A 72,089-nucleotide genomic window follows, 5' to 3' on the forward strand; every position below is an offset into this window, starting at 1 on the left:
AATTTAAGCGATTATTTTAAGTCTTGAATGTTGTATCAAAGTTGTATACAATGTTGTTGTTGTTGTTGTATTAATTTTAGAGAAATCTAACATGAACTTTATACACGAAAATGTGAGCGAAATTTAAGCCTCGGAGCGAGTATACAAATTTCATATCGTTTTCATACATACAATTTTGAGGTGAGTTTTTAAGCCTTGAACGAGATATACACATTTCATACAATTTTCACGCCGTTTTCATACACTAAATTTTATGTGAACTTTTTAAGCCTTGAGCGAGATATACACATTTCATACAACTTTCATACATAAATTTTTGAGCGAAAAAATAAAAAATATAAAAATATTTTTTTTTTTGAAAAAAAAAAGTATGTTTGTTATAGGGTTTGTAATGTTATGTTTTGTAAATATAAAACTATCGTCACATTTCGTTAATATTTCTCCTTAATATGTATATATATATGTAATTCACCCTTAGTTTAATTGCTACATTTTGAGTTTGGGAAAAATTGGGCTAGAGGGTGGGATTATTTATGGCCGACCGGCTATATATATCCTTTTCCCTACTTAATTAGGGGAAATGGGCATTTAAGCCTTTATTTATTTAATGAATATATTATAGGCTTCTTCTCTACTAATTAAGGAAGGCAAATGGTTTTTTATGCTTTATTAGGTTCAGCAAACTATAATTATCAGCTTAATTAGGGGAAATAGGCATTTAATCCGTTAGAATTAAGAGACCTAGAGGATTAAAGTCTTGTCAGCTGTCATTTTAAAAACATCCTCCTCATTAATTAACTAATTATTTTGCCATTTTTATATTTTTCAGAATAAGTTCAACAGAAAAATTACGAGAAAAAAAAAACAAAAAAGATAAATGTCATTCCTGATCAATGAGAGGTGCCATGTCACCGTGTCCATTCCCAGCTTTATTATATATATATTGATATTGATTTACCTTGACAACAATGAATTTTCTTTTCTTTTTTCTTTTTTATCTTCCTTCGACAACAATGTGCACATGACTTCGACAACAATGTGCACATGACTGATTCTCAGACTAGTCTGTCATTGTATGCAGTTATTAGATTAAGACAACTTATACTTGTCAACAATTACCTCCATTTTTCTGGTCCCCAAAAGAAATGTAGTAGGAGTTTTTAGCAAAAAGTTGAATATTTGAAGCCGTGGAATTATTCTTTGCATTATATTACTATTACGACCCCATTTTTGTGTGAGACATGATCCACCCAGACACTTCAGAGTTTCCTTTATTCAGAAAAAAAGCAATCAAATCGTCCACAATGCAATCCAAATTGAGTTTTTCCTATGGCACGACAATCCCTCTCAAAGTGTCAAAGAGAATTAAATTCGATCTCTACTTATAACCAACCTATACACAACGGCCTATCTCGTTTAATTAGTCTATTTGATATAAAGAAAGATAGAAAAGTAGTATTGGCATATGTAATCTTACTGTACGTGGGGTATGTATATATAAATAAAATCACATGTACTTAAGCCCGTTAACCGGTTTAACCGGAACCGGACTAAGAACGGTTAGGGAACAGCCGGTTTCGGTTAAAAACCGGAACCGTTTAACCGTTTCCGGTTTGCATCGGGTTTGAAACCTCAAACCGGAACCGGTCCGGTTAAAATGCTCCAAAACCTTTTTTTTTTTTTTGTTTTTGTATTATATATATATATATATATATATATATATATATATATATATATATATATATATATATATATATATATATTATAGTATTTATTAGTATATTGTAGGTATATTTACATATGTTATACAAGTTTATAAGTAAAGTTTAAATATTTACGACTAATTTAACAAGATCATAATGAATACGTAATATACGTGTATACATATATATATTAAGTTATATGCTTAAGTTAACACTATATACCATATATACCTAAAATATAGTAAGAATATACGTATATATATCAATATACCTAGGTTATATAACTTATATATATATATATATGTTTAAGTTATATACTATATATACTTATAACTTATATATATACTTATAACTTATATATATATATATATATATACATACTTTAAGTATACTATATATACTTATAACTTATATATTATAACTTATGTTATTTATAGCTTAATTTTTTTCTAAGTTTATAAATTCGTATATACGTATACATATATATATATATATATACCTAAAATATAGTAAGAATATACTTATATATATATCAGTATACTTAGGTTATATAACTTAATATATATAAATATGTTTAAGTTATATACTATATATACTTATAACTTATATATATATATATATATATACATATATATATATATATATATAACTAAAATAACTAAAATATGCTAAGAATATACTTATATATATACTATATATTATAAGTATATTCTTAGTATATTTTAGTTATTTTTCAAGTATATAACTTTCTAGTTTTTAATTTAAGTATATTCTTAGTATGTTTTAGGTATATTCCTAACTTTATAAAAGTAAAAATATGAACACAAGTAAATAGAAGAAAGCTCAATGGACCATATATTTTATTCATTCTTGGATAACATTTATTTGCAAGTTGTAATTTTTTTTAACTTGCAAATAATACATGAGCTTGATATAGAAATAGTAGAATAATAAAATCACCAATTTTGAACCATTTCGTTAATTTCCCCACATCATATTCGGTCATGGAAATATCTTCAAAGTCTTCCATTTGGTCCGGTCCACTAGCTATCAAATCTTCAATTTCTTCCTCTTCGCCTTCCTTCGCTTCTAAGTTTTGGTTGCGTCGCTCCGATCTAATCCAATCGCGAATGCTCACTAGTACTTGCAAGCTAAAGCTGGATAATGAATGTCTATGCACACCACGTCTTAATCTCTTTGACATTATTAAATAGAATTAATTTAAATCACAATCAAATAAATCACAACAAATTAAATTACGTAAATTAAATTGCGAAAAATAAATTGCTAGAATTAAATTGCGAAAAATAAAGATAGAGTTGGAACGAAGGTACCAAATTGCCGGATTAATTTCCAACAAAGTGAAGGCGGCTAGAATTGCAAATCCACCAAAGCTACTTCGGATTGTTGCAAAATCACCAACTCCACCAACAATATTATAATTGCAAAATTAATAATTGAAACTATAATAAGACTTTGTAATATTTATTTGAGAGAAATATAAAGTGACTAATTATTGCAAAGTAACTATAATTGAGAGATTGAGATTTGAGAGAAAAAGAGAAGAGTGAATTGTGTGAATTAAAATGAAAATGAAGAAGGGTTTATATAGGGGTGAGGATGGGTTAAAGTGTTACAAAAAAAAAAAGTTTGGGGGGATGGGGGCAAAAATTAAGTAAATGACCGTTTGGCAACGACCATTTTTGCAAATGGACGGTTGCCAACGGTCCAATTACTCAATGAGCCCCCCAACGCTCTTTAATTTTTTTTTTTTTTTAATTTAACCGGTCCGGTTCCGGTTTCAAAAAAATGGGAACCGGACCGGTAAAGAATTAACGCTTAACCGGAACCGGTTAACCGGTTCCGGTTTTTACCGGTCCGGTTCCGGTTTTAACCGGTTCAACCGAACCGGTTGACGGGTTTAATGTACTACAAGGATATTTGCCTTTATCTGTTGGACCAGATTGACCAACTTGTACTACGCAAATTAATTACTATTCCAGAGGGGATGTAGTTTTGTGGTATCAGATTAGTCTAAAGTCAGTACTTTTGGACGTGGAGCATAAATTTGTACGAAAGGATTTATTAAAATTACAACATATAATTTTAAAAATAGAATGAATTTAATGCTAAGTACCTTTAAGATTGAATATATAGAGTTTAAATTTGGATTCAATGCTGACTACTTGTACAACCACCACCCTGTAATCTCACTTTCGACTATAATTGTACATATGGATACATTTAATTTTGAAACTTTAAAATGTTGTATTTTTCTTTCGATGTAGACATAGACGCAAGTGTATAACATAATTGGTTGGCTTCTTTTGCCTTTTCCCCTTATAAGTCAGCTGCTATTCCAATTTGACCTTACCTCTACTGAGGTTGTTTTCGATAAACCAGACCCAAATTAAAAGGATCATTTTAATATGGACAGGATGGAGTAAAAAGAGTAATTTGACTAATCTACTATATTCCTTTTCTTTATTCTGTATCTATGTGCCTCTTAATTCTGGAACAATAAATGCTAAGAGTTTTAGGGATAAAGTTGAAAAAAAATTACCCCCTCCGTTCACTTTTATTTGTGTACTTTTGATTTTGTACACCACTTAAGAATTAATAAATGAAGTATATATTTTATCATAATATCCATATTAATTGGTGTACATATAGTTTTAATAGACTTGAAAAATGATTTGAAAATGACTAATTAATGTTAAGGGCAAAACAAGAAAAAAAAAAGTTTGTCGTTCTCTTGATATGTTAAAATGGATAAGTAAAAGCAAAAATTTATTTTTAATGTAGTGAACAAATAAAAATGAATGGAGGGAATAACTTTTAAGTTTGTAAAATGACAAGTATTTGAGAATAACTATATTTTTATACATGACAACTAAATTGGAGCGGAGAAAGTATCAACACGTGGAGAAGTAGCATTTAAGAAAAAAATCGTTTTTCTTGGATCTTGTTCTTAATTTTTTTTTTAATAATGTGTAGGTTTAAGTCCTATAATTAGGGGTGTACATGGATAGGATTGGTTCGAATTTTTTAAATACCAAACCAAACCAATTGTGTCAGGTTTTTAAATTTATAAATCAAACCAAACCAATAAAATTCGGATTTTTCAACTTCGGGTTTTTTCAGGTTATTCGATTTTTTCGGGTTGTTCGAGTTTTTTTCTGGAAAAAACTTCATATAAAACATATGACTTTTACTTCAAATATTTTTTTAGTCCTAGTAAGATACAACTATATAACTAAGGTGTTTCTTAAGAAAATAACACAACATGTGAGATGGGTGATGACATCGTATTAAAATATTCAACAAAAAAGATAATAAAATCAGTTAAAATAAGTATTGCTAACTAATAAGCCATAAAGAAAATGACTTTAATCTAAATACTAAGTTATGCTAAAATAAGTACATCTAATAAATATTAATTACATGACAAATAAAAAATGAAGCTATGTATTTTTACGCTCTAAACCAATTATGCAAAACTAAAGAATAGATATCCAACATTACTGTCATTCCTAATGTTATAATTAAATTTCTTTTGTTAGCATTAGTATTGAGTTAGTTTTGATTTGGACTTTATTTGAGTTACTAACATCCATGGGATATAAATTTATTGACATTTAAAATTCTAAGTTCAAGCTTAAAATAATATGATAAAAGAACAAAAACTACGAAAAAAATTTAAGAAATATTTTCAAATTATATTACAAATGAATATTTTTATGTATAAAATATTTTAAAGATCGAATACACGTAATGTCGGGTCGGTTTAGTTCGGTTTGACTTTTTTTTATCTAAAACCAAACCAAACCAATTATGGTCGTTTTTTTTTTTTTCAACATTCAAACCAAATCAAACCAAACCACTAGTCAGGTTTTTTTCTCGGTTTGACTCGATTTATCGTTTTGGTGCGGTTTGTCGGTTTGCTTTGTACACTCCTACCTATAATATTAGCTAAGAACAGACTGTCTAAATTATCAATTATTGTTAAAAGGAAAAAGTTCGTATTATGGGGAATTTAACTTATATACGATAATGGTATTATTATTATTTTTTTCATGTTATTAGTGTATCTTACTTGGTTATGGCAATTTATTTACTTTGATTTTCGTTCTTACTAAATGTTTACTACAACCGTCCACATAAAAAAACTCTTTCATTTTTCTTTCCTTTTCTGCCGGCAAGTTCTTCCTTCAAATGTGGGTATACGTAGGATGTATCCTAAAATATCAAAGACAGAAAAATATTGGACCAGAAAAATAATACGCGCCACAACTCACCCTGTTGACAGTACAAGCATATAAGAAACCTTAGGTCATTTGGTACGTAAACAAAATTATCTCTAAATTATAATTTTGGAACTAATTTTGTCTCATATAGGAGATAAGATAAAATAATCCCAGGATTAATGGGATAAGATGGGATATCTCATCTTTAAGTTTGGGATGCACTTTATACTTTGTTTGATACAAGGTATAAATTTATCCGATAATAAATTTATACCTTCTACCAAACATGATACAAAATTAATCCCACAATTAGTTCTGGAATATCCCAACTAATACCGTGTACCAAACGATTGCATTTACGTAATAAATATAAGTCAGACGTGATTTTGTTATTTCAGTATCTTCACGGAAACTCCACTTGTGTAAATCAAACTGAAGACTACAAAATAAAAATAAATTCTTAAAAAGAATTCAATTAATAACAAAAAGTATTGCGATCCATTTGACAATTACACATTTTACACCTTTCACAGGGTAGGCTAGGTGGGCAATAATTGTGGGACCATGCATGTGTCTCAGTGTGTGTGTATACAAAGAAACTTATAATGTACTATTGTCATTCGAGCAAATTAAACTTGAAAGAAAAGATAAGAATTTTTATCAGAAGTTATTTGGAGTTTTTAAAATGTATAATATCTTCTTCTTTTTTTTTTTCTTTTTTTTTTCTTTTTCCGGGGGAGAAAGTTGTAACGTTGGTAGCTACAATACCATCTAATGTCATAATACCCTCTATGACTTAAGACTTAACGTATATTTTTCCTATCCAAAGAGTTAATAAAACTTGGCTTCATTTGGCAATTGCTTTCTGATTATGTAGAGTTTCCCACGTGGTATGAGATTAAATATATTAGGCTCTATATAAGGATTTGAAAAAGCCTTTGCTCATTATTTGAGCTAATTTTAGAGGTTGAGTTAGACTCAAGTTTTTTTAATTTTTTTTTCATGGTAACAGAACTAGATTTATCTCAGTTCTAATTAATTTACTCGATATTGAGCTTTCGTATCATGTTTTCCATGCACCAGATATCCAGAATATGTTAGGCTCCTTCCATGATCTTTGATAATCCTCACAAACTAGTTTTTGGAGTTGAGTACACCCAAGTCCATTTTCTTATCAATTCTATACATTTAACATATAAAATTATATAATTTCATGTATTTCAAATATATAAACTTTAATTTTGGAATTTTCAATTTCCTTGTAAGCAAAATTAATTAGTCAAATCGACCATTGAAAATTACATGAAGTGGATCCTATTCGGCAAATGTAATTTTACTATCAAATGACGACATTATTTCTAGTAAACAGTAATAGCAATATATCACAACGCATTATTCAAACCTAAGACAACCAGATTCATTGTACAGTGGTAGTGCCATAAAAAAAAAAAAAAAAAAAGTAGGCCGGAGGTGGATGAAGCTTAGTTTATTTAATGGTAGTCTGTTGGTCAATATTTTAAAATCTGCTTATTACGAATTACTTCCTCCGTTTATTTTTACTTGTCACATTTTGACTTTTTACGCTATTTAAGAAATAATAATTAAGATAGGCATTTTACCACAATACTCCTATTAAATGGTGTATAATTGTATTGGAGTTGGGAAAATGATTTGAAATGAGTAATAAATGTTAAAGGTAAAACAGATTTTTTTTTTTTTTTATCTTACCTTGATATGTGAAAATTGACAAGTAAAAATGAAAATCTATAAAGAGAATAGTGGACAAGTAAAAGTGAACGGAAGGAGTATATTTTTTGTGATAAGTATTTTTGAACATGTACTTTTAGAATGTATTGATTTGTGTTTGACTAATCAATTTTAAAAAATAATTTTGTTAATATTAGTGCAGCAATTTGTGTATGACCAAGCTTTCAAAAAGTATTTCCGGGCAGAAGCTATTTTTCAGATGTTATTACTTAAAAATACTAAGTTTGATCAAACTCGTTAGCTTTCTAAAATAAACATTTTAAAAAACACTTTTGACTTTTCAAAAGCATGAGATTGACAAGTATCATTAAAATTTCTGGAAGCATTAATTAAACTTTGAACTCATAATTTCAATAGTTCAATAAATTTCAAGTAAAAAATTTAAGGTTACTCCACCCTCAAGGTGGGATAAAAAAATACTCTAATCCCGAGATAACTAATTCTGAGATTAGTTATCCCGAGTTTTTTTCAACCAAACGTGAAATAAGGCAGTACTAATTTTTATCCCAGGACTATTTTTTCCTATCCATCATACCAAACGAGCCCTAAATTCATAGGACTAGTTAATAGTACGAGTTATTCCAACACATAAGGATACTACTAAAATGTTCCTTTTTTCCCTTTAAAATATATTTTAAAAAGTACTGGAGCATTCTATTTCAGTAAAATATACGGTTGGTTAGACCAAGTAATAAACCAAATATAGGTAACCCTTCCCCGACCAAAATATAGGCCGGTGACCTCCCGCAAACAGCAAAAATAGGAAGAACCAAGGGGAAATAAGGATATAAATAGACAACCATAAAAGTTGAATTTCCATTTGGCCATGTCTTGATATAAATAGAGTCACAAAGAAAACAATAAAATAATTTTCGTAGCATTACTTTGTCAATCTACCAAAGAAATTATCAACAACTTTAATTTCGTGCACCCAATCCCCTTGTATCATTTATTTATGAGTATTCAATGACCCCTAGCCACTATAAAATAAATGCACCCTATTTCTAAATTTGTTCTGTTTTGGTTTCTCCTGACTACTTCTATTTCCGTTACTATTCATCAAAAGTTATTTCTTGTCTTTCTCTTGGATATTTCGGGAGTTTGATCTATAATGGAGTTAACAAGTGTTCTCAAGTTTCTTGAGAACAGAACCATTCTTGTTGTTGGTGCCACTGGTTTTCTTGCAAAGAGTACTTTTCAACCTCTCCTCTGTTTCTTTTCACTACTAGGAAACATAGTATTTTTTTTTCCACTGACGTTCAGTGAAAAATTTGTATTAAAAAAATGATTTTTTCACCTTATTTCTACCAAACCAGCTCACTGTAAAAACACATGATGGGAAACAAGTTCCCATTAAAACGCCAGAAAACTTCCTGATTTTTCCGTGTGAAAACACTACTATTTAGTTTTTTCTCACCGAAAATCAGTAAGAATAGCCACTAAATATTTTTCAATGGGAAAATAGTGATTTTTTAGTAGTGTTGTATCTCATGACTCTTAATTAATGGGGTGTAATTATTATTTTTTTGGTTCTGTTTTGGTTGTAGTTTTTGTGGAGAAGATACTTAGAGTACAACCAAATGCGAAGAAGCTATATCTGCTTTTAAGAGCTCAAGATAACAATGCAGCCTTGCAGCGTTTCAACAATGAGGTACACGGATCAGTAGCTAGTGAAAAAAGTTCTTTTTTATATAAATGAAATTCACCTGGTATTTTTTTTGGGCTCAACTAATTCGAATTTGCACCGAAGAATTCCAGTAAGGTACTCCATGTCAAATGCGAAAAACTTAACTATTCTCTGTCTTTGAAATGAAGTCTTTTTATCTCTTTTATTCTTCAACGTTTCATGGAAAAAAAAAAAAAGAATGCTCGTCATCCACAATTTTGTTTAGTTCCGATCCGGATGGTTATGAAAATGGACATTGCACTTAACTCAACTCAAAAATATTGTTCATGTGATGAAGATTATCCAATATTGTATAAAGGAGAATGAGATAATTAGAGACAGATTCAAAGATGGGTGCACTATCAAGAGAGGTGGATCCAGGATCTAAATTTGACAAATCCAACCTTTAAGTTTTCATCATTGATCTACTTACACTTTTGAAATTATAGTTTCTAAATTAATTTTCTTAAATTATCATTGATCTATTAGTTTTACTATAGACATTTTATTTAATTATATAAAATTTACGGTTCAAAAAAAAAAAAATATATGAATTTCAATATGTCAGACTTGAGGATTGTGAAAGAATAATACAAATAAAGAAAAATAAATACTTAATTAAAATGGAAGAAGGACACTAGACATGACTATCCCCAATTAATAAAGAAAAGAAAAATAATAAAATAAATATGTATGACATTTGAACTCCTCACCTCCTTATGGAGGTGAACCTAATTATAATAATTGAATCATCTTTTAAGCATGTAGATGAGTGTTTGTTGTCACTCCTAATTCTTTGATTTCCAGATTAAAATGAGTTTCATGTTTGAGCTTGATCACAAACATATATATTTAGGTACTTTTGGTGATTACTATATATAAAATTCAAATTAATCGAGAAAAGAATCATGCTAGTTGAAATTTGAGAAAAAAAAAGAGTATAGATGCGCGTGAACTCGTGTCCTTCCACATGAATTGCCCATGGACATTATAAGAGCCCAACATCAAGTGAATAAAAAATAAGAATGAAATTCTATACCACGAGTTCAGATTGTTGAAAGTTTTCACAAGAGTTTTATCACACAATTATGAAATCATGACCGTAGCTAGATGAAAACCTCAAACATAGGAAAATCTGTTAGTATTATTTTTATTGAGGGAGGGAGACAAAAGTAATCAAATGAGACACGAATTATAGTTACTCTTGCGTAACGCCAAGTGCAGGTATAGAATCTTGAGTTGCAAACGATTGTTGAAAAGTGAACACAGTAACAAGAACAAATTTAACATACAATTACGACTGTATAACATTTTATTACATTATTAGTTTAATTAATGATTTTATTATAATAGGTTAGTAATTACTTTTATAATTTACTTATTAGGTTATCAACCACTATTTATCCTAAAGATTCACCTATAATTATTTTGTACTTGATCAAATTATGTGAATATTCTTTGCACGGTCAATACGTAAACTCTAAATTTTAAAAAATCTTTTTATAATAAGAAAGAATGCCCTGATTTATTCCTTAAATTTCAGGGTTGCCATACCATATTTGCTTTCTTCAATTTCCTTTTTAAAATCTTTTTCATCTTCAACTAATCTGGTGGTGGTAACAACTAACAAGCTAACAGGATAGACATTCATTTAATATGTTTCCGTAGTACACCTGACGCCACTCATCATTCACTCAATTTCTTCTCTTGAGGGCCCATTTCACGAATTAATTCCTTTTAAAAAACAAACCCCTTATTAGTTTATTACTTCATTTGCCTTTGGAAAATTCGGAAATGATGGAAATATGCGACGTCTGGTACAAGGTCATGGTACAACTACTAAACGGGAAGTTAAAACAGTTGGCGGCCTAGCGAAAAATATTTACAACCTCTATCTAATATACTATTTATTATACATTTACCAGCTATTTATTTTTTTTGGATGGTTATTTATGTCGATTTCCCATTACTAAAAGCAAACGGTGCAGTACTATCTCTAGTACTTATAATCTGGAAAATGTATTCATTTCAACTACATACATGTACATTAATTTCTCTTTTAATTAACAGGCTGTGGCAAAGGACTTGTTCAAGCTTCTAAGGGAAAAACATGGGGCAAATCTGAATAATTTTATCTCACAAAGGACCACAATTTTACCTGGTGATATCACATGTGATGAGAACTTGGGGGTGAAAGACTCTAATTTGCTGGAAGAAATGTGGAAGGAAATAGAAGTTGTTGTTAACCTAGCTGCAACTACTAATTTTGATGAAAGGTATGTACTACAAAGTTCTTTTAATTATACTTAGTCAAACCGAGCGAGTATAAGAATAATTACAAGTAAATTTCCGTAAGAAATAAAATTAGTTAAATAAAGTGAATAACATTTTACAACAGATTAAATTACAATGGCAGCGTAAAAAAATTTACAAGTTACATTCAATGTAAATTACATGTGAAGTGATCAGGCTATATTTGTTCTTCAAATGTTCAACTTTTAGATATGATACAGCCTTGTGGCTCAATACTCTTGGAGCCATACACGTACTCAACTTTGCCAAAAAGTGTAGTAAATTAAAGGTTCTTCTTCACGTGTCAACTGGTTAGTACCTTCATCCTCATTTTATTTAGTCCGTCTATCTTCTAGTTATGACTCTTTTCTTTTACCAAGTAATAAAATGTGTGATTCTGAAACCTAGAACTTAATAATTACTCTAGCTGGTTTCACTACTAAAAAATTTCCATTTTCCCACCGAAAAATGTTCAGTGGCTATTGTTCACTGAATGTCGGTGGGAAAAACATAAATAGTAGTGTTTCCACAAGAAAAAAGTATGAAGTTTCATAAGCGTTTCGTAGAGCTGTTCTACTGTGTTTTTCAGGTGGTAGTTCGGTGGAAATGAGGTGAAAAAACAAGTTTTATAGCACAAATTTCCCACCAAATGTCGGTGGGAAAACCATCTTTTCCTAATAGTGTTTGATGATTGATTTCATGATGAAAAAAAGCAAGAAGGTGACTAATTATATGACTTTTATTTATTTATTTCTTTAGCATATGTATCTGGGGAAAAGCCAGGGTTGATATTGGAAACACCCTATAACTTGGGTGAGACCCTGAATGGTACATCAGGACTAAATATTGATACAGAGAAGAAAGTAATGGAGGAAACATTGAAACAGCTTATATTTGAGGATTCTTCCGAAGAATCTATTACAGCAGCCATGAAGGAGCTTGGCCTTGAAAGGTATTCCTTCGGTACATGTTTACTGGCACCCAGTGTGTAAATCAATTGATCAATAAATACATGACACAGGTTTTATATTATCACTCTTATCACTAAATCATAGTAGGGATTAACACACATTCTCACTTTAATTTATAATTTAATCATTTAAATTAAATTAGTATGATTTGGTGTAAACACCAGATCTAGTTATGAAAAAATAAGAATTGGTAATCCTTTGTAGAAGTCAAATGCTTTCGGTCTTATACACACGCAATGAACATAATTTTAAAAAATAGATTTTTCTTTATTTTATTACTTAGGAGTTGTGTGAGATGAACTCATGCAAGACTTTGAATAAGAGAAAGAAGTAAGGAATTCTCTTTTCGACTTCAATTCTCCCACTCTAGCCGTTGTTATATAATTTTTTTATGTCACGTCAACTTTAGCCTCAGGTGAAGCAGAAATTATTTAGCTTGAATTTTTTCTGATAAAAAATAAGATAGGATTCATGATAATAACAAGTAGAGCATTTGGCTAATATATTGTGATGACCTTTGATTTATGAAGAGCAAGGAAGTATGGGTGGCCCAACCCCTATGTATTCACAAAGGCATTGGCAGAGATGCTATTGGGAGACTTGAAAGAAGATGTGCCTCTTGTCATCCTTCGTCCTACTATCGTTACTAGTACTTTCCAAGACCCTTTCCCTGGTTGGGTCGAAGGTATAAGGTATGTATATATTGATTCATGAGCTTTTTATTTAAATATTTAGTGTTTACTCATTTTGAAATATACATAAGTGAGTCTACTTCATTTGGGGCATGCAGAACCATTGACAGTTTAGCAGTTGGATATGGTAAAGGAAAACTAACAAGCTTCGTAGGCGACCCTCAAGCAACTATTGACGTGGTAAGTAATTAATAATACATATGCTGATGCATATTAATCTCAGCGAAGATAACGATTTCTCAATATCATATTACGTATAATGCTCGACTTTAATTTATAATATATGTTTAACATGAATAATATAAATTATGTGCAGATTCCAGCAGATATGGTGGTGAACGCTATGATAGTAAGCATGGTGGCCCATGCGGACCAAAGGGGAAGTCAAATAATATACCATGTTGGAACGTCAGTGTCAAATCCTATAGAATTCACAATTATGCAGGACTGTGCATTCCATTACTTCAAAGAGCATCCATGGATCGACAAACAAGGAAAACCAGTCATTGTTAGCAAAGTTAATGTGTTGAGTAGCATGGATAGCTTTCACAGATACATGGCCCTCCATTACTTGCTTCCTTTGAAGGTTTGTTCATTTTGACAAATTCCTACAACAGATATAATCTTTCTCACTTATAGCTAAGAAAACCGAGAAATATCCGAGGACCAGTCACGTACTATTTGTAGCACGGCAGATATCTGGCTTACCCCTTACCTGTCTCCAATTAAAATACGAGGCTTTTGTTTGAAGCAGAGTTCGAACCAACCATGACATGCGGCTAATACACATTACATGTTGCGCTCTTATCAATACACCAAAACCCTGCTGAACAGTATATTTCAAAGAGCTAGACTAAATGAATGACAAAACAAAAATAAATAAATTATGTTTCTTGTTCTAAATGATATTAAGTGGGTATAATTCATTTACTATGTGATTAATATGAAGTGGTGTTCTTCTACAGGGATTAGAAATAGTTAACACGGTACTCTGCCAATTCTTTCAAGCCAAATATCTGGAACTTCACCGGAAAATCAAGTTTGTGATGCGGTTGATAGATCTTTACGGGCCCTATTTATTCTTCAAAGGAATGTAAGTAAAATACATCTCCATAAGATTTAATTCAATTACATTGTTAGTGTATAGAAGTTAAACTCATCTCTCTTTTTGTTTAAGTAACAAATTTCATTAAAATAAGGGCAAAAACACGAAGTATACCAAAAAACAAACTCATCTTTATATCTGTAATCAATCTCTCCCTGTGTGCATGAGGGGAGGGGTTATAAAATCTAGAGCTTATAATAATCTTGTTAATTTGGTGACAGATATGATGACATGAACACAGAAAAATTACGCAGAGCAGCGAAGGAGGCTGGTATTGAAATGGATGTGTTCAATTTTAATCCCAAGAGCATCAACTGGGAAGACTATTTTTCGAATACTCACATTCCTGGCGTGGTAAAATATGTCTTTAAGTGAATAAAGTGGAAAAGAGGTTTGTATTTCCTACTAAAATAATTTATATTTCTACGTGGATGGTTTAATTGTCAAAGCACTTTAAAATGTACCAAATATCTTTGTTGCTTATCATTTTCAATGTATCCATTTTAAATGTCGTATCCTCTAGGGACACATTAACGAATTGTTCCAATAGGAGAATGTGTATCAAGATTTAAAGCACAACAACATACCCAATGTAATGGGGTGTATCAAGATTGAAAGCACATATATATGAAATTCTTCTCCAAGTTATGTTCCCCTTTATATAAGTTATGCTAACACAAATTTACAGAAACTGAAGAATCCATTTGTAATAAGGGAAACGAAGAGTCCTGATGAATATATGTATTCTTCAGCCAATGAATTATATAGCTAATGTTTCACCTTTGACATCTCAAATAAGTTTAATTAGAACAACAGTATGACCAGCAACTGGATCCAATAAAGGGATTATGCAATACTGCAAATCTTAATGTTTGAGGAATATTCGCACCAGTAAAACTCCCCCAATTCATTAGATTTAAAAATAAGAATAAACAAGTTAGCTCTGAAAGGGTATCACCTTCAAATTTTCAAGATTGTAGACTGGAGTGAGATGGAGACGGGGACCTCTCTTTCCTCTTACCAGCCAAACCAGAACATCTATTTAAGCCATTCAGACTTGTAAAACTATCTGAACGGCAAGAGTCTGCAATTTGATCACTGTGTGGAAGTTCACTAACTTGAGAAGCTTCTACACTTGCATGTTGTTTATTGTTGGATTCACATGAAGCTTGTCTGGTGATGCAGAGCCATGTTCTTGATGACTCCTCAACGGCCTCACCTGCCAGAGGCACATGCCACGACCCATTCTCGGATTCCTGAGACAGGTGTATAATAATATGAGATGTAAACATAAAAAACTAACAATACTAGCCATTATTACATTAACTGAAAACTCAAAATATACAACAACAAGCCCATTATAATCCCACCATGTGGGGTCTGGGGAGGGTAGAGTGTACGCAGACCTAACCCCCACCTTGAAAGGTAGGGCGGCTGTTTCCGAAAGACCCTCGGCTCAAGAGAGGAAAAGAGAGGAAAACAAGACAAAAGGTCAGATAGGGCCAAGCATATCGAAAACAATATGAAAACAAGGAATAACAAAAGCGAGAAAGTCATGGTAGAACAGTCCGAAAAGAAAGGAGCATTAACTACTATACATAAATAAAATAATCAAAGTACAACGGCCCAACAAATATAAGCGACAATCAAATGCGAAATCAAATGGCAATAAACAAATGAGCAAAGCCGCAACTACTATGGTGAAAGGATAAGCCATCTAGCCTTCTATCCTAATCCGAGTCCTCCACAACCTTCTATCTAAGGTCATGTCCTCGGGTGGCCGAAACTCGTGCCATATCGTCTAATCACCTCTCCCCAATACTTCTTTGGCCTCCTTTTTACCCTTCGAAACCGTCTATAGCCCAACCTCTCACACCTCTCGCCGGAGCATCCGTGTCTCTCTCTTCACATGCCCAAACCATCTCGGCCTCGCTTCCCCGCATCTTGTCCTCCACCGATGCCACTCCCACCTTGTCTCGGATATCTTCATTCCTAATTCTATCCCTCCTAGCGTGCCCACACATCCACCGCGGCATTCGCATTTCCGTGACTTTCATCTTCCGAACGTGACATCTCGACCGACCAACACTCCGCTCCGTACAATAAAGTCGGTCTAACCACCTGTTTTTTTTTTTTTTGTAGAACTTGCCTTTAAGTTTTGGTGGCACTTTCTTATAACACAAGCCTCGGAGCGCGAGCCTCCATTTCATCCACCTCGCACCAATACGACGTGGAAACATCGTCGTCGATATCCCCATCTCCCCGTATAATCTACTTCGAAACTTCCTTTCTTTTGAATGGTCTGGGTACCCAGCCTCACTTCCTCGTCAGCCTCACACGGTATATCCCCATCTCCCTGTATAATAGACCCAAGATACTTGAAACTTCCTTTCTTTTGAATGGCCTGGGTACCTAGCCTCACTTCCTCGTCAACCTCACACGGTACGCCACTGAACCTGCACTCCAAGTATTCTGTCTTGGTCCTACTCAATTTAAATCCTTTAGACTCCAACGTCGTCTCTCCGACCCCTCCGCCTATCGCTAACTCCGTTGCGAGTCTCATCAATCAGGACTATGTCATCCGCGAACAACATACACCAAGGCACCTCACCTTGTATTTGTCGCGTCAATACATCCATCACCAAGGCGAATAGAAACGAGCTAAGAGCTGATCCCTGATGCAACCCCATCAGAACAAGAAAGTGCTCCGAGTCTCCTCCTACCGTTCTTACCCTAGTCTTAGCTCCCTCATACATGTCCTTTATCGCTCTAATGTACACCATGTGCACACCTTTAGCCTCCAAGCATCTCCACAGACCTCTCTTCGGGGCACTTTGTCGCAGGCCTTTTCTGTGTCAATGAATACCACGCGCAAGTCCCTCTTTCGCTCCCTATATCGCTCCACCAATCTCCTTACAATACGAACCCGCTTCGTAGTCGAGCGCCCCGCACGAATCCAAACTAGTTCTCTCGAAATACACACCTCTCCTCACCCTCATTTCCACTACCCTTTCCCACACTTTCATAGTGTGACTTAGCACTGGACACCTCTATAGGCTTGCCGTTGCAGCTTTGAATGTCTCCCTTGTTCTTGTACACGGAATCATTGTCCACCTCCATTCTTCCCAAGATTCGCCGCCTTGAAAATGACATTAAACAAACCAACAACACTCCAAGCCTACCCCGCTCGCTTTCTTCCAAAATTCCCGTAAATCTCGTCCAGTCCGGCCGCTTTTCCCCGCGCATCCTACGAATGCCTCCCTTCACCTCCTCAACCTTTATACTCCTACAATAACCAAAGTCGCGACGCCTATCAGAGTGCTTCAAGTCTCCCAACACAATGTCTCTGTCCCCTCCTTCGTTCAAGAGTTCATGAAAGTATGACTGTCATCTCTATCTAACGCGGGTTTCCCCCCCCGTACCAACACTTGGCCATCCTCGTCCCGATGCACTTCACTTGATCCAAGTCGCGTGCCTTCCTCTCTCTCGCCTTGGCGAGCTTAAATAGCTTCTTATCCCACCTCTGTCCTCTAGTTCTGCATAAAGGCATTCAAAGGCTGCCGTTTTAGCCGCCGAAACTGCCAACTTCGCCTTCTTTCTCGCCATCTTATACTTTTCCCTGTTCGTCCGCTTCTCTTCATCATCCTTGCTATCTACCAACTTCACATATGCCTCGCTTCTTCGCTTCTACCTTCCCTGGACTCTCTCCATTCCACCACCAATCCCCTGCCCACCACGCCCGCCCCGCGAGACCCCCCAATACCTCCCGGCTTCCCCTAATGCAATCGGCCGTCCTATCCCACATACTCGCTCGCATCCCCCTACTATCTCACGCTCCCATAGCCATCAACTTCTCCCCCATCTCTAGGGCACTGTAGACAGTCAAACTCCACCACCTAATCCTCACTTGGTCATCCACGACCCTCTTCTTCTTCTTCCTTCTTATCTCCAAATCCATCACCAATAAAGCCTTATGTCGGGTCGTAAGATTCTCACTTCGTATGACCTTAGCAACTTCAGCGCAGGCCTTTATCATCTTTTCTAAGAAGCAAAAGTCTATTTGCGTCGCGAGCCCACCAAGCTACGAAAGGTTACCAAGTGCTCCTCCTTCGGAAAACTCGAGTTGGCTACACGCAATCAAAAGCTTTTGCGAAATCCGGTGAGACTTCTCCACCATTCTGCTCCCCGAAGCCAAATCCTCCACGCACCTCGTCATAACCCTCGAAATAGACCCAATGTGCCCATTGAAATCTCCTCTTATAAATAACTTCTCAGTAGGCGGTATACTTACCACCACTTCGTTCAAGTCCTCTCAAAAGCACCTTTTTACCTCCTCGTCCAAACTCACTTATGGCGCGTAGGCACTAATAATGTTCAAGGTGAACCCTCCAACGACTAACTTAATCGCCATCATCCTGTCATTGATCCTCCTGATCTCTAAGCTCACTATCTACAGATGAAAACTCAAAATATAGATAGAAAAAATATATTAAATACCTTATCTAACTGATATTAAGGTAACCAGACGTCTAGAATTAATCAATAGGTCATAATAGATCATTTTTCATTTACTAATCCATACAATTGAAAGTTATGCCATCCAGAAATTTTTGTATATCCAATATGGTACAGGCAAAATACATCAAATCACACCTAAATTATACCCGAAAAGTCGACTTCACACTCAAACTAATTAGGCGACCTAATACCCCCCTGCACAATTAAAAAGTGAATTTATTTACCCCTGTACATTTATAACCAATTGCACATGGGGACGTGTTACACACTCGCCCGCCACGTCGGCGCCACCTCAGAAATCTTCTAATTTTTATATTCTTTTCATTTTCCTTTCTTTATTCATTGATTTTTCTTTTATTAATTATATTTTACACTAATTAATTCTTAATTGACCACTAAAATCCTCCAACAATTATATCTTCTTCATCATTAAAGAACCCCACCCACCCCATCTCTTATCCCACCGGAAACACCATATCTGCCACCACCGAAGCCACCTTTACCCACCTTCTTCTTCCCCAAAAACCACCACCACAAATACCCAACAATCTGTGCCGATTCCATTTCAACGAGAAAATCACATAGCAACTCGATTTCTTGTTTTTGCAACAATTTTTTTTGCATATTTTTGTTTGATGGGTGTTGAAATAGGTGGTGGTGGTGTTGTGATTTTCGGTGCAGCAGCAGATTCCAGTGGAAACAAATGTTTCCATTTGGTTCACCACACTTGCGACATTAATCATTTTACAATGAATTGACTTAATTTTGCTCTGTACTTACTTTTCTGGGTTCTTTTGTTTAATTTGGTAAGATTTGAAAGAAATTCCAAGTGCGATTTGGTCGGAAAAGTCTAATTCCAAGAAGGTTGATCTTTCTGAGTTCTTTTGTTTTTACTCATTTTGTTCTTCTAAGGAATGAGTCTCTTTTGTTTCTGCTGGATTATGTTCATTTAACCTCCATTGAAGTCCTTTTGAAAGGATGGGAGTTTTCCGGCGAGGCGGTGGCTAATCAGTGTAATAATGGGAGTCTTCTCCGATGAGTTTCGATGGGTTTTGAAAAATAAATCATGAGTTATATGCAGAGATTTCACGGGGTTTCCAATAGGACTTGTCATCTTCCCAATGGTTTTCTCCGGTAATGAAATTTATGGTGGGTTTGATGAGAAAAAAATGGATTGATGAAGAAATTAAGTTGTAGAGAAGTGTTATGAGAAAAAAATGAAGTAGAAGACGATGGAAGATGGGGCTTGTGTCCGGGGGGCGTGATGAAGAAAAAGCAGCGTGGGGTGGGGGGAAACTGAAGAAAGAAAGGGACAGGTGGGGTGGGGTTAAAAAAAAATCTAAATTTGCAATAAAAAAAAAAGAATAATTTTACTCAAAACGCGTTTTTTTTTTTTTTTTTTTTTTTTTTTTAATATTTTGTGCCACATCAGCTTTCAAGGTAAATAAATTCACTTTTTAATTATGCAGGGGGTAATAGGTCGCCTGTATAGTTTGAGTGTGAACTCGACTTTTTGAGTATAGTTTAAGTGTGATTTGATGTATTTTGCCTATGGTATAAGATGCAAAAGTTAAGGAAAAAGATCAAACTCCCAAAGAATTGATAGAACTATTAATGCCTTAGCTGAGATATCAATAGCTAAAGACACTTTAATCATTTCAACTCACTAATCAGAAACAAGGAAACAGTGAAACACGCCAATTTTTTTTCTCTTTTGATAAAAAGACAAGGAAGCTGTATAGCTTCATCTACGTAACCCTTTAAAACCACTGAATCAAGCATCAATCACATTAATAGAGTTGGCTGGATCATGGGCAGTGAAAGCCTATATCTATAGCATATAGATATTTCTCTCAGTTTATCATCTGACCTCAAGAAACGTCTGTCAAGGAAAGAGCGCAGTTTAAAAGGGAATGAGAGCAAGATAGAGTATACCTGAATGACAACAGAATATGTGGGTGGCATCAGAAGCTTAATCTCCCCTTTAACCAAAGTGTACTTGATCTACAAAATTACCAAAACATATCAACTTGTCAAGATTTTTTTTTTTCCACGTTTATCGTTAAGAAACATTATCTAATAAAATACCAAGACTGAAGCAACATGTAACAATTTACCACTAACTATAAGCATTATAATTGAAGAGGAGACAAATAATGAAAGAAAGAGAGCCTAGAGACAGACTCACCTAAAAGGTAATGAATGAGTGCCTGAAACAATTTTTAAACTCTTTATGACACACATAAGACCTTATCCAACATTCATTCATATGGTCAATGGCCCATTATAAAACTTACGAGGACCGCGTATTCACATACTTTATATCAGGACAATTTGGTTCAATCCATCCAACAGGTGATAGTGAAGATAGATAGGAACTGATCCAGTTTAGGTTGGTTGAGTAATGGGATAAAATGGTTCTGAAACTGCTCCTATTTTAGCCACTAAAAGTGAAACTTTCGAGTTCTACAGTAACTAAAAAATGTGCGTAGCTGAGTTGGCTAGCATCTAAGCACCTCTCAGCTAAAATAGTAACCTAGTATTTGGAGACATTTTCACCTAAACTTAAAGTCTGGTTACCCCAACTGAAAAAGAGGTACAACCCAGTGAAAAAGAATGATCAAACCCAGTGGCGGATCCAGAAATTTTATATCATGGATGCTCAACCATATTTAGTTTGGAAATTGCTACATATAGGAGGTGCCCAGTTAATATATTTGAATGAATTACAAGATTTTGTATATAAATAATAGTCTTTGTCACAAATAGCAATGGGTGCTTAAGCACCCATAGTACAATAGGTCCACCGTTGATCAAACCAGATGTCATCAGTCATAAATCATAATCTACTCAAGTAGATATAGAAACAGTACTCTTTTAGAATGGTAAGAATGCTATATGCATAGGAGCACAAAGAATGTACCAAGAAAAATAGTTTTTTAAGCAATTGAACCTGATGTCTTTCTTTCCATCTGGCAAAAAAGCTACTACCCAGGAGCTCAAAGATGTGATCTCTCATTTCATCATTTGTCACGAGCAAACACTTACGTTTCACTGCAGCATAAAGCCAGTACCTATATCATATTGCACGATGTCACGTAGTATAGATTTACTGAGAATGCTATAGGAAAATAATATTCAAATCATATGACCAGTCAAATGGACAAGAAATGAGGCACTTTCTCACTTCTCAGGTAAAAAAATTGAGTGTTGCAAATTCTTACAAGAGGTCTCAACAATGTAAAAGGTGAAGGAAATCAATGTGATATAACATTGCTATATTCAATTTTTCGTTGATCATTAGAATATTCTAAAAACAACCCTAGTGAAGATGGGAGAAAGATAGAAGTTCAAACAGTTCAGTTTTTACCAGTCATCATTGGATCCAAAGGGTGTTCCGTATAGTATTTTTTCATTTATCCACTCTTCAAGAGACTCTCTATAGCCAGCATCCTCAAAAAGTGCACGAACACGCTTATTATGTAATATAACCAGTGGCCACTTGTTGCTCCTGCTATGCAATTCTTTCACAACAGCAACAAGCTGCTCTATTGCAATACAGGATGGAACATGAATCAAAAAGCTGTTTTAACAACATTAAATGGGAAAAACAAATGGAAGGCAAACTTGATAATATCAACCTGTGGAATACTAAATCCACCCTCAGCAAAGTTCTGCTGGAAGAGCCCAACATTTGCTGCATCCACTACAGCCTCATAATCTGAATGCTTTTCCAACCAGTCCTAAACAATTCTTGAGAAGTTAGGTGAAAAACTCAGAATATGCTTGAGAGACACAGCATATATGTCACGTTTGAATAGAAAAATTGTGGTAAATCACATTCAAAGAAAAAACTAAAGATAACCTGCTCACCTGAAATTCCTTAAAATTGGAATGGACTTCCCTTTCCATAGCCAAAGAAGCAACTGACTCTGCAAATCTTTCTGTCTCTGCTCTGTCAATATCAACACAAACCAACTGTTGCCCACAAGTTAGACATCTCCCATCTGGAGCTATTTGGGACCTCTGTACAAGCCATTTACCCTTTCCAAGCCATCCAAGACCATGCCAACCTCCTCCATTTTGTAAAATTGCTTCTTTCACGTGAACCATGTCCCAGTTGGATAACCCCACCTTAGTTGCCACTTCCCCTCCAAACCAACCCTGTATGATTTCTGCTGCCGACTCACTTACGCTCCTGATTGACATTCTCAGTTTATGTAAATACTGATAGACCTTCTCTTCCCTTTCTTTCTCCACACTCACCTAGAAGGTAAAAGTACATTCAACAATTATGCCTCAATAACAAATAGTTGGGGGGTCATCATTATGAACTTTATGTAACTATTCCGCTCTATTTAGCCCAATTCATTCCTATACTGAATAATTTGAAGGTTAAAAGTTCAAGCATTAAACAAAAAACTGCACATCAAAACTTGTTGAACTACGGATCAGTGTATGGGTTCCTCTTTCCCACAAAACAAACACATGGTGCATTCTTCAAGTAGAATAGAACCTAGCAACACCTCCACCCCAACCCAACCAGTCAACCACATACAGAAGTGCAACCAAACCCAGAGATATTTAAATAGTAAACCAACAGAACAAAAGTTTTGACAAATGCAATAGTCAGGATTAGCTATATTAATCACGTTTAACCAATGCACTCTAGTGTATTCGGGCCCATTTGTTCCAATCTTGAATAACTGGGAAGATAAAAGCGCAAACATAAAACAAAAGTACTCTCAAAAACTCATAAAAAATCTGCATATTACAATTCATTGGACTATTGATCAATGTACCAATTGTTCTTTCCAAAAGCAAAATACACGGTGCATTTTTTTTTATCAATATACCAATTCACTGGACTATTGATTTTTTCATCCATGTAACAAAAATCTGCATATTACATTTCATTGGACTATTGATCAATGTACCAATTGGTCTTTCCCAAAAACATAATACATGGTGCATTTTTCTTATCAGCAAAAATATGGATAATGGTGCTTTTTTATCTGAGTAAGTACAACTCTGCCCCCTAACCCAACACACAGAACAGCAACCCAGAAATATTTACAGATAGCAAAACCAAACAGAATCAGAAGTGCTAGTAACTGCAAAGCTCTGAAAAAAGACTGCATCTTTAATCACAATCTAAACAAACTAGAATTGCAATTACCTAACCGCTCATCAATAAGTTTATTAGCACTAACTGGAATAATACAAAGGAAAAAAAAGAACTCACCTTTAACAACCCAGCATTCTTTTTATCAGTAAGCATATATATAAAACATAGTGCATATAGTTGAAAAGTAAACTTTGCCCCCTCCCCCCAACACACATATGCAACCTAATCCAGAAATATTTACAGATAGCATCATAGCAAAACCAACAAAAACAGCAAAAGTGCTGGCAAATATAAAGAAGTGCAAAAAGACTAATTCTTGAATCACAATCTAAAGTTTACTACACATTAACTAGGACAATACAAAGGCACAAAAAAGAACTGACCTTTAACAACCCAACAAGCTCAGGTTCCTCAAGTTGCAACCCAATAGACCTCATATGTTCTTCAACTTGATAAGCCTTATCAGCTTCACCCATCTTAACAAAACAAAACAAAGCAGGCCCATAAGTCCTTAACTTCCCACAATTACCAACCCCTTTAGCTAACTCAAATGCTTTATCACCATCATCAATTGCAGCAGCCAATCTAGCAACAGCTGTTACAGTTGCTTCATTAGGACTTATATTACACGTACCCATATGTTCAAATATTCTAAACCCAAATTCAATAGCGGCGTTTTTGGTTTGTTGGTTTGAAACAGCATTGGAACAGATGTAAAGAAAAGAGTTGAAATGGTTATTGGAAAATTTGATTGTTGAAAGAGAAGATTCGTATAAGGAGATTGCAGTTGAAAGATCTTTGGTTTTTGAACAATTGTCTAGGTTTAAACGAAATTGTACTTCTGGTGTTGGGTTTTTCTTCTTCTTTTTGGTTTTCTCCATTTTTTCCCCGTTGTAATTGCAGTTCGTAGTTGCGACGGCGGAGTTAATATACCTGGGTTTTGGAAAAATATGAGGGTTTAGTATAGCGTATATTAATTTTATTAAGAGCCTGTTTGGATGGCTTAAAATAAGCATTTATAAGTTGAAAATAACTTTTATAAGTAAAAAAAAAAAAAAGTTGGAGTAAATTTAACTTTTTTTTTTAGCTTATAAGCTATTTTTACTTATAAATCGCTTTTAGATAATTTAAACCAAACAGCCTTTAATTATTTTTTTGGCTTATTTTATGCACAAAATAACTTTAAACTGGTCAGCCAAATACTCAAAAAAACTGAAAATAGCTTATAAGCAACTTATAAGCCAATCCAAACGGGCTCTAAAGCAGTGGCCATTTGGGACTCAAATAGACTTTGTAAGACATTATTATTACTCACTCCATTCACTTTTACTTATCCAATATCTAACAATAGTTTTCCACTTTAACTTGTCACTTTTAGCATATCAAGATAAGATAATTTATTTTTTCTGTTTTACCCATAGTATTAATTACTCACTTCAAATCATTTTTGAAATCCAGTAAAAATATGCACCAATTAATATGGGCACATTGGTAAATTATGCACTTCATTTATTATTTCTTAAACGTGCCGTAAAAAGTCCAATGTAGACGAGTAAAAGTGAACTCCCTCACGTCAAGATTTTTCACTTGAATACCTCAATTAAACCTTATTTTATTTAGAGACCTGAGATAGAGCCCGACTATATCATTTAGACACTTTTCGCTGACTCACTCAACTATGTAAAGAGTGTGTAACACACTCGCCGATGACGTGGCAAAGTAGTTAATTCACTGATTACTTGTGGCATTTGGGTCCGAAATAATAGTTAACAATGAATTATGAGGAAAAAAAATCAGCAAAAATTAAAAAAAATTCTAAACAAACTCCATACTTTTCGACGGAAAATGATTAGCTTTTGCCCAAAAAAATTCCAGCGAACTATTAAAACTTTCAGATTTGTTTTCTTTTTTAGGCTAAAATTTTCAAAAAGGAGGAAGGGGTCGGTAGGGAAGAAGATGAGGTTGGGGGGTCGTTGGAGAAGAATACGAAGAGTGTGTGTGCGTGTGTGGGTAGGGGTGAGGGGTGGTCGCTGGAGAAGAAGACAAACAAGGATGGGTGATTTTTTTTCTTTTTTTGCTGATTTTTTTAAACTTAAAATTCATTTTTTATTTTAATTTTATACAATATTTTCAGAGAATGGTAGTGGTCTACATTTTTTCTGGTGGAGCAAGATAACAACGGTGGAAGGTTTGTTAAGGATAGAATATTAAGCGGAGAAGAAAGAGCAAAAGGATAAAGATGAAAAGAAAGAAGGAGGAGTAAATAAAAAGAATTAAGAAAAAATAAAATCTATTTTTTTAGCCTTTCCATGTGCCTATTTTGTGTGAAAATCATGCAACTTATCAAGCGAAAAGTGTTTAAATGAAACAGGCGGGTCCTACCTCAAATGTCTAAATGGAACATGATTTTGTTGAGATGTCTAGTGAAAAATTTTGACGGCCACAACGGGTTGTCGTGAGTTTGGCCAAAACAAAATCTCAAAGGGTCAAATATAAAATTTAAAAGGCCGAATACATAAATGGGCCCTTAAACTTGTCATGATTTTTCATTTTAGCACCTTAACTACGACTTGTTCCTGTTAGACCTTCAACTTAATTCAAATTGTGTCAATTAAACACAAAATGATGACTTAGCAAAAAATGTGTTCTAAACATGTCTTAAGCACGTGAATAGATTCAAATTTGTTTTTTCCTTTAAAAATCACATTTTTCTATCCCCACCATCTTCTCCTTCATCGAGCCACAAACGCCAATTCACTGCACAAATTCTTTCTTTCCACCATATAATCTTTACTTACTCATCTTTTATAAGCTCCCATACATATACTCCTTTTTGCTATAATAACTAATCTTCACACCACTTTCCTCGAGACTCACCAATCCACTCTCAAACACCCACTGTTTGGAATAAAAAATTGACTAAAAATGAAAATTTCTCACATGTTTCAATCATCATTTGGTTCATGAAAGTCCCATAACATCTTGATTGATATAATCCAGAGTTCTACTTTAAGAATCGTCGACATAATCAATTAATTGAGCTTTTCTCACCTAAAACTTCATCCCTTTCCTTCCATATGGAGGCCTAAATATCTTGACAATTTTCGGAGTACAGAGAAAAGTTGTATCGTTTCCATATTGTGTTCCCGAAAAGCAAAATTTCCTTGTATATGGAAAGGGGACGGACATGGCGAAGGAAACCGGGGGAGAGGTGTTTGAGGAAAATGGAATCGACCGGATGTAGGGGTGGGTAGGACTGGGAATATATGTAAAAATCGAATTTCTATTTTGTTTTCAGTCAAAACGTTTTTAATTATATTATTTGGGCATAAATTCCATGTGGGCTACATTTAATTTGTGGATATCCACATAATCTGCATGTGTAGTACACGTACACTCCTTTTTTTTTTTTTCTTTTTTTTTTTTGACTTATTGCAAGAGTGGTGTTTAATTGACACACGTTGAATTAAGTAGGAGGGTCTAATAGGAACAAGTCGTAGTTAAGGTGCTAAAATGAAAAATCATGATAAGTTTAAGGGTCACTTGTGTATTTGGCCAATTTAAAAACTCATAACAACTCAGTAAGTTCCTCCACCGTACCCTCTTTTTTAGCTTTTATATATCCTTCAACCACCAACAAATTCCACTATCTAACCTCAGCACATCTTTCATTCACAGAGCATAACTTACAGTACCATAAGAAGATAAAAGAATATGAAAATGAACGAAAAAGAAACCCCTCAAAAACACAGTATAGGAGTATATATGACCAAAAAGAAAAAAAGAGAGGAGAAGCAGCAGTGTTTGAACACGGCAAAGCGATGAAGTAATTGAGAGGGGAAAAGATAGTGAGAGAGATAAAGAATTGAGAGTTCCTTTATCGATCCATGTTAGCAGAGATTAGTCAATTCGCGTATAGTTCAGCTGTGTATCATGTATTGTGTCATACCAACGTATTATGTTCAATAGAAATATTTCACACAAATATTAAGTGTTCCATAGATTATATCCTTGGTTAAGATGTTTAAGTTACAAAAAACTGACAAGTTCAAACAGAAGGTTACATTCAGAAGGAGTGACTTGTTCCGACTAAAATTTCTATATGATATAGAAATAAGGAAATCAATTTTGGTGACCTTATAGGTCCAATAAATTGGGAAGGCGCGTATTCACTTTATTATTAATCCAGTAGTCCAGGTTTGGCGCAGTGTTTACGTTTCTTAGGCCAAGCTAAGCAAGCTAAGCAACTCTTTACCTAGACTAGACTAGATGGTGATATTAGTACTACTAAATATCACTAAATATCCTCCTTTGCTTTTTGATTTTTCAAAAAAAAATCAAAAATATCTTTAACTTATTAGAAATAGCTTAAAAATGTTCTCCTTCCACTTATTGAATCAAATTTGCCCCTCCTTCTACCTATTGGATCAAAAATGCCCTTAACGTTATTTGCAGAATTAAAATTGCTGTTTTATTAATGGCATAATTATATGACATTTGATTAAATTTTAATTAAACACATGACATTTATTTATTGATCCACATAAAATTCTGATCCAACCCAAAAATATCCGACTCATCCCGTCATCTATCACTCAACCCAAAATAAAATTGTTTTAAATTAGCACAGCTGAGCAATAAAATATTCATCTACCAACTTAGGCATAGTTGTCTCAATTATTGGGAGGCTTAAATGAACATTCAAATTCCATGAAGAATGGATCTCGAGCTACTTTGGTTACTCATAATTAATCTAACCCATATGATATGCTTCTCTTTATATTTTTTCTTTTTCTTTTACAGACAATGAAATATTATATAAAAGATGATTTTAGTTTGATGGACTCTACGGAGGATACTGGTCCTTGGGGAGTCATTTAATTTACAAATAAATTTGATACAGAGGAAGGGGGTAACAAAACGCAAGAGATTCCCCTTATAGTTTATGCTACCACATTTGCTAGATCATCTTGGTTGATTTCTCCGTAACAAATTTTATCATTGAAAACGGGAGGTGAAAAAATGATTTTATTAGTATTTAGCTGCGTTAGGTAAAACAGTTTTGTGTTGGGTTGAGTCATAAATGAGTCGGCTTTTTCGGGTTGGGTTAGAATTTTATGTGAACCGGTTAAGACCACCTGTCTAATTAAAATTGAATTAAGTATCATATAATATGCCGTTAATGGAGGGTAATTTTAAGCCTGTGGAATACGTGCATTTTTAAGTCATTTCTAATACGTTTAAGACGTTTTTATCCGATAGGTAGAAGGAGGGACAAATTTGATCCAGTAGGTGGAAGAAGTATATTTGTGAACCATTTCTAATACTCAAGAACATTTTTGACCCTTTTCCGTTGATTTTTACTCTTTATCCAGATTAGTTCCAATAATAGAAAGTTAAGTTTCCCGAATTTACTTATCAATGAGTACAACAAGCTAATGTGAGAAAATTCTTGTTCTCACGATGTATACGCCAAAGCGATCTAACATTAACTTATACACTTAAGGGGTAGTTTGGTGCATGGTATAAGTTGGGACATCCCAACACTAATTTTTTGTACCATGTTTGGCAGAAAGTATAAATTTATCCTGGGATAAATTTATACCTTGTACCAAACAAGGTATAAAATGCATCCCATCCCAAGAGATAGGATATCCCTTCTTATCCCACTTATACTGGGATTATTTTATACCATCTTTTAGATGGTATAAAATAATCCCAATATATGGGATAAATTAGTCACGGGATTATAATCCCGGGATAATTTTGACTACCTACCAAATGACCCCTTAAGAACAATGTGTGTATGAAAGACACGTGTTTTATATTCATTACTTTTGATTAACATCAATTGCAAAGAATTATTATTTACCCTTAATAAATACTTATCTGCACTTGATGTCTATATGAGATTATGTAAATTAATTTTAGCAGTTAGAAATTAAAGCAAAAACATGTATATCTCTTAACTATGCTTAAGTAAGAAATGTGTGTCAGAAATACATTTCACTTACTGTTATACTAATATTGATATAAATACTGTGTGGTAACAGAGGAAAAATCAAACTCACCTTACCTGTTAGTCCGATAGCCCAATTAATAGTAGGCATTCAAATTAATACGACATGTGTGTACACGCATCCATATCAATATGAGAAGATAGGGTAGAAGATAGACAGTATAGATACGATAGCATTGAAGGAATTAATTAAAATTGCCGGCTCACAAATGTTGTCACTAAAACGAACCACACAAAAACCATAAAATAATGAGAAATAAATATATTCGATTTGAAAGATCAGTTAGTAAATCTTCTATATATATTGCTACATCAGTACATGTGTGCATGCATCCATATCAATAACAAGTAGCACTTACATTTTTATATTTTTATTTGCCTGAATTTAGCAAGAAACTTACCTGCGCGTTGCTCTCCTCAATGGAATCACGTACAATACACCAGTTCCTCCAAGGCAAGACTCTTCTCATTACGGGTGCCACCGGTTTCCTCGCAAAGCGTACACACTCTCTCTCTCTCTTCTATATATTCATATATACTCTTTCCAAGAGTCAATTTGATTTTTTTTTTTTGAATAATTCTAGTGTCCGGACCAGCTTGCATGTTAATTTGATATTTTGATTAGTCTTTGAAGCTAAATTGAAGTAGATTAGTTTTTAAATTAAAATTTATATGTTCAAAAACTATTCGAAAATTATTATAAGTTGTAATTCTTCTCATATCAATAAAGTGAAAAAATACATCTTAATATGATGGTCAAAGTTCATATATTTTGACTCTCAGGAAAACAGTACGTGACAAGTATTTTGGAACGGAGGGAGTACCAAATTATATTGATTCCTAATTCCTGTAGCCCTAGTTCCTTGGTAAACAATTTGACAAATTTGCATTTGTTTTTATAATGTATGTAGTACTTGTGGAGAAGATACTTCGTGTTCAACCAAATTTGAAAAAGCTCTATCTTCTGATAAGAGCTTCGGACAACAACTCCGCTAGAGAACGCTTCACTGATGAGGTAAGGACCAGATTAATCCTTAATTTAAATGTGTTTTGGAAGTCAATGTCATTAAATTTGAAAAGAATTCTAACTGAGCTTAAGATTGTGTTGCCAATGATCATGCGCGCATTTATAATAAAACACAGAGTCCGGAGCCTAAATGGCATAAATTTGCCACAAAAAAAACAAAAGGGTTGCCCTTTCCACAATAAACCAAAAGGGGTTTATCGTGGAGGGGGCAACGTTTTACACAAAAAAAATTTGTCAGATCGGAATTATAAAAAAATAATAAAAAAAAAAATTGTCAAGCAAAACGTTGGCTGGCCAACGTTTTACAAAATAAGATTTTGCAAAAACGTTAGTCACCACAAGTCATATAATAATTAACTCAAACAAATATTCTTGTTATGACATGTTTGGTTGCACGCTTTTTACGTAATCGGTAGTTGTTGTTCTTGTTGGTTTTTATGTTTTTTTAAGTTGTACGATCGTTGTTTCGCTATGCAATCTTCAAGAATATGTTGTTGTCTTTATTATAATAAATATATAATATGTCTTATGGTGTTTAATTACGTATTTAATTTAACATTTACTATTCCGATAATGTGTGACGTTTATTTAACTTCTATTTTTAGTATTTTTTTTTATATTCACATATTAGAAAACGCATTTTTAATTATTTTATGAAAGGTTAGAGTTAGAATATTTGTTTGAGTTAATTATTATATGACTTGTGGTGTATGTTTGAATTAAAAAAAAAGCTTCACTGAAATTTTAAAAGGAAAAAATCAAAAGGTACCTCATCTTCATAAACAAAAACAAACAAAAAAACAAAAAAATCTTTATTTAACATTTACTATTCAGATAATATGTGACGTTTATTTAACTTATATTTTTAGTATTTTTTTTTTATGTTCACATATTAGCAAACACATTTTAAATTATTGTATGAAAGGTTAGAGTTAGAATATTTATTTGAGTTAATTATTATATGACTTGTGGTGTATGTTTGAATAAAAAAAAAGCTTCACTGAAATTTTAAAAGGGAAAAATCAAAAGGTACCTCATCTTTAAAAAAAAAAAAAAAAAAAAAAAATAGTTTGTAAAATGTTGGGTGACCAACGTTTTTGCAAAATCTGATTTTGTAAAACGTTGGCCAGCCAACGTTTTGCTTGACAATTTTTTTTTTTTTTTTTTTAATAATTCCGATCTGACAAATTTTTTTTGTGTAAAACGTTGCCCCCTCCACGATAAACCCCTTTTGGTTTATTGTGGAAAGGGCAACCCCTTTTGGTTTTTCTGTGGCAAATTTATGCCATTTAGGCTCCGGACTCATAAAACACATACCCCTAGTACTTTTAGGCTAAGGAGTAGACATTAGAGTTTGAGCAACCTAAAAAGGGATTACTCCCAAATATTGCGGTGGAATGGACAAAATCCCTTCATTCTTAACCATAGAGTCTCGGATTCGGCCCTGTGAATAAATTAGTCCCTTCGTCCCATATTACTTGGCCACTTTCCCTTTTGCACTAAATCCCGTAAGAAATCATAAATAAAAGATGTACTTTACTACCTTATCCCTATCTCTCCAATAAATACATTCTAATCAATATTGAGTATTTTCAAGCCCATTTAATACTAAGGGTAAGATGGAAAAGATTTAATTAATTTTATCTTGGTTTTGTAAATGAACAAGTAATTTGGGACATATATTTTTAGTAATGTGGCCAAGTAACATGGACGAAGGGAGTATGTAAATAATTTTTAAATAGAGAAATGTGTCAACTTTTTTTTACTCCTTCCGTTCTATATACCTTGTCCACTTTCTCCTTTACACCCTTTAAAGAAATTATATATGAAAGTGCACTTTTACTATATTATCCTTATCTCTCTCCAATAAATTGCACTCTAATTAGTATTGGTTACTTTGAAAAACAATAAATGTTAAGGTCAAAATAGAAAAAATTTAATTAATTCCATCTTGATTTTATAAATGGACAAGTATTCGGGACGGATAGTTTTAGTAATATGGACAACTAATATGGGACGGAAGGAGTAGTTGGGTATTTTATATATAGATTATAGCCTAATAAAGAGAAAAAAGCTTTCTTAGCTTGGTTTACAAACTAAACAAATTACTATAAGATTACTAACAAAGATTAAGAGCCTGTTTGGATGGGCTTATGCCTATAAGCTGTTTGCAGCTTATAAGCTAAAAAAAATAAGTTGGGGTAGTCTAACTTATTTTTTGAAACCTTTGTTTTCCTTATGTTTTTAGATAAATTTAAATCAAATGGGGCTAAATTATTTTTTTGAGCTTATTTTAAACACAAAATGACTTTAAATTTGGTAGGACAAACAATTTCAAAAAAAATTTGAAAATAGCTTATAAGCAACTTATAAGCCAATCCAAACGGGCTCTAAAACTTGATAAGAGTTGGGAAGGTGAAGGAAAATATTTTATTGATAAATTTTATGAATCTCTAAAATATCTCTTATTCTCTCTTGTTATAAAAATAGCTAGTAACACCCTTATTTATAATAGTATGAAATCTATTTTACTCAAAACAGGAAAAATCATTCCTATACTAATTTGACAATAAATCCTAGCTAGACATGAATTAAAATACCAAATCCTAATCAAATTTGATTTCCAACAACTTTGAATTATTATTTCCAATAGAGGGATTGGGTTATGACCCATTATTTAGCTCATTTTGATGCAACTCATCATCTGAACTCAAGTAACCCGTCTATTTATTAACTTAGCTCATTTTGATCCGCCATATATATTCAACCCAACTTTCTCATTTGACTCTCCTAAATTACACAGGTCATACTCATCTGACACTCCTAATTCACACAGGTCATGAAGTCTGAATTATTCAACGTTATAAGGGAAAAGATGAGTGTAAACCTTTGCTCTCTCGTGGAGGAGAAGGTGTTTGCAATTTCAGGTGACATTTCATACGAGAATATGGGAATTAGAAACTCCGAGTTAAGAGAGGAAATGTGCAAAGAAATAGATATAATAATAAACTCAGCTGCAACGACCAACTTTTATGAGAGGTACTGATATGAAATTGGAAATATATTCTTGCAATTTCTTTTATTCTTTTCCCTCTAATTACACAGTTACATTCTCTTTGAATAGATATGATGTTGCAATGAATGTAAACGTGGTTGGTGCCATGAATGTCCTCAGATTTGCCAAGAGTTGTGCAAAATTGACAATGCTTCTTCACGTATCTACCGGTGAGTTGATAGCTATCAATTTGCTTACATTTTAATTTTAATCTGCTAATCAGGGCGGCTTAACAAAATAGGTGTTTAAAAGTAAATTTTTTAAAAATGACATTAAATATATTTAATAGAATCATTATATATTTTATTTAAAGTTTATTTGTGTTATTATAACTTCTTAATATGTATAGTTAATCACATTTTTATAATCAATTTATTATTCAAGTACTTGGTCACAAAGAAATAAAAGAAATAACAAAATAGAAAAACTATTTCAATGAAATACAATATTGCTTTTAAAAAAATCACTTATAACTATTAGTTTGTTTGAAACCAAACTCCTCCACAGGAGATAAATGGGCATTGCTGCGGTGTGATACAATGTAGATCCAACATTTGATGAGGTTGTCTCAAAGGTGAATTGTGTTTTTCTTTTTTGGATTTGAGGTAGTTATATGACACTCTAAAGATTTTTTGTATAATCAGTGTACTTAGTAGGTTAATTACTAATTTTAGTTAAGTTAATAATCAATACATATTATCATTATTTACATATAATTACTTTATTGGTGATTTGCTTGTATACATATTTCTTATATCGTCGGTGTATAAAACTTGAACTCTTCTTTCTATAGCTTATGTTTGCGACAAAGGAAAATGAGTTTTATTAGAAAAACCATTCCTTATGGGTGAGACTCTCAACAAAATCTCTTATTTGGATATGGATGTGGAAAGAGATGTGATAGCAAACAAATTTAAGGAACTTGAAGCTCTAAATGCGACATCAAAGGAAATAACAACAGCCATGAAAGAACTTATCATTCAAAGGTTATTACAAGATGCTCATGATGATATATAGCATATGAGATAAATTTACTTTTTATCCCTTGGTGAAACAAATTCTAAAGTTTATTATTCTCGTCAATTCACAACGTCTGGATAAAATTTAACTGAAATATGTGGTCCTTAACTAGGGCAAGATTACATGGGTGGCAAAACACATATACCTTCACAAAAGCAATGGGAGAGATGCTTTTGCGACATTTGAAGGAAAATCTACAAGTTGTTATCATACGTCCAACGATTATAACTAGCACCTACAAGGAGCCGTTTCCTGGATGGATTGAAGGAGTGAGGTAATGGCGAATACTGGTAGACATAGTATTACTGTTTGTTTTAGCTTATTGATTACATAATTACGCAAATTAAAATGTACTCTTTCTATCATCTTAAGTTTTCAAATGAGAATATGAGTTGATCGCACACTTTAATATAGTAAAAGACCAAACATATGTCCAAGATTAGAGACATGTCGCTATCCTTTATCGAGAAAGTCTCATGAAAAATAATTAAGTTCGGCCATGAGGATTAGAGTCATCAAAACGTGTTGGTTCAGCCCAGCCCAATTCAATAGCTCAGCTCAGTCAACCAACTGATCAAGCCCGTCGAAAGGGTTTCCAATAAGCTAAGCCCTTCACTAGTCAAGAAACCATCTTTAGTTTTCCTTCATCTTCTTTATTGATATACTTTTTGTTTGAAATTAATTAATTAATTATTATAATTTTTGCCCTCAAGAGCCAACCAGATCCAGTCTCAGGAGGCTGAAGGATTTTATAGCCACGGGTCTAAAATGGGTTAAAAATTCTTAGCCCAACTCACCCATCTGGCGGACTAGGTTGGTGAGCATAGGTCATGTTGAAGCATATTTATGTAACTTAAAGTATGTTCTCTTTAACAGTTTAGTCTTTCATATATATGATATTACTGGTCACTATGATATTACTGGTCACTAACTAAGTCTATAGGTCAATATTTTTTTGTTACACAAATTTGACTTTCATATTTAAACCTCAAAATTCTCTATTACTTAAATGTATCTAAAAAGTATTATTACAAACACAAAAATTATGTAACATTTTGAATCTTCTGTTACGATATTCATTATCGTTCACTTCAGGGGATTAAAGTTCCCTTTCTTGGCGAATAAGCACTAACCAATGATTGCCGTAATAAACTGCCATTATATAATTTAGGTAATGTATCATTGTATCTTCGTCTCTTACTCATATTATTTTCTAATAACAGAACGGTGGATTCATTTATTTTGGCTTATGGAAAAGGTATATTGAATTTCTTCTATGGTGATCCTGACTCAAAACTTGATGTGGTAAGTGATTTTTCTAATTCTATAATTTAAACTTTACTAGCACGATGCTATTATTCTCAACTAGCTGACTAGATACTTAAAATTTGTCGTGTCTATACCCACAGCATTATCACAAAATTATACAATTAAAAAAGGTGAAATATATAAATAGCTCCTAAAAATTCCTCGTGATCTTCTCAACACACCGTAACCCCCCCCCCCCGCCCCCCAATGCCTTATTTCTTACATCAGGTGTTCAATAGACAAAATTTAAACATTGGTTAAGTGTCTTATAAATAACAGACTCAGTTGAAGTATCTAAATAAAAAATTGTACTAACAACTTTAGAGGATTGTCTATGTATTTAATTAGCCGCAAATTATTTTATAGATAGACAACATTTGAGGCACAATGTGCATGAGATGAATGTGGGGTTACTCTAATAGTAAAATTCGTCTTAGTCTAACCATGAACTTGGGAATTTGAGTGACCAAAGAACGGGGAGAGGAGAGGAGCCAGTGAAGATTGCGCACACCACATTGAATTCAAAAGTGCGCTTACTATATAAATTTGTACTTTTTCATATATAACATCAAATTTTCCTCCCCAATTACGGTGTGGAATATAATTTTTATAATGTGTCATCGCATTTTTTTTTTAAACTGCTAAAGCGTAGGCGCATTAGTCCATCTCCTTGACCAACATTCCGCCATGAGCATCAAATACACCCCTTAGGGACTAAACGTCCTCATTAATTGAGGGTTGCCCTACCATCGCACCACAAGAATTTGGTTTTGATTATTTTCTTTCTTCCTTTTTCTTATTTTACAGATTAGGGTGATATGGTGGTGAACTCAATTCTTGCAGCAGCTTTAGCACATGGAAATCAACATTCTCAAGAAGTAGTTGTTTATCATATCAGCTCTTCTTCAAGAGATCCTCTAAAAATTTCAGATATAATGTTGTTCTCGTTTCACTACTTCATGCAAAATCCATGGGTTAACAAAGATGGGAAAACTATCAAAGTGAGGGCTCCTATGCGTTCATTTAGCAGCATGGCTAGCTTTAGGAAACACATTTCAACTCATTATGTGCCACTATTAAAGGTACCTTTTTCATATTACTTTTTTCACCTTGACAGTTGACACTTTCTTCTTTACTAGTACCTTAATTATATATGCAATTTTCTGTGTAATGCAATATGAATAATGCATACATGATAATCTCTAACTAGAACGTGGACGAAATTGACCCTTTCAGAGTGTAATGAACATTTAGGCTTTTTTAAAGCTACAATTGCAACAATAATGCTAACCCATATTTTTAAATGCTTCAGATGCTAAAGTTTGTGAACCTAGTGTCATGCCATTGCTTTGACAAAACCTATAGGTATATGGAAAGAAAGATGCATATGGTTATGCGTTTATCTGAATTGTACGAACCCTACGTGTTTTTCTATGGAAGGTATGTATACGTTATAACTTTTCTACATTTTCTCTCTTTTCAAGTGTATTTTCTTCAATTATAGTTATATATAACTAATACTCCAATATTATTAATGTCAAGTATATATTTTACAGCTTCGATGATGTTAATACTGAAAGATTACGATTGGCAATGAAGGAAATCAACATGGATGACGTGCTCAATTTTGACCCGCGTTGCATCAAATGGGAAGATTACTTAATGTATACTCACATTCCTGGAGTTGTGAAGTACCTATTCTAGGGATCATATAAGTTTTATAATAATTTTTTACAGAATAGCTGTAAAGGTGAAAAAAGGTCACCCAAAAATGATGTTAATTGCCATGAGTACTTTTCCTGATTTATAGTTTTTGAATAATTCAGGTAACTAAGCCATATGCTAAGGTCATTGGGCCTCTGAGCCCAATTCAGTGTGCAACCCTCTAAATGGTCCGAGTGGGGTGGATTGGACGAGAAATAAACGGGTCATTGGCACTTATGTCCCTACTAAATAATTTGGAGCCCCTGCCAGCACGGGCCCAATATGACTATTTATATCCATTAAATATTGAGCAAATTTAGGCTAATTTGCCAATTTAAGGAAAATTGAAAGAAAAAATGTATATCTAAGTTTACAAATTTTTGTAGATATTTTAACCAACATTTTGTTGGTTCTAGCCAAAACTTTAGAATAATTAAAATAACAATGTAACTTAATCCTCCAATTTTGTCAAGTATTGAATTGTTAGTATTAAGGATTAATACATCGAAATTCGCTTAAACTTGTCAACATGTTTTATTTAGACATTCAAATCTCTGTTTGTTCTAATTGAGCATCTTAACGCATAATAATTTATTCCTGTTAGATACTTCAAACTTAAATTTTGACAATCTTTCTGCACGTATTCTCAATTATTCATTACATAAGTAAATTTTAATTGTATGCATTACCCTGATCAACCTCAATTGGACACGCTAGATGAATTAGGCCTAGTGTTATTTATGATAACATTCTTTTTGAACAACTATAAAGCACTATGAATCTAACGTTCAAATTTCATTTATAATAATAATAATAATAATAATAATAATAATAATAATAATAATAATAATAATAATTATTATTATTATTATTATTCATGAGGATGAGCCATTATGCATTATTGTCCTAAAGGTCATTACTTTCAATTTCTTGCTCATAAAGTGAAATTATAATTTTATAAGGAGGAATTATTATACATCGTTATGCTAAAGAGCTTACTTTTCATTTTTTTTTTGCTCGATAGTTGAATTTATAACGGAGGAGCGAGTGTACCTCATTTTTGAAAAAAACTAAGCGTGTAATTTATCTTACTGATAATAAAAAAAGAATGTTAGCATGATACAATGATTATTTTTCAATTCTTTGTTCATGATAAAATGATGCATAATTAAAAGTATTTGTCTCATTTAAGTCACTATGATGAAAAATACTACATTTAATTTCAAATCATAAGCGTATTTTTAGACTATCCTATCTAGATTTAGTTTTAAATTCTTTTACTGAAGTTTTTTTCATTTACGATTTGTAGTTATGTATCAAATTAATTAGAATAAATAATTTCTGGGACCAAATAGTTAAAAAGAATATTACAGTATTATGTTTGGTTATGTCCAAAAAGCTTGTGAAAACTTAAATTTGTCAATATAATATTACATGGAATTCATTAATATTTAAAAAGAGACAATTTACATAAAAAGAAATTCCTTTCCCTTTCTTATTTGAGACGAAAAAATATTAGTATTAAGAATTATGAACTAATTTGAAAAATAACGCAAGCAATCTATTATAACAGATGAAAAATTGATTTGATTAGTTTTAAAATGTAAAAACATTATATTGTCAGTATAAATTGGACCCAAAGTGACACGTGTTTATCAAATTTTAATTTGGTATGTTTGAAAAATAAATTAAAATTTTATTAGTTCATAATACATATTCTATTTAAATTTTTTGTTAATCCTTCCGTTTCAATTCAAGTATCTTATTTTTATTTTTAGTATGACATTCTTATTTGGTTCTTTGATTCAAATTTACATTGCATGTTTAACACCATAAAATTCAAAGAGAGTTTAGGTATATTACATGATCCTTAATTTAATATTATAAGATGTTAAAAAAAAAACTTATTTTTTAAAATTCCGCACCTAATTAAATGGAAACCCTTAAATTGAAACGGAGAATACTATTTTTCAATTTTAGTGAATCTATTACTCCCTCCGGATTAAAAAATAATAATTCATTTAGCCATTTGCACACTCCTTAAGAAACTACTCACTCCAAGAAAAAAAATATAAATTGACTAAACTACCCCCTAATTAAATAGACATTGTGATTTGATCACATACACTTAATAGGGGCAAATTTGAAAAAATAAGGTTAATTGTTTCTTGATTTAATAAGTGAACACTTTTTTAACCCAAAAAAAGACTAATTGGACACTTTTTTTAATCCGGAGAGAGTAGTTTACTTTAATTGAAAGTGGCAAAATAAAACAATTAATTAGATTACAATAGATGTCACGCTAGTTTTTTTTTTTTTTTTTTAGTAAGAAAGAAAAAGAAATTGAATGGTCTTGATTCTTGAATGTTAGTGGGACCACCTTTAGGGCCCGCTTTTCAGAAATGGCGCAGACTATTTGCTCCAACGTCATCATACACACACATGGCAATGTGTAAATCCCATAGCCTGCGGCTTGTTGGAGGCATGTGGACTGAGTAAAATGACAGAAAACCTTGGTCATCCCTCTCTTCACATTTCTATATAGTGGAAGTAGAAATTTTGTGCTGGTTTTTAATTTTTGTCCCATATAACAAATAACTTTTTGGCAGAGTAAAATTTTTTATTTTGAGATAATGGTAAAAAATATACCTGAGATATCATTTTTTTTCGAGTTTTCTACCTGAACTATTAGGTGTTTACATTTTCTTCCTGGATTGTCACCAACTATTTATCAAAACAGACCTCAAAATGTCTTTTTGACCATTATCTATTAATCCTATGATAATATCCTACAAGTTATGCCCCTGCCCTTAAAGAGCATATGCGCCACTAGACATAAGTTCGTTCGTTAAAGGCAAAAATTAACTTGAACCAAAATATGTTTAACTTTTGAGCCCATAATATAATTATGACAATTACATTATTGTACTGTTACTACCAATATAACATAGTCATGACTACTTTTACCTACAAATTCAAATCATTGCCTTTTGAGAAATAAACCAAAGAGAATAGAAAAAACTTTCTTTCCTTCTATTCTACTGATCTTGTTCTCTTATTATTCTTAGTTTAACAGAAAACTTGTTGAAATCTGAGGATATGTCTACTCTCATAAAATATCTTTGAGCAGCGCTTCAAGCTTAGAGAATTATTATGATATTTTCAATAAAAATACCATTCAGTCCCAATCAAAATGGGCCTTTCCCTTTAATAATCCAGCTTTCCTATTTTCAACAAATACAATTTTTTCGTAGATTGTCCTTCTTTTGGGGGTGGTCTATAATTTTTGTCCCTCAAATTGGTAGTCTTTAATTTTTGTCTTCGCTTAGAATACTGTGAGGGTTTCGGGTTCGAACCTCAGTTCAGTAAAAAAAAGAAGGAATTTCGCAAGGTAGAGGTCTAGATTAAAGGCTAGTAATTTTGCCTTCAAAACTGCCTTTTAGGCATGCAAAACTTTTCTGCCTACTGCGAATCCAAATACTGCTCTGCAGCATCCGGGGCTTGCTATTTTTTTTTTTTAAAAAAAAATTTGGCTTATTTAAAATTGACCGAAACAGAAATTTTTAGCGAAGGCAAAAATTACAGACCACCAATTTGAGGGACAAAGATTAAAGACCGTCCCCAGCTAAGGCCAATCCTGCAAATTGTCCCCAAAAATATCATGAATTCAGTAGCTACTTTTTGTCGGTTGAAGCATGGAATGGACCAAAAATGGCCAGAATTGTGAAAGAACAACCTCCTACTAGTTGCCTTCTTACAGAATATTTAATAAGGGTATTTTCCTATGTGATTCCAAAACAGTCCATGACCATGACTATATAAATTTCTTTTTACAATCTATTGCATAAATATGAAAGGAAAAAAAAAAAGGGAAAATAGAAAACACAAAAAATTATCTGATTCGCCACTTTTAGGCATGGAAATCACTCATTTGCTAAAACAATTACAAAATGTAGAAGTACTTCGGCCTAACCCTCTTATGTGGACATGTCCAAATTTCTTTAGCCTATGCTTGCGTTTGTTTGTAGGTTTGACTTATTGCAAATAAAGAGAATTTCAGCACATGTGCATCAAAATTGAAAGCAATATTTGGCAATGAGGTCAAGTCTAAAGACGTTGCTCATTGGAAAAAAATTAGACACTTGATCTTCCAGTATTTAATTCTGGAAAGGGAAAGAGGTCCGAATTATTTGCCACTATACTATTTAAAATTGAATAACTTTGTCCTTCATTTGATTTTCTTACATTAATGTCCTAGCCGGCAGCTAATCATCCTATATTTTTAGTCATCAAGGAGAGCCAGCATGAAACAAGTGGACTTCATATGTCCAAAACGGTCCAAATTTATCATTCAATTTTTACTATAGATCAAAACTTGTCTCGCGTCGAGCTTCGTAACGATTCAATAACAAAAAAGACTTGTTTTAACAATAGGAATACTATTAGATTAAAAGTAAAAAAGAAGGGTAACGCTATTCAATTTTGAAACCACCATAAATTTTTTCCAGCTATAACTCAGATATTGCCCAAAGAGCTATTTAATTTTGAACTTAATTACTCCAGAATTTGACAACTTGATAGTATTTATACCCCTGAATATTATCCCTGAAAAGTGGTGTACACACTCTCCCATCATTTGGATTTTTGGTCCACGCGTTTTTTTTTTAAATAAAATATATTTTGATGCCTTTTTAAATTCTCTAATTTCTTATATCATCTTTTTTTGGTCAACTTGTAAAAACAAAAATGGTTAAACTTCATTATCTATGCTACTCTTTTTTATTTTTAAAAAAAGTAATGGAGTTCCAAGCAATTTTTTTTTATAAAAAATTGGCTCGAACAAAATACACAGTTAAAATAGATAGTTATTGCATCTAAAAAGATAGAAAAATAAATAGACAATTAAAATTACATTATTTTGGCTAAAATATTTTATTTGAATAAATATAATGGAGCTCTAACCAACTACTCTTCTTTTTTTCTTCTTTTTTGACCTGAAAAAGATACACAATTGAAGTAAACATTCATTAATTATATCTAAAAAGATACAAAATATAAGTACATAATTTTAACTCCGTTTTTTGGATATACCTTTTTATTTGGCTAAACATAATAATGCTCTAACCTTATTTAGTGATTTGGCCGGTGAAAGAAAAATACACGATTGATATAAATAGTCATTGCATCTAAAGAAAAAATAACAAGAAATGTACATTTGGTACTCCATTATTTTGGCTAATCTTTTTATTTAGCAAAAATGGAGTTCCGAGCAAGTCTAATTTTAATTCAAATTCGGCCCAAAGAAGCAAATATGCACAATTCAAACAAATAGAAAGTTCGGATAAAATATGCATTTTATATAAAGATGAAATAGAAAAAATGCACAATTAAAAATAATATGTTATTTTATCTGTCTATGTGGCAATCAATGGTTGAAAAATACCTCACCGGAAAGTTTATTTTATCTTCAACTTTTATGAAAGAAGTTTTGAAATACTAAGTAGGAATTTGGCTATAGATTTTAAATATTTTTCACTTTATTTGGAATTTATGGAGTTGGAGTTGAAGATGGAGTTGTGTTTGGTTTTTTTTTTTTTTTTTTTTTTTTTTTTTGCAAAGATTATTTGGAATAATATTCATGTTTGAATGTACTTAAATACAACTTCAAAAGTGAAAAATGATTTGTTTTATAACTTGTTTTTCGAATTTTGAATACAATTTCAAGTTGGATTTGAAATTTTCATATAAAAACCCAATTTTCAAATAAAGTGAAAAATTATACCCAAAAAAGTACAAAAAAAATTTAGGTAAAAGGACACTACCTAGACATTAAGAATTTGTTTGGCCCATGTGTGGGCTTAAATGCATCGATGTCGGCCTTTCTACCAAACTATTCATTAAAAGGCGTGGCGACAACCAAAGAATTCGTTACTCCCACACCCCCACAACCCCAAAAAAAAAAAAAAAAAAAAAACAGACTTTTCGGTGGCAACTATTTCGCCACAAAAGATCAAAAAGTCGCCCTAAAGGTTCACTACAAAAAGATCAGACTTTTTTGTGGCGACTAAAGTGGCCACAAAAAGATCAAAAAGTCACCACTAAAGGTTGACGGGAAAACTTCAGCCTTCAAAAAATATCCTAAAACATGTATAATATGTATATAATTATTATGTACATATTAATTGAGCCTTCAAGAAATATCCTAAAACATGCATAATATGTGTATAATTAGTAAGTATACGCTGATGATATATTTATTAAACATAAATTATACAACATCGATACGTTTTCAAAACACATAATGTAGGGATACATATTCTATTACGACAATGATACAGTTTCCATACATAATAGATTTTCTATACAATAATGATACGATTTCTATACATATGCTGAAATTAGTTGAAAAAAGGCTAAAATGAAATTATTTTAATAAAGGCTAAAAATATCTTATAAGCATCTTGGGCCATCCGGTTGTCAATAGTTTGGGTTGGATGGCCATTTGTGTCCTTTTCCAGTTAAAAGAAAGGATACAAAAATCATCCATCAAAACTATTGACAACCCTTGACTTTTTTTGCGCGGATTACCCTTCTTTTGGGGTGGTCTTTAAATTTTATATATATTTTTTTTTTAAATTTTGCCCCCATATTGCTAGTCTTTAACTTTTGCCCTTCGCGTTGCAACCACGAGCTTTCCTTAAAGAATAAATGAGGTTAAAGGTTGAACCCTATAAGTTCAAGTATAAATTAAAAAAAAAAAAAAAAATCGCAAGGCAAGGTTTGGGTCGTGTGTAAAAGATTACACCATGAGGAATAACCAAAGTTATCTAGGACCCGACATACTCATTACCTTGCACAATGGACTTGGCATAAGTATCTATGTCTTAAGGAATAACTTTGGTTATTCCTAACAAGTGTTTGTCGGGTTCGGCATACTTATAAAATGACTTTTTTTTTTTTTTAGTTAAGCCTTAAATAAAATTCTTTTCCGAGTTATGCATTATGGGGCAGACTTTTAGTTAAGGCATAACTAAAATATGCCCCATAAGGCATAACATTTCCTTAAGACATAGACTTTGCCTTATAAGGCAAACTTTTAGTTGTGCCTTAAGAAAAAGTTTCGCCTTACGGGGCATACTTTTAGCTATGCCTCATGGGGTAATCTTTTAGTTAAGGCATAACTAAAATTATGCTCCTAAGGCGGAACTTTTCCTTAAGGTATAAACTTTGCCTTATAAGGCGGAACTTATAGTTATGCCGAGTCCGGCATAACTTTAGTTATTCTTTAAGGAAAAGTTCCGCCTTATGGGGCATACTTTTAGTTATGTCTTATGGGATACACTTTTAGTTAAGGCATAACTAAAAGTTCACCTTGAAAAGTAAAAAAAAAAAAATATATATATATGCCTCAAGGCAAAGTCTGCCCCCATCAGCAGACTTTTGGTTAAACATAACTAAAATTCTGCTGGTAGGGGCATAGAGAAATTTAAACTCTGCTTTGCGATTTTTTTTTAAAAAAATTTTAACTGAGTGGAGGTTCGTACCTGGAACCCATGGGTTTTAGCCGAAGGGCAAAATTTAAAAATTACAAATATGAGGGACAAAATTTAAAGACCACCCCAAAAGAAGGGCAATTCTGGGAATTGCCCACCGGATGACCCAAAAAGCTTAAAAGACATTTTTTAGCCGTTTTAAAATAATTTCATTTTTAGCCTTTTTCAACCTATTTCAGCATATGTATAGAAATTGTATCCATTGTTGTATAGAAAAAATCTATTATATGTATAGAAACTGTATCATTGTTGTATAAAATATGTATCCCTACATTATGTGTTTAGAAAATGTATCCTTGTTGTATAATTTATGTTTAATAAATGTATTATCAACGTATACTTACTAATTATACACATATTATATACATATTATACATGTTTTGGGATATTTCTTGAAGGCTCAATCAACGTAAACCTAATAATTATAGACATATTATATATGTTTTGAGATATTTTTTGAAGGCTCAATATGAATTTTTTTTCGTCCACATTTAGTAGTGACTTTTTGATCTTTTGTGGCAACTAAAAAGTCGCCACAAAAAGTCTGATCTTTTTGTAGTGAGCCGTTAGTGGCAACTAGGGGTGTTCACGGTTTGGTTAAAAACCGATCCAAACCGAAAATCGAACCAACCGATTAAATAAACCGATATTTACTTGGGTTGGGTTTGGTTTGGTTTTAAATTTTTAAAAACCGATAATATATGGTTTGGTTTTGGTTTTACTAAAAGAAAACCGAAGAAAAAACCAAACCGAACTGATAAATTTTATACATAATTATATATATATATATATATATATATATATATATATATATATATATATTATTATTTTTTATAAATACTTTTAAATAATTTGTATACTTTTTAAGTAAAATTTTATTTATCTCTAATAGGCTAATGAACTTTATACCTTAAGCCCATCTTTAAAAAGAAATACATGAATTCAAACTTATTAATTCAAAGAAATAACTATGAGATTTGCCTAGAGTTATGTTCTGTATTTCTTATAAACTCTATTCACTTAATTAAAACTTAAAAATTCGAAGCCATTTTCTTCATATTCCAAGAAAACTATAGCTAGCACAATAGAAGGGAAATGATGAAATATAAGTTGGAAAAGGATAGAAAATTCGCTCCTAACTGTAGGGGAGAAAACATGAAAGAGAGAAATATTGTTAGTTTTCTTATAAACCGAAAAACCGTCCCAAACCGACTACAACCAAACCGATGGATATGTATTATATTTGGTTTGGTTAATTTTAAAAACCAACTAGATTAGTTTGGTTTTGGTTTTAACCCAAAACCGACCCATGAACACCCCTAGTGGCGACTTCTTGATCTTAAAGTCGCTATAAAAAAGTCTGATCTTTTCATAATGAACCTTTAGTGGCGACTTTTTGATCAGTCGCCACAAAAGTCTAATTTTTTTTATAGTGTATGGGCTGCTGGGCTAGCGCTTGGGAATAGTTTGGACCGAGAGACCTAATCGCATTATTAAACCCAAACACGGGCCTAACAAATTCCTAACATTTTTTTATGCGCCCTTCAAAGGCATTGGTCTTTAATTTTGCCCCTCAAATTTGAATCTTTAATTTTTGTCCTTCACCTAAAACTCACAGGTTCTGGGTTCGAACCTCGCTCAGTCAAATATTAAAAAAAAAAATCACAAGACAAAAATTTGTAGCAAAGTTAGGCCTATTCAGTTAGAAGTTTGCCTTAAGGCAAAAGTTTTGCCTGAATAGGCCTAACTTTTGCCCAAAATTAGGCTTATTCGGGCAAAAGTTAGGCCTTAAGGCAGATGTTTTAAAAAAGAATTTTTTTTAAAAAAAAACTGAAGGCAAAAGTAAGCCAAAGTTTTGCCTTCTGGTGAAGGCAAAACTCTACCTTAAGGTAGAGTTTGAAATGCTGCCTGAGGTAGAGTTTTACATTACGAATCTAAACTCTATCTTGCGATTTTTATTTTTATATTTAATTTTTGACTGAGCGGGAATTCGTACCTGAAACCAAGAGATTTTTAGAGAAGGATAAAAATTAAAAATCACCAATTTGAGGGGTAAAAATTAAAAACCAGTGCCTTTGAAGGACAATTGTGCAAATGACCCAATTCCTATGGCTAGGTAGTGTCCTTTTTTCCTATTTTTTTATGGCCAAAGCTCAGACAGGCACTAAACTTTTCAATAACTCAACATGTCTTCCATCAGCGCTTTTCCCAACTTACTTCAAGTGATTTTTTTTTTACCGAACTCTATTTTCAAATAATATTGGCCAAGCCGCTAACAAATGTAGACATATTTTTAATTGAGAAATTTCAAAAATATACAGGCCAACACGGCATGTCATGCCCGCATAATCATTTTTTACACCCGCATAGTAATTAATCTTTTTTCACAATATTGTTTATGCATACTGTATCAATGTTCCTAGACAAGACGTCTTGAATATACTCCTTCTGTCTTTCTGTTGTTTTTTTGTTTTACACACACTTTAAGAAATATTCATATTAATTAGAAGAGGTATTTGACTAACTTGACTCTTGTTTATATCTAAGTTATAATCTTTCTCTATTAAATTTTTATTTTATTTATATATCATGTTCATAAATGATAAAATTTTATTAAGGATAAAACGAGAATAATAAGTAATTGTGTCTTGAATTTCTAAAACGAGAAATAAATTGAGATAATTATTTTTAGTAAATAATTTGAGAGGGGGAAGTAATAAAGACGTTAGGAACGTCTTACCTAATATTGTTAGTAGGTTGAAAATAATTGGAAGTGGGGATATGCTATTAGTGATATTTATGGAAATGAATGAGCTTGTAGTGCAACCGTAGGAGGTTGATGAGTTTTACAAAGACATGGAGAAGCACACATATGTAACTACTACATCTGGAATCATTTAATTGAAGAAAGCGGCTCCTAACCGTGACGTATCTAGATTTTAAATTATATACTTCATGTATGTAAAATATTCTATACACTATCAGGTTTATTTATCAAAAAGTTTTGTAAAATTTAAAATTTGTAATCTTGAAAATAAGATAACTTACTTGTTATAATATATAAATATAATTATATGATTGTGTAAAAGTGCTTTACAATACATTTACCTAAACCAACTATGAAAACAAATACTCAATTTGTTTCAATTTGTTTGTCTTACTTTTTATTTTAGTCCGTTTAATAAAACAATGTCTCTTCCTTTTTGTTTACAACTTTTTAATTTCAATTTTTCATATGACATGTTTAAGATCACAACATTAAAGGGTATTTTAGTATACTCTACATATTTTAATTTAAGATAACAAAATTAAACATTTTTTTTATTTTTTTAAATTTTATGTCAAGTTAAACTAGACAAACAAATTGAAACGGCGGGAGCACCGCAAAAAGAAAGCGCACGGCTTCTACACGTACTGAATTCTTAACCATATAATTGTAGCTAGAGATGAAGCAGCATTATGTATATTGATTTAGGTGGGGTCCTGGACCAAAGTTCTTAATCAGCAACAGTTCAGCCGCCTGACCAGTCTGTTAAAATAAGGCTGTTAACGGTTTTGGTTAAAACCAAAATCAAATCAAAAATTTAATCAAATTGAATAAAAAAATTGATATTTGGTTTAGTTTGGTGTGATTTGGTTATAAATTTTAAAAATCAATAATATTTGATTTGGTTATGGTTCTATTAAAAAAATAACCGAACCAAAATGATAAATTATATATATAAATTTTATAATTATTTATATGTATAATATTAGTTTTTCATAAATATTTTATATCTTTTAATCATTAAACTTCTAATATTTTTCATATTAAAACGACAGAGGTTGTAAATTTGAAGGTTCTTATAGAAGATATTTCGGTAACATCAACATTTGCTGCAACTCAAGCATATGGTAATGCCCTAATACTTTTTCCATGGGTAATCCTCCTAAAAAGCAGAAAAGAACAACTCCTTATAGTCGAGACCCTAGCCTTGGGGATAATAATAGAAAAACATCTGAAATTTGAGATCATTACACAATTTTTTTTAATAAAATAGGAGAATTGAGGGCAAAATGCAAATACTGCCCCAAAGTTTGGAATCATTACACAATTTTTTTTCCATATATTTTCATTTTAATTTTAGGTAGTCTTTATGTTTAATTAATATGTATGTTTGTAACAACAACTAAAAGCTCTTATGCTCTACTTTATTTCCAGGTATGTGTATTAAGATGATAAAAATGGTGCAGCTACTACTAAGTTAGTTTTAGCTCTATATGTAATAGTTTAGCAACTTTAGGTAACTTGAGTACTACATTATCACTAATAGTGAAAATGTTTCTATGATGTATGTTCCACCTTAAACTATAAATAAAAGTTATCGTTTGAACCAAAAAAAAAAAAAGACATGTCTTTTTCAACTTTTTAATGTTTTATTGATAAGTCTCATGGCTGCTAGTCATAAACCGAAAAATCTAACCAAACCGAACCAAACCGACAATAACCAAACCGGTGGTTATTATTTTATTTGTTTTGTTTATGGTTTTAGACATTTAAAAAGCGACCAAATTGATTTGGTTATAGTTTTAATCAATAACCGACCCAAACCGAACCATGAATACCCCTAGTCTGTTTCATCAATGTCTAGCACATGACCGGCTCAATAAATTTGGTGGCCTAAAATCAAATTGCAATATGAGGCCTTAATTTATTTTGTGTCATTTATTCCAATAACAAATATAATGTAGATGACCCAAAAAGCTCTATATTCAGAGGTAATGTAAATCTAAATGAGTTTTTTTTTTAACACTAATATTAGTTATAATTTTTTTTTATACTCGTCCCATCCCAACATAATTGTCGTATTTCGTTTCTAAATAGTCAAATCGTATACATTTTGATCAACATTTTAAAGATGTATCTTTTCGTATATCATATTGATATGAGAAAAATTGTAACTTACAGTACTTTTCGTATAGTTTTTGAATATCTAACTTTTAATGTGTTGAATCAAATCTAATCTAGCGTCGAATATTACTTAAATTGACTCTCAAGAAGTGAAAGATACCAATTATTTTGAAATGGAGGGAGTAAATATTTTATAGTTTCTACACTATACTTTTTAATAATTTTTTTCTTAAAAAATAGAGATAAGGGTCAAAAACACACTCTAACTATCACTTTTTTTGAGTTTCATACCTAAACTATCATAAGGTTGAGAAAACTACCTAAACTATCAATATCTAGTTTGCAAAACACACCTGAACTAAATGTGTGAACTCACTCTACAAAAGGCATGTGAAGCTGAAATTTTCTCAAAAAAATTATCCACATGGCATAAGTAATGCTATGGTGGCACCTACATGGAATTAAAAAATAATATATTTTATAAAAAAAAAATTGTATATATATTTTTTTTTAAAAATGGCATTATTCTTTTTAAAAAAATCAGCATTTTAAAAAAAAAAATATGAAAAAAAAGATTTTTTGTAAAAAAATATCAAATTTTTTAGAAAATCAGAAAAAAAAAGTTTTAACAAATGGAAAAGTTGATTTTTTTTTTTTAAAAAAAGTGAAAACTAAATAATCAGTACCTTGATTAGGGAAGTCATTTTTTCATGATTAGGGGTGGAGGGGGGGGGGGGTGGTTGAGGTTGGTAGGGTGATTGGTGAAATGACACTTGTGGACTTGTTTTCCCTACCTTGATTAGGGAAGTCATTTTCCCATTTTAGAGGAACTTGTTTTCTTAAAGAAAATGTTTTAAAAATTATTTGACCAAACGAACATGAGAAAATTGGAAAACATTTTCCTCCATATCGAACACACCCTAAGAGTTTGGAGCAATCGACAACTTTTTCTTTTTTACTTCTCTGATGTGTGATACGCCCAAATTACACCTTTAATATCAGGAGTAAGCGGTCGTTGTCAAATATAGAACCCAACGAGATTGGGGTACAATGAAGAAATATACTTATCAAGTGTAACGCCCGACTATTAGTCTATATTTCAAGGGAGAGGGGAATATAATAGTAGTTGAGTTGTTGTTTGTTCATTAAAGACTAATAGTGGTGGTAAGATGTAAACTATTGGTAAATGGGACCAAGGTTGTGGTTCCAATGGAAAGTAATGCGCTTGGGTATCAATTCAACTTATTCATATGCCTAGATGTATTAAACCAAGGGTCACGTGAATCTTGCTAAAAGTTTTCCAACCAAATTAGCAAATTTCATCCTAGGCTTTTCCAAGCCCTAGAATGTTTTATATGAGAACACCCATTTAGCCTCAACTAGCTTTCCTATTCCTAACTCAAGCTATTAGATGGATTTAATGACCCAAATTGTTGCTGTTAACTCTTTTCCTAACCTCTACTTTCTTTTCCAAGCAAAGTAATGGTATTAAGGCACAAGTAATGTTGTACACCATCACAAGACATTAACTCTTGAAGAGCTAATAGAAAACACCATTAGCATATAAATGAAGTATGAATATGAAACCCAATCACATAACTAACACATTTGGTCACACAACCTTAGCTAAAGAGATTAGCTACTAATATTCATTAAAGGTAAAGCAATAATGTAAAGTGTTTTCATAAAGCTTACAAAAGTATTGAATGGAGAAGATGACAAAAGCAAAGGAATCTCTTAAAAGCTTCACCAACCAATAATAAATGAGCTCCACAAAACGACAACTTAAAATCTGTAGAATAATGAGTCCAAAACCCTACAAAATCTATTTATAGAATCTCCAAAACGGGAACAATTTCCGGACAAAAATAACCAGATCTAGTGCGAATCGCACTTGGTGTATATGTAACTGCGAGTCGCGAGTTGCACCAAAGCCCGCGCCTACTACATCTTCAGCAAAAGATCGCTCGTGCATGTGTACGACTCGCATGTACCACATGCGACTCACATGTGGTGCTCGCATGTGCTGCACAACTATCTTCAGTTTTAGCCATCTCTGTCATCGAATACAGAAGACTGCGACTCGCACGCGCACATGCGACTCACAGGTGATGTTTTGGTTCACTTTAGATGGTTTTTGCTTCATTTTGCCTCAAGTTGCTTCCAGCACATGTTATTCTACAAATTAAAAGTACTTGAGGATTCACAAAAGACTAAGCAGTTGACATCGAATGCGCCGTAATTTCACGGCATATCAATGTGTCAGCAGATATTGAGATTCACTTTGAACAATCATTTGATGTTTGTGAACGTGCTCAATTAATCTTTCGATTGTGCTCTCTTTTTGGACAAATTCATTTATTATTATTTTAGGTTTTTTCTCTCATTGTTTTATGTTTATTACTATCGTATCTTTAATGTGCAAATTTATGACACTATATGATCCTCCGCCATATGTTTTCTTCTAGGTCATTTTTTGGGCAGCGTTTGCTAAGATCGGCCATCCAGAACCTATGCCTATGGGGATTAATGATCGATTCTCTGTGTTTTGACTAGAAATTTCACAGGAAAAAAGGTGTGTACATATTCATAATAATATATTGATATATCGTTTTGTGTTTTTGTAAAAATGACTTCTACGGTTCCATCTAAAGCTTACTTCTAATCATTGCTTTCTAAATTACTTTTGCTCTTAGATTTGATGGTAAGTAAGTTAACAACTTACATTGGTATTGGGAGCAAAAGCACAGGTTAGATTAGATTAAAAAAGATAAAATGTATTATTTGTCTTGAATGGCAGGAGCTGCTTGTCCGGATCAAATTGGAAGTCCTAAAACATTACGCACCGGTTATTTCTTATATGTTCATAGCTTTTTTTGGTAAAAATTTTCAATTTGACCTTCCAATTAATTTGGTAATTTTTTTTAATGCAATTCTTTTCTCATGCTAGGACTCAAGTAACCATATCTGTCCAATGAAATTGGCAAGGCACTCTTCATACTACGAGAAATAGAAATTGTTTCATTGGGAATGGGAACAACTATTTATTTTGCAAAGTATTTAATCAAATGTCGTTGTAATTCTTTTCTATGAGCTGAATTATATATTTCAAATTATCTAATAACTTAGAAACAGAATAAAGATCAGAACCAATTACAGAAAAGATTAAGAAAAATACGTGCTCTTAATCTAAGTTGGCATGATGATTGTCATTTTCCTATTAAGGGTTTAATAATTTTAGCCTCCTATTTTCTATAGTCTAAAGAAAATGTTGTTCTTAGTGGTGAATAGGTTTATATATACTAACATATTATAGTCAGAGTATTTTGTTTAATTTATTTGGAATTAAACGAATAGCTTTGGAATTTGATTATTGAGGGTTTTGGAGTTAATTGAAGATAATATTTACAAATGTATGCATATGCCTGAAAAATTATTCTATTACATTTTCGAGTAATTACAGTTTATTTCATAACTGCGCGAAGCGCGGATTGGTTAACTAGTTAAGCGATATGCTCAAGTAGGAAGTAGAATTTCTTTGCCCGAAAGATTTAATCCATATCACTTATGACAGATTTTAACTATTTTATTTAGTCTTTTACAATTTACCAATAAAAGATGTACTTATTTGACTTAATTGGAGAGAATAATTCCGCTGTTAATCCATACTCCAATTGTGATCAGCTGCAACCCTGTATTCCAATAAGTCACAGTTCTTTTCAAAAGAATTAGAAAGAAATTTTAAAACAAAAAGCAATAATTTACAGATTCATATAAGAAGTGATAGTCGTCAAAGAGTTATGGGCTTATGGCGTCATTAAATTGGCGGTACCATAGAAAGAACATTTCACTACAAACAAAAGGTTTACAATAAAGTTTCCTATTATAGAGTATGTTCTGGCACATTAACGACTGATAATTCGACATGTAATTATAATTAATTCTTCATCCCTTCTAGCTACTTGTTCCATATATGCCGTCGATTTTCATTAATGTGCATGGTTTACTTTAACGTATATACTCTCTCCGTCGCAAATTCATGTGACGGTATTTACTGAATACGAAGTTTAACATTGAAATGAAAGAGTGGCACATAAATTTAAAAGTTTCAAGTTAAGTTATTATTAAATATAGAAAGATGTCATTCTTTGTTAGGAAAAAAAAAAAGTGTCCCATAATTAAATTGAACGGATGGAGTAATGAATAGTGGCGGATCCTAAATTTCAAGTTAATGAGCGTTCAAACAAGTTTATGAGTAGGAGAACAGTAACGGGGATAGAAAAGAATTAAGAGAATAGATATTTGCAAGACTAATTAAACTAAAGAATATTAGGAAGGGCAAACTAGCTAGTCAAATCATATTGTTTTGTATTAATAATAAATAGATTAAAGAAATTGTCATAAAATACTAAAAACAGGGAGGTAATTAACATAATATCATAAACTACAAATGAGATCGTGTTACGAAGCATGGGTGGCGATAGAGGGATTTGGCTCCTCTCCATTACACTTTCTCTTCATTTCCTCAAGTGCATATTTAGATGAGTGACATGTGTTTTATTTAATTTTTAAAGGTCTAGATTATATCATATTAACAAGCATCTTAATCATAGTTAAGTGAATAAGTTTTGGAAAAATATTCTCCAGCTTTGGTAAGAAAAGATATTCCCCACAAATTTTAACCGGATCATTAATTCCATTTTATATTTAAACCTGACAACGTGTTTTGCCAATAAATAGTAGTCTTCAAAAACGTTTTGGATTTAAAACATTTTTTTTAATTTCAAGTAAAAAGAAGATAAATTTTTTTTAAATAACCATTTTTTTTTTTTTTTTTTTTTTTTGCCTTCAAAACACAGTAGCCAATTTATGTTTTAATTTGACCTATGCAAGAGTCTCACAATTTTTTTAGGGCTTTGGAGATATTGTGAAAAAAGAATAACCCAAACCTTTTAGCTTAATGTTATGCAGTTTTAACATGTAATTTAAATAGTAAAATATAAGATGGAATTAATGATATTAATTGGTACCAAAATTTGTGGGGAATATCTTTTTTCTTACCAAAATTGGAGGATATTTTCCAAAACTCGTTCATTTAACCATGGTTAAAATACTTGTTAGTGTGATGTAATCTGAACCTTTCAAATTTAAATAGAACACATGTCACTCATCTAAATGTGCACTTGACAAAATGTAATGGAGAGGAGCCGGATCTGCTATGGAGTACGTTATTTGTGGGTTCGGACAAATCCATTAACTTTTACTTAGACCATATATATATTTATATTTGGAAATTCATCAAATATGTATAAAAACCAAATCGCGACGCCAGTAACTAAGAGGAGCTATGTCTTTGGTAGCAAATTTTGAACCTATAAACTTTAAATCGTGTGGGGCTGTTAACTCCTTGAAGGTTTTTTTTTTTTTTTTTTTTAAATTTTAAATTACGTGCGCCAGAGAATGCATATATAAGAGTGGGACATTTCAGCCTAATTCATCTACAACTTAATTCACCCACAATATATATAAGTATTATTTTGCAGAATCTTCCATTGGCCACATATGGAGTTACAGGATATCCGAACTGGAAAGCAGGAAGAAGAATTGAATTATGTGAAGAGTACTGGAGGCGTTTTCTTGACATGGAATGACTTGTGGGTGACTGTTTCCACTAGTAAAAATGGCAGCAAAAACATTCTTGAAGGTGTCACTGGCTATGCCCGACCTAGTGAGCTCTTGGCTGTAATGGGTCCTTCTGGCTGTGGAAAATCTACACTTCTCGACGCATTAGCTGGTATTCTTTTATCCAACTTTTATATACATAATCAATGGCATAATATAGATAGACGGCTTATCTAGAATCCTCAACTTGTCTCCATGGTATTAGTTGTCATCTAGGCACCTCAACTCATCTCCATTGTGTCAGTTGAATACTCCAACTTACAAAATAATCATTTAGACAACTTCAAAAATTTTGTGTCACGTCACGTCACCATCCACGAGACATAAATGAGACACAGTGTGAACGAATTGAGGTGTCTAGACGTGCATTCTCATCAAAGCTTGAGTTTTTAACTGTCAGCTGTGAGGCCAAATTAAGGTGTCTATTGATGTATTACTATGTTTATCTTGCATGGGGCAAAAACATCAAATGTGATTTCCCAATATGACTTACCTCTGATCAGGGCGACTGGATTTCAGCACGAGGCAAAGTGGGGATATTCTGATCAATGGTCACAAACAGAAACTTTCTTATGGAACTTCTGTAAGAAAATCTTCAGCTAAATGCTGCGTGGCCTGACGCATCACTACTTTGTTTATTTATTTATTTATTTATTCTTTGCTTTCCAGTAGTAACATCTCTTTTTCTAGTTTTCAATTTCAAATTCTATATTCCAAGTTGAAGATGAAATAACTGAAAAACTGTATAAAAAAGAAATGTTAGATTTGCAAATAAGATTCATGTCCAATCTTACTAAAGTATTACTTTCTCCGTCCTAATTTAAGTGTCTTAGTTTGATCGGGTAGGGAATTTAAGAAATAAAGGGAGATTTTTGTATCTTTTGATCTTAAATTAACGATCTTGTGGTCTTGAATTTGTAGTCCTTTAAATCTTGTGGTCTTAAATTTGTCACATAGAATGTTGAAAATTGGAATTGCCAACTTAGTAAATAGAAAGAGACACTATTTATGGGACAGACTAAAAGGAAAAAGTTAGACACTTAAAATTGGGACGGAGGGAGTATTATTTAAATATTCTCTTGGCAAATTTCAACATACACCAAAAAGTTTCTCAAATTCTTCTTATATAGCATTTGATTAACCTATATGTTTGTTGTACGACCTTTGAAGACTTAGTAAAAGTATGAATGTGGGATAGAAAACTTTTGCAACTTGCCTAATACTAACGAGGTATTAAAATTAAAACACATGCTAATGTTCTTTATTGTACAAATTCAGGCTTATGTTACCCAAGATGAAACTCTAGTAGCAACACTAACCGTTAAAGAAGCTGTTTGCTACTCTGCACAACTCCAACTGCCAGATTCCATGACAAAATCAGAGAAAATACAAATAGCGGAGCAAACTATAAAGGAGATGGGGTTGCAAGATGCCATTGACACAAGAATTGGAGGATTTGGAACGAAAGGAATCAGCGGAGGAGAAAAGAGAAGACTCAGTATTTGCATTGAAATTCTAACGCGACCAAAACTTCTTTTCCTTGATGAACCAACCAGCGGCCTCGACAGTGCTGCATCTTATTATGTGATGTGCGGAATTTCACGCCAAAGAGAGGGAAGAACCATTATTGTATCTATTCATCAGCCTAGTGCTGAAGTTTTTAACCTCTTCCATGGTTTGTGCATCTTGTCTTCAGGAGAACTGTGTATTTCGGACCAGCTAGTGCAGCAATTGAGGTAAACATAGATGAATTACTAAATCAGTAACTTGTCAAGTAGTGGACTCGGTAACGTACACAAGATTTTTCGTAAACAGTGTCCTTACTTAAAGAAGTGAAGGAAGACCAAATCAATGTAGAAATAGATCTTATTTGAGAAAAAAAAGTATTTAGATCATGTTAATAGAATTCAAGTATGGAGTATATCTTATTTTACATTTACTCGACAACTTTTCTATAATAGCGTCGTTTGTTCCAACATGTTTTTTGGTTGCTGTAGCGAAATATTGTTGTAGAAAACATATAATATAACATAACATGCATTCCACAGAAAACATGGTTGTTATAGTGGAATGTTATTATAAAGGACGACTGTTATAGAGAAGCCTGACTAAATAATTCAACCAATAGAGCTAAAATTAATTAGTACAACTGTAATTAACATAAATGTAGCTTTAATCAACTGGTTTACTTATCGAAGTCCACCGACCTCCTGAAGGGGAAGGACCCTATGAACTAGTGCACTGCGAAGTGTTGATGCTTAGGTGGTGTCGATGCTTCTTTTTTATATTCTAAGGACTTACAATGCAAAGTATATGAAAAAACTTCATCTGTTTTCCTTGTTTTTAATCTCTTCTCTTTTGGTATTTGTAGTTTTTTGGGACAAATGGTTTCCCTTGCCCACTTCTTCAGAATCCGTCTGATCATTTTCTCAGAACAATAAATAAGGATTTTGATGAGGTATAGTATCCATACTTCTCCTTTTTTTCTTGGAGAGGCCAAAGTTTGCATTTTTACTGAGTGTAATAATCTTCCCCTATTGATAGGATATTGAACATGGTTCAGCTGGAAGAAGGCCGACAGAAGAAGTGGTAGATTTTCTCATAGATTCATACAAATCCTCCGAGGAACACCATAAAGTTCAGAACCATATTGCAGAAATATGTCAACAGGTAAGGAAAAACTCCCAAAAGGGAAAAAGAAGGACGAGGGGTTGTTCACAGTCAAATATTTATATATGGATATTAGTGAACCTATAACTAGTAGACGCGTCTGTTTGCATGTAGGTGATGAGAAGGAATCACTCTAACACCATTAAATATTTTCAGGTTGGTGAAATATTGGAAAAAAGAAGTCATGCAAACTTTTCTACGCAAAGCCTTGTTTTGACAAGGAGGTCATCTGTGAACATGTTTCGTGATCTTGGCTACTACTGGATGCGATTCGTGTCTTATATCATCCTTGCTTTAGGCCTTGGCACTATCTACTATAATGTCGACTTAAGCTATCGTTCAATTGAGGTATAAACAATAGGGAAAATTAGAAATCAGAAGAAATTTTAGTACTGGTAGACGAACACACAATTTTAAATATTACTAACTTTAATTTAACTTTTCAGGAAAGAGGTCTAATGGTGGCTTTCGTAGTTTCATTCATGACATTTATGACGGTTGGTGGATTCCCTTCATTTGTGGAGGACATGAAGGTATCCTTAATTCAATTGTTTCATCATCATGACCAATCAATTCTCTGTTTAATCGGACTAATTAATTTAATTGGTTCGAGCAAATGCAGGTATTTCAAAGAGAAAACTTGAATGGACACTATGGTTGTTGTGCTTTTGTCATTGGCAACACTCTTTCTTCCATCCCATACTTGTTATTGATTTCGTTAGTTCCAGGTTCCATTGCCTATTTCCTCACTGGATTTCAAAATGGATTTGGGCATTTCATTTACTTTGCTCTGGTCCTCTTCACTGGTATGATGATAGTTGAGAGCTTAATGACTAATGTTGCAGCTATTGTGCCTAATTTCCTCATGGGCATTGTAGTAGGTGCAGGAATACAAGGATTAATGATATTAGGTGGCGGTTTTTTCCAGATACCTAATGAATTGCCTAAAATATATTATACTACATTTCGTTCCATAGGTATGCTTACCAAGGCATGTTTAAGAATGAATTTGAAGGACTATTGTTTACAGATCACGTCAACGGAAACAATAATACAATTAGCGGAGAGGACGTATTAAGAGATAGATGGCAAGTAGAATTGGCGTACTCAAAATGGGTAGATCTTGCCATTTTGGTAGGTACGCTAATTTTGTACCGTCTGGTTTTCTTCCTGATTGTCAAGACAAATGAAAAAGTTGTGCATGCAAGAAAAATATCCACATCAGTTTTGTCAAATAAAAGTGGGCAAATTATGTCTAAGTCCGTACCTGCCTCACCTCTCCATGGACTCAATATCGACATTCCCACCAATAATGGCTGAATTAATAGTTAGTTCTTCGTGTTTGAACCCTATATGTTTGGATTATCGTTTTTCATAATGTACTATTTGTACTGTGTTGTATTTTGCTGTTTACATCTCATGGACTCTAGTAGTTCGTTTCTCGCAATTTAAATATTTTTCAAACTTTTCAAGTCACTGTTTATTGTACGTAATAATGTAAAGATGCAAATAAAAAGGTTCATATGAAATAATATGATTGTGTTCCTGTCGTAGTGTAAACCTAGCTAGTGATATATAGTAACATTAACATATGTAGTATAACACTTTTCCTGAACTTATCAATTGTGTTTAACTGTAATACCACAACACTCAAGTTTGTACTAGTTCTACTGATTATAAACTTGCATCACTTGGGGAGAATTATATTGTGAATACCCACTTTCCTGGAGCTGTGAAGTGCCTGTTGTAGGGATCATATTTAAGCTTTTATGCACTGTGTAATATATGACATGTCTAAGACACGAGTGAATAATGAGCTTTTATTAATTTGAACTGGCTTTCCTTATCTAATATATAGGAGAAACATTCTAATCTATGAACCAAGAATAAAATATAGGAGCATCTAGCTATATGTTACGTGTGTTCAACTATAATTAAGTTTCTCTCATATTTCTTATTGGTTATTGGAAGGACATTTTTTCACAATATTTTCATCACTGAAAAAGATGAAATTTCGAACGGGGAGATAATAGGTCGTTCTTACAATGATTTTTTTTTAATTTCTGAAATCTTTTATTAAGCTATAGAAATCCTGGCGATTCGTCAGAAAATTCAATGGAGTTTATGGGCTAATCAATAAAGGATTTTATCTTCAAGATCCATTAGAAAGGGTAATGCAAGAAAAATCATACAAATATGATCGAATCTTTTTCGGATGTGTTCAGAATTGGAGGCTTGATTAAGGGAAACTACAAATTACATGATAGAAAAGAATATGTCATTCCGAAGGATTCATAGGACTGATTGTTGATATATAGGCATGAACTTGACAATCACCGCAACTTATTGTTAAAGCAAATCTAGTCCAATCCTGACGACCCGACGAGATTTGCTCCAGATTTTAGCGAAACAGTTATTTTTGTACCGTTTTTCTTAATGAAGCCAAAATTTAAACGATGTCACCGAATTATTGTAGAAGGTTTGCATTTTACACTTCTTGTAAGTGGGCCGGGCCATGTGATGAACTTCGCAAACTTAAACATGGCGAAAGCCGAAGGGCACTGGGCCTATGAGCCCAATTCAATTACAATATCTGTAGTGATAGACTTCACTGAGCATGTAAAGAGCGGAATTGATTTTTCCACAACCTCTTTTTCTTTTTCTCTTTTTCCTTTTTTCACTTGGTGGGTCATAGTAAATTATTATTTGACTAATAGTAGGAAGTTATCAAAGTGGAATAAGTGAATATCTAGATTTGGTTCTCATTGGGCAAAATTCTTTCCTCATGAGTTGGCGCTGATTCAACATGTGCATCGAAACCTAATCTTGTACATCAAAGCAATATTTTTTTTTGTTTAAAACTTGGCTTCTTCTTCTTCATGCTTTACTCTTTAATTACATTATAATTATAATCTGTCACACGATAATAAGTTTAATAAGAAAAATGGACCACCTAGGTAAAATACAAAAGAAAAGGAAATAAACAGATATGTCAAAGAATAAACTATGGACATCATCAGTATTAAAAAAACGCAAAGAAATCTGAATGCTGATGAGGAATTTTGAATATTCCGATGCCATTAGAGATTGGAAAGAATCAGATCAGGATCATGTCAATATCGATGTCCTTTCATTATCAAATTTTTCAAAGAAATTACATCGAGAAGTGAAGGAAAGGGGAAGAAAATGTCACCTACTGATCAAGTGAGTAAGCCCTCAACCAAATATCAATATCCCTAGTACGTTAAGCTGGAAAAAAAATGACAAAAATCTTCCGATTAATTTTATCTAACATGAGACTAGATAGTAAACCAAGAATATCATACATTTACTCGACAAGAATTTAGTAAGACAAATGAGATTTGGCAACCGTATAATTAAAAATCTCGAATTCTAACTCTAGATAATAAAGAAACTTTTGGTATGAAGTGCTTTTTTTACTCCTTCCGTTTCATACCAAGTGGTGTTTTTAGCTTATGCACACCTATTAAAAATTACTCACTCCTAGAAAATTTAGAATATTTTTACTAATTTTCCCCTGATCAAATTTTATCTCTTTTCTAGAAAAACTACTTAATGATTTTTGATTATGTAAATAATGATAATTTTGGAAGAATAAGACTAATTTCTTCTTGAAATTAAAGCACCGCTTATTTTAAAATAAAATGAAAAATCTAAAACACTATTTATTTAGAAATGGAGGGAGTACTAGATAAGGCATAAATCTGAATTAGCCCGTTCAGTGAATATCAAGTACATTGGGATTATAACAAAAAAGAATACGCCATACATCTGTCTTACTCATTTTTAAGTGGCTTCTGACATTATACAATAATATTTATAATATAATGTACATAAAAGTACATCGTGGGTGAATCAAATCTCAATTATTAATGAATCCAATTAGCGTAATAAAGTAGGCAATATCACTAGTTGGAAGTTATGTCATACGTGAACTCATTCATTTCATAAGCGCATGGAACGTCGAAAGACATCACTGCTTACTTTTCCTGAATCTTGTACCTGTTAATTGTTATCCAATCAAAGTAAGCTAACTTATTAGATCCTGTTTGGATTGGCTTATTTTGAGTGTTTTTAAGCCAAAAATACTTTTAAGCACTTTTATAGCATTTGGACAAAATAAAAAAACATTTTTAAGTACTTATTTTTAAATCAAAATGATAAAAATATGCCAAAGTCAGAAGCTAGAATTTCTAACTTATGAAAGTACTGCTGGAATTTCTAACTTATGAAAGTACTCTTAGTCTCATAGTTGCTGACATCCTTTTTCATTTTTTTTCTTTCTTCAGTTTAGCCTAACTCAGAAAATCAAGTAACATATAAATTACTATATTACATGCACCCACCTAGACCTTGGACACAAATGGTCCCCTTCTCAAGCATTTTCTAGTATAAAGTACTCCCTCTGGATCAAAAAGAGTGTCCACTGAACCTTTACTTTTTGGATTAAAAAAAGTGTTCACTTACCAATCAAGAAAGAATTAACCTTACTTTTTCAGATTTGTCCTTATTAAGTGTTAAATAACTAAATCCCAATACCTATTTAATTAGGGGCATTTTAGTTAAATTACTTATTTTTACCTAGGAGTTAGTATTTTTTTAAGGGGTGTGAAGATGGCTAAGTGGATACTCTTTTTTTATCCGTAGAGAGTATAATATTGCTATTATACTCTTTTAAATTTAGCAAAAGGACCATAATATAAATCCAATTAACTCTGTAAAAGAAATAGGGAAAAAAGCTTAAATAATATTAATGTGTACATCAAACTTATACAATACCACTAAATAATAATTAACCGATATTTGATGACTAAATAATAGTTAACCGATACTCAATTTATTATTTGATGACTAAGATCAAATTGTTGAGTTTAGTGTGAACATGTGTAGGTAAAAGGTCAATGGGTTTTTTGAGATTGACAACAATATAGTGACAGGTTGACCCTAATGGCCTAATGTGTTAGTTTCTCTCTGAGAGTTTAATGTAATGTTTATCCAACTTGCTGATTCCCTTTCAGCAATCAGAGTCAAGTTGTATAATCACACTGGATGTTTTACAATTGGTTACAACTTACGGCCTTCACTTGTTAGGCATGTTATTTACTTGTTGCCAGCTTGTTCCCAAAAAAGTCCAGGTATAGTACACAATTTTGTCTCGTGTTCAAAACATGGGAAACGTGATTGCAATTTGCCAAAATTGTGATTTGAATACGAGTTGTCAAAAAGGTGGATAAGCATTTGGCACTTAAATTTAAAATTATTTGACTTTCGCCCTCTATATTTTTTTCAAAACACAGGTGTAAATATATAAAGGATCAATTCGTTTAGAGACAATTTATGCAAAGATTATAATATAGGATTTAATAGTGCATATATATTGTAATGTCTCACGGGGATTTCAATCATAACCACGTAGTTAAAACTGAAAAATCTTGCTGATCATGTACAATGTATCATCAATATCTTACATCTCAAATCTCAATAATGGAGCATTTTAATTTTGAATAAAAAGACACCAGGTTCTATTAAATTAAAAATATATTAACCAGAAAAAAAAAAAAAAAAGGTAAAAGGCATGATTTCCACCTGAAGTCGTCTAAAAGTCGAATACGCACTCCAACTAATCGAGTGACCTATTACCTCTTCATCAGATTTGAAGTGAACTAATCAAGCGACCTATTCGACTTTTCAACAAATGACTCCTCTGCCAATCAAAATCGAAACGTCCATGTGTATGTACCGACATGAATGCTCCCATGATGTCCATGGCATGGGTGGGACGGGTGGGACCCGTGTGAAAGATTGAAGTTATCGGCAAGTAAAAAGAAGGCTCATGACCAAAAAAAAAAAAGGCTTAATATGTTGAATTATATATTATATATATTGAAACCGAATATGACCGGACCAGTTTGTCCGGTCACGTCGGTGTGTCGGTAAAATCCTAAGTCAGTAAGAACCCTATCCTAGTATAATTATAATAGCCGGAATCGCTGGTGAAGAAAATAAAACCCAAAGAAAATCAATCTCTCCTTATGACATTACGTCGAATGATGACCTTGGAATTGTGGTGACACAAGTCCAATTGAAGGATGAAAATTATGAAGAATGGGTTAGATCCATGAGGACAGCCCTGAGAGCAAGGAAGAAATTCGGCATTGTAGACGGTACGATTAAAAAGTCGGATGAAGAGTCGCCAGACTTGGAAGATTGGTGGACTATAAATTCATTATTGGTGTCGTGGATTCACAACACGTGGATTCACAACACCATAGAACCAACGCTTCGCTCAACGATTTCATATAAAGAGGAAGCGGAAGAATTATGGACCAGCATCCGAGAGCGGTTCGACGTTATCAACGGCCCTCGGATGCAACAACTAAAGCCAGAACTCGCAAAGTGCAAGCAGAAGGGAAGGACCATAGTGGATTGCTATGGAAAACTCACTAAGTTGTGTGAGGAATTTGGAAATTACGAACAAATAACGACTTGCAAGTGTGGAAAGTGCACGTGCAATCTAGGGACGGCCCTAAAAACAAAAAGACAAGAAGAAAAAGTGCATTTTTTCCTCATGGGATTGGATGAAGCAATGTATGGAACGGTGAGGTCAAACATACTGGCCCAGGAACCGTTGCCATCATTAAACAAAATATATTTGAAGCTAGTGCAAGATGAGCGTGTGAGAGGAATCACACAAAAAATGAAGGACCAGAGTGAAACTATGGCTTTTGTCGTACAAGGGAGAAACCCTCACCGGGACCAAAGTGAAAGGAAAAATGATGGTGCATTCTACACACATTACAAGAGATCAGGACATGTTGTGGACGAATGATTTCAACTCATTAGCTATCCGGATTGGTGGCCAGGAAATCAGAAAGGAGATGAAAAAATCGGAGGTAGAGAAAGAGGAAGAGGACGGCAACAGCAGCAAAGGGGTGGACCGGGATCCTGTCATGGAAGAAACAACTACTGGGCTAACGCCGTGGTTGCCAAGGGAGGAGCTCAGGCAGAGATAGGACCGGTGAACACATGTGGGATAGGACCTCATAATTTGAGCGAAGAGATCCGAAAAACTATAATTCATGTGTTAAATTCCCAAGGAATAAACCCAAATGGCAAGATGGACGGTAAGATCAAAAACTTATCCTGGATCATTGACTCCAAAGCTACCATCATGTGAAAGGTGATCCGAAGGAACTGAGCGATCTGCAGAGCATTCCTGAGTTTTCGATTGGGCTTTCTGATAAAAGTAGCTCGGTGGCCACGAGAGAAGGAACAACCAGGATAAATAATAGAATTTGGTTGAAGAATGTCCTTTACGCTACGGATCTAACATGCAATTTAATTTATGTGTCATAACTTGTTAATTATTTAGATTGTGATGTAAAATTTAACAAAATTATGTGTGCTCTACAGGACACCACCAGGAGGAAGCTGCTTGGAATGAGTGAGCATCGAGGTGGACTTTACTATTTCTGGAATGTGCCGCGGATACGAGCTATGAAGGCGGAGACAGTTAATTGTTCAATCTTTGGCACAAACGGTTAGGTCATCCTTCAGCACAAGTAACGAAATCTATTACAACATTAGGCCTAAAAGAGAGTAGTACTAGATTAGATAAAGAATGTGATGTATGCCAAAGGGCAAAGCAAATACAAAGTGTTTTTCCTTTAAGTGATAATATAGCTTCGGATATTTTTTATATGATTCATTGTGATTTATGGGGACCATATAGAACCCCTTCATCTTGTGGTGCTTCGTATTTTTTACGATTGTGGATGATCGTTCACGAGCCTTGTGGATTTTTCTTTTAATCGATAAGAAAAAGTGTCTCAAACCTTGAAAATTTTCTTCGCCTTGGTAGAGAGGCAGTTTGGTAAGAAGGTTGAGATTGTTAGAAGTGACAACGGAACTGAGTTCATAAGTATGAAAACTTACTTCTTCGAACATGAAATTCTTTTCCAAACATCTTGCACAGGGACACCACAGCAAAATGGAAGAGTCAAAAGAAAATATCCTCGCTTTCTTAATGTGGCGCGAGCATTAAGATTTTAGGGTCATCGTCCAATCATATTCTGGGGAGATTGTCTTTTGACTGCAAGGTATTTGATCAATAGAATACCATCTTTAATTTTGAATGGAAAACCCCTCTCTGAAGTTTTGTACGGGGAAGCACCCCAGTATGACCACTTAAGGGTGCTAGGGTCACTATATTATGCACACACGAAGGGAAGAATGAAGGATAAGTTTGAGAGTTGGAGTCATAGGTGTGTTTTCACGCCCCAAATCAGAGGGCTATGATGGGCACCTAGGCCTCATTTGCCAAGCACCTGTAAAACTTGTTTTCATAAGATAATCATAGATAAAGGGGGGACCATAAGGGCCACCATACGACAACCTACTAACTCATAGGAGAATTAAGCTAAAAGGGACAAGTCCGAAAGGACCTACATATATAAACATCTTTTGGACCCAAGAGTACGAGCCGCAAAAGGCTCTCAGGAACATCTGTACAGAAAAACACAGGTCGACAAGGCCATACAACATCTATCTACATCATAACTATCTACAAGCCTCTATTGGAGTACATGCCTGTCAAAAGGTCAGGACAGAGCCCCACCATACCCATATGTACATAAAAAATATCGTATCAAGACTAGACATCAACTCTGATGCAAGTGGAGTGCCTACCAAGCTGAATAGGCGTCCTAATGATGCGAACTGTCACCCTATTTATCAGAACCTGCGGGCATAAAACACAGCATCCCCAAGCAAAAGAGACATCAATACGAATAAAGTACCGAGTATGAAAGACATGAAAACAGCATAAGAAAGACATGAAAGTAATATATGATAAAAGGAGTCAACCTGTACATCTGAAATGCCTCTAGGGGCTATGGTATGCATAAGTACTGTATATATGCGTATATAACATTGTTCATACATATATATATATATGCGTATATAACGCCATCAAACCTTTATGGGCATCATCATCATGGCCAACTGATCAGTGGTGCGTATATAACGCCATTTGTACATATATATATATGTGTGTGTGTGTGTGTGTGTGTGTGTGTGTGTATGTGCGCGCGCGCGTGCGTATATAACACCATCAGCCTCTGTTTGCACCATTATAATAATTTTGTATATGTGTAAAGACATTAAGTATGATAAGAGTCCTTTGTGAATCTAAAATACCTCTAGGGGCTATGGTATGCATAAGTACTGTATATATGCGTATATAACATTGTTCATACATATATATATGCGTATATAACGCCATCAAACCTTTATGGGCATCATCATCATGGCCAACTGATCAGTGGTGCGTATATAACGCCATTTGTACATATATATATATATATATATATATATATATATATATATATATATATATATATATATATGTATGTGTGTGTGTGTGTGTGTGTGTGTGTGCGTGCGCGAGTATATAACACCATCAGCCTCTGTTTGCACCATTATAATAATTTTGTATATGTGTAAAGACATTAAGTATGATAAGAGTCCTTTGTGAATCTATTCGGAGTGACATAAGGTCGTACACCTCCGAACATCATTATGAGACTAGCATCATTATCATTACATAACTCTATAGAACTTATGAATCACAAGAGTAGACTTTCTGGAAACAATACTATTAGGACATGAAATAACATGCCACATGGATAGGTCTGGATACTAAGAGCGGAGTCATTATGACGTAGCGTTTCAATTACGTTTCGTTTCATAAAAATCATGCCAAAAGAAGAAGGGTTAGCCTTAACATACCTTGATCCCGCTGAGTCGTCTATACCTCTTAAGTAATTCTCCAAACAATTCAACTTAATCTATAATAGCATAAAGGAGTCCATGATCAATACTAAGTAAAGGTTAAGTCCATACTTAAGCTAGTAGCTTGTTTACATAAATTCAGGCAGCATTCCCCTGTAACAAGGGCTTCCTCCAATACCACATACCAACAACAACAACCAGAGAAAATCCAGCAAGTATAAACATCCACAACAAGACACAATGTAACAAGAACAAGTTATCAATATCTCACGACGAGCGGCAAGCTCGGATTGGAACCCATATAACCCATGTCACCCCTTAAGAATCTCTTACTTTGACTCAACTTTACACATATCATGATAGCAAGCATGTTCATCAAGTTTTCCAACTTTAAATCATACAAAAATTACAAGAAAACAGTCTACAAGGCTCAACAACTTTAGCTAGCATTTCTAGGCATTAGTTCATGTTCCTTCCAATCATTTACACCAACTAACATCGATTAAAACTCAAGAACATGCAAGATGATAGTATTCTTACCTTATAAAGTAGCCTCAACTTAGAATCAAAGCCCTTGATAGCTTACAATAACCCTCAACATCACAACAATATCCTAGAAATATTTTTTCGTACCTTAGCTAACCTTTTATCTTTGTTTAGGATAAACGGGTAGAGTTTCACCTTAGATTTCTTCAAGAACTTGTAGAGAGAGTTTAGGGGAGTATATGGACGAAATTTGGGGGTGTAAATGATGAAAAAATGACCCCTTAAACTCATTTAAAACACCAAAATGTCGGTCGCCGCCTCCACTTACGCCCTGTAGAACCATTCTACAGTGGCTCTGCCACCATGAAATGTTTCACGGGCCGTCAAAGGCCACCGTGAAATAGCCCCCAAAATTAAACTTTCTACCACCAATTCCACTGTGGAGCCTCCACCTTTCACGGGCGTTAAACCATTCTACGTTCCGTGAAAATGACACCAACATCCAACTTTTCGACGAACTTATTTCCTTCGATTTGTTTAACTATGAAGCCTTAAGATACATACTAAACACTTGTTAAAAGTCTTTCTTAATCTTATAGGGGTTTTATGGCCTCTACGGGCTTAAATTAGTTTACTTACGAGTCAACCAACGCGAACTTTTACAAGGTGTAACATGTGTCTTCTTGGGATACCTTTACGGACAAAAGGGTTAGAGATTGTATGACTTAGAAAATGATGAATATTTAGTCTCAAGAGATATAGACTTCTACGAGACTAAGTTCCACTTTGTTGTAGGATCAGGTAACCTAGTCGATAACATAGAAGTGAAGCCGGACGAAACGCAGGAAGAAACAAACCAACATGACTTCGAAAAAGACCAGACTGATAATGTAGGAATGAACGAAACCCGGATAGACGAAGTACTAACACCGGATAATGAACCCATAGAACAACCAGAATTGGACAAGACAGATGTCGGTCCAGATAGAGAAAATATGGAGGAAGTATAGATAGAAGATATCCGGGCCAATAATATGCCACCGGAGGAAAAATTTGGTCGGGCTAAATATTAGAAGCATGAATCGATTCGGTTAGACGACTATGTCACTGAAAATTCCACAAAGAAAGTCCATCAACGTGTCCGCCCGATCCTCAGCAACCCTCGGGTTTGCCTTATCCTTCAGCTTATTAGATATCTTGTGATAATTTTTCCTTGCAACACCAAAGCATCCTGGCAGCAATCACCACAGGAACTGAGCCAAAAACCTCTCAGTCATGCAATAAGAGATCCAAGCATTAGAGGATAATGGAAAGTGGACATTAAAAATATTGCCACCGATAAGAAAGCACTCGGATGTCAAGTACAACTCTAACAGCACAAATGAGCGATATAAAGCTCGGTTAGTTATTTTTCGAAACAAACAGGGGAAATAAATTGACTACAATGAAACAATTGACTAGGATGAAACGTTTGCTCCCGTTGCAAAGGTAGTAAAAGTTCGGACCTTCCTAGCAATTGCGGCTGTGCATAATTGAGAGTTGCATTTGATGGATGTTTATAATGCCTTCTTGCACGGTGAACTTACACATGAAGTTTATATGAAATTGCCACCGGGATTTGGTGTACCTGGTCCGGGCCAAGTATGTCGACTCCGAAAATTTTTGTATGGTTTGAAACATGCTCTACGGTGCTTGTTAGCGAAATTTTCAAGTACATTGATGAAATATCGGTCCAAACAGTCGTACTCTAACTACTCTCTATTCACCATGCACCGAGGAGGTATGCAACTTAATGTCATAGTCTATGTGGATGACTTGATTATTTCCGGCAAAGATCATAGTGCCATTGAACGATTCAAAGACTACCTACGTGCATGTTTTCACATAAAGGATTTAGGCCCTCTAAATTACTTTTTGGGAGTTGAAGTTGCACGTGGACCGATTGGGTTATTTCTCTGTCAACAAAAATATGCCTTGGATGTAATCTCTGAGTCTAGCTTACTGGGAGCTAAACCAATCAATACTCCTATAGAGCAGAATCACGGTTTGGCGCTGGCCAAAAGAGCCTTATTCGAAGATCCGAAATAATACCAACGTGTAATCGGTTGACTAATATACCTCAGTTTTATGAGACCTGAGTTGTCGTATTGCGTGCATGTTCTATCCCAATTCATGCAACAACCGATGGAAGCACACTGGAACGCGGCTCTCCGGGTGGTATGATACTTGAAGAAGAACCCAGGACAAGGCATTGTGATGAGAAGAGATTGTGATCTCCAATTGTACGGATGGTGTGATTCGGACTGGACTGGATGTTCGTTGACTCGAAAATTACTTACCGGTTGGTTTATCTCCCTCGGGAATTCACCCGTAACATGAAAAACCAAAAAGCAGCACGTTTTCTCTCGCTCGTCAGCGGAGGTTGAATATCGATCAATGGCAATGACGGTCTGTGAGTTGAAATGGCTAAAGGGAATTTTGCATAGTTTGAGCGTTGAACATAAATCTCCGGTGAAAAAGTACTGTGATAGTCAAGGGGCATTATATATTACGCGAAATTTGGTGTTTCATGAACGAACTAAACATATTAAAGTCAACTATCACTATGTTCGGGACGCGTTTATGGAATCATACTTCTCAGTCATGTGTCTACCAATGAGCAATGGACCGATGTGTTTTCAAAGGCTTTGGGCAAATTGCAGCATCAGTATTTACTTGGCAAGTTGGGCATTCGAGACCCTCATGCTCCAACTTGAGGGGGTGGGGGGGGGG

The 72,089-nt window shown here is 33.3% G+C and overlaps 2 protein-coding genes and 2 pseudogenes across 3 annotated transcripts; 3 read left to right on the forward strand and 1 right to left on the reverse strand.

Annotated features, from left to right (window-relative positions):
• Nucleotides 1–8,628: 8,628 nt before the first annotated feature.
• LOC132052720 (fatty acyl-CoA reductase 3-like) lies at nt 8,629–14,992 on the forward strand. The gene is made up of 10 exons (XM_059444383.1): nt 8,629–8,907; nt 9,265–9,368; nt 11,454–11,659; nt 11,886–11,986; nt 12,435–12,627; nt 13,177–13,338; nt 13,437–13,518; nt 13,655–13,924; nt 14,304–14,431; nt 14,665–14,992. Exons 1-10 carry the CDS (start codon nt 8,829–8,831, stop codon nt 14,816–14,818), a joined length of 1,479 nt encoding a protein of 492 aa, XP_059300366.1. The 5' UTR covers nt 8,629–8,828; the 3' UTR covers nt 14,819–14,992.
• Nucleotides 14,993–15,169: 177 nt separating this feature from the next.
• Nucleotides 15,170–25,057, reverse strand: LOC132052719 (proteinaceous RNase P 2). 2 transcript variants are annotated; one of them, XM_059444380.1, is made up of 7 exons: nt 24,473–25,057; nt 22,835–23,227; nt 22,603–22,704; nt 22,332–22,504; nt 21,915–22,035; nt 20,897–20,965; nt 15,170–15,699 (listed from the first exon to the last, which is right to left on the reverse strand). In XM_059444380.1, the coding sequence occupies exons 1-7, from the start codon at nt 24,968–24,970 to the stop codon at nt 15,412–15,414; spliced, it is 1,644 nt and encodes a 547-aa protein (XP_059300363.1). In that variant the 5' UTR covers nt 24,971–25,057; the 3' UTR covers nt 15,170–15,411. The 2 variants fall into 2 exon arrangements, with proteins under 2 accessions (XP_059300363.1, XP_059300365.1); XM_059444382.1 differs by lacking the exon at nt 24,473–25,057 and adding an exon at nt 24,207–24,260.
• A 5,369-nt stretch (nt 25,058–30,426) lies between these two features.
• On the forward strand, nt 30,427–38,459 carry LOC132052721 (fatty acyl-CoA reductase 3-like; annotated as a pseudogene).
• A 17,720-nt stretch (nt 38,460–56,179) lies between these two features.
• LOC132054677 (ABC transporter G family member 1-like) lies at nt 56,180–60,564 on the forward strand (annotated as a pseudogene).
• The last annotated feature ends 11,525 nt before the right edge of the window (nt 60,565–72,089 follow it).

The sequence above is a fragment of the Lycium ferocissimum genome, chromosome 4, assembly GCF_029784015.1.
Source record: "Lycium ferocissimum isolate CSIRO_LF1 chromosome 4, AGI_CSIRO_Lferr_CH_V1, whole genome shotgun sequence".
NCBI classification, from domain to species: Eukaryota; Viridiplantae; Streptophyta; class Magnoliopsida; order Solanales; family Solanaceae; genus Lycium; species Lycium ferocissimum.

Excerpts from the sequence above, each read along its gene's own strand:
- LOC132052720 (XM_059444383.1), top strand. The coding sequence starts at position 8,829 with ATGGAGTTAACAAGTGTTCTCAAGTTTCTTGAGAACAGAACCATTCTT. Across the intron at positions 13,925-14,303 it reads ATTACTTGCTTCCTTTGAAG|GGATTAGAAATAGTTAACAC; the intron begins GTTTGTTCATTT and ends GTTCTTCTACAG. Across the intron at positions 14,432-14,664 it reads TATTTATTCTTCAAAGGAAT|ATATGATGACATGAACACAG; the intron begins GTAAGTAAAATA and ends ATTTGGTGACAG.
- LOC132052719 (XM_059444380.1), bottom strand. The coding sequence starts at position 24,970 with ATGGAGAAAACCAAAAAGAAGAAGAAAAACCCAACACCAGAAGTACAA. Across the intron at positions 20,966-21,914 it reads GATGGAAAGAAAGACATCAG|ATCAAGTACACTTTGGTTAA; the intron begins GTTCAATTGCTT and ends GTAATTTTGTAG. Across the intron at positions 15,700-20,896 it reads CATATTCTGTTGTCATTCAG|GAATCCGAGAATGGGTCGTG; the intron begins GTATACTCTATC and ends CACCTGTCTCAG.